This window comes from Saccostrea cucullata, unplaced genomic scaffold, assembly GCF_032062105.1.
Source record: "Saccostrea cucullata isolate Sc308-1 unplaced genomic scaffold, CSIRO_AGI_Scuc_v1 ctg245, whole genome shotgun sequence".
NCBI classification, from domain to species: domain Eukaryota; kingdom Metazoa; phylum Mollusca; class Bivalvia; order Ostreida; family Ostreidae; genus Saccostrea; species Saccostrea cuccullata.
The window spans coordinates 145,571-217,659 of record NW_026924728.1 but is presented as its reverse complement, the minus strand read 5'-3'; the positions used below and the strand labels follow the sequence as shown (position 1 = coordinate 217,659).

Genomic DNA, 72,089 nt, shown 5'->3' with positions numbered 1-72,089 from the left:
AAGATCTGAAAAACGAAACATGAATTAATCTCACAAATTTTTTAACATGTCGTCGACCAAATCAATAACAAAGAAAAACAAATATATCTTGAACATCTTTAGAAATCATCCCCTTTTTCAAAATTTTAGAAAATCGTTATCCTCCCTTGTTTATCTCTGGCCAGAGTATACAAAACTAACAATTGTTTTAAACTCTTTGGCAAGTTTATTTACTAAAAGACCTTTAATTTCCAAACCCTCTTCCCTCTAAACAGTAAGAGATTCCTGGTCTAAAGTAGATGTTTTTTTATTCCTGCTTGACCTGTAGGTTTACATAACCACCATCACCCACATTCTATCCATCAGCCCCCACAATTAAAATGCTACAAGGCATATAGAGCTTACATTGTAATTGTAATCACCGTTTTCCGTTTCACTGTTTGTAATCAACATTTGTAATCAACATCTTTTGCTTCGCACTTTTGTTATCAACATTCATTTTGCGTTTTTGATCAAAAGAGATTAGATAAAATACATCTGAGCATTTCAATTTTCTTCACAAAGCCTTCTTCGAAATTTGAAAATCTAGCAACAATCTAGCAACAAATGTGAAATCAAAGTGAAAGCTATCATTCAGAGAAGTGGAAGGAAACAGTAAATTTAATTAATCTTCAAATTAAATTTAATGTTTTGGAGTTGCTCTACACATATTGAAATAGAAAATAATGAAATGCAAAATTTTCGTTTTAATTTCTCAATTTAATTTCATTCAAAACAAGATGTTTACTTCTTAACACGATTTTTTTGTTTACAGTTAAGTCATATTTACAAATGAAAAAGATATTTAAAATATCGATAGATTAAAATTTATAAAAATTCACGGTATTTCTATTTTCTCTTCCGTGTATTATTTCAGAGTAAATTATCAAGTCATTTTTTTTTTGTAATGTATAAAGTCCAAATGTTGCAGGTTTAATATCAAGCAAACCACAAGCCGAGGTGCGGTCTCTGTAATATGACATAACAAATGATAATTAATCTAGGTGGAGGGATATTTACTTGCAGAATTGAGGATTACTTTTGCATAGTTAATGCTTAGATTCACCATAAATTTGCAGTTGTAGCAACACCTGTACAAACAGTTGGCGTCTAATTAGCAAAGTTATTGATCTTATTAAAAGAGAAATCCCAGACTTTAACACACATCTGTTTTGCCTGTTTGACAGATGGATTATAAAATTACCATAAAACAGTGATTTGATAAATTTTCGAGGACACCCTCCCGGAGTTTGACATCAGATCAGTAAAGCATATTGTAATTTTTTTTAAAATAAAAACCCTCTATGTTTTTCTTAATTTCTGGAGATCAGATATAAATCTAGTTCCGCTATCAAGACTCGATCTGACTTGAGTCTCTAAAATTCGAACAACATTTGTTCTTTTGTAGGGAACCGGAGTACTTTTAAAAAAAAAGTACTGAAATTCAAAACGGGCACCTGCTGGGCGCAACGTCATCTTTCTGTTACGTGTACAAGAGATACCTTTCCTCAGAACCAATCCCCCCGGAGCTTTTACCTTGACCTACATGGAAGCCTCTCAGATATGTTTAACGACTGAAACATATTGTATACAGGTTCCGGTCGTTTACGTGTATGAGTAGATAACAAATAAAATAATTACGCCAATATGTTACAGAAATTAAAAACGTTTAAATCATATTAGTATGACCATGAACTATCTACCAGAAAGTTCACCCTGCAAAGAGCATGAAGAGTGCATATAGTTAATTATACAGAAAGCTGAACATGCAGATTTTTAAAGTATGTATGGGATTAATTAGGGACATAAATTAAGCTGACCGTGTCAGGTTTCATTCAAAGTCCTACCTTCAAACGATTCATCTTAAATCCTACAAGACCATTTTACACACGGTTCATCAGATTCCACAGAGATCTGACATAAATCATAAATACTTCGCACTTTGTCTATTTTCTACCAACAAACACAGAAGCCATCAATGCCTTGGTGAAGAGCCGGCTAGCTGTCGGCTTTTTGTAATTAAACGTGCAACAAATCGGCTTCAGAGGCTGACGATTCAAAATCGCACGCCATCTGTACGAACACCATCCACCTCACATGACCTCCATGGAGACTAGTGAACAAAATTTGTTGCAGGTAAGTTGGATCATCTTCCTCTATTGGTGAAGGTGTGGATCTCACTTTTATCCTCTGCTATATTCTAGCCATAAACCATTTATTTCGCCCCAAGTACTGATAACGGCTCCAAAATGTGACCAGCACTTAATCTCGGTGATAATATCAGAGCCGAGGACTGTCTCCCGTCCGCTATGGATGCACAACACTACTTCAGTTTTAAATGTCATCTAGAAATCGAAACACAAGCCGCAATCTATAAATAAGCCTAGTAAACAAATCGATGAGGAAGCAAATCTCAGTCAATCGTTTAGCTGTTGAAGATGCAGTGAGGACCGGGAAATGTTTAAACTTAAACAAGAGATAAACATCGAGAATTGGATAAAAGTTGATTACATAATTCATTAAGAAACATTTTTCTCTCATTGGAAAAATGCTATTTTTCTGTGTAGGTAAAGACCAAAGCAATTTTTTTTTTTATCAACTTCTAAACATTAATATTTCAAAGAAAGAAAATGATCAACATTTTATTTGTACTTGATTCAAATGTTTTATTTTTAATCATTGACTTGAATTTTATTTGAAAATAAGATTAATATCAAGCTCCGTGCTCTGTATTTTGCTGTTTTATTACAATCATAACAACATTTTTGACAAGAAGAAGAAAACACTATTTTGCAGTAGAAAGTCCCATGCATTACTGAATGAGGTAAAAACAGTACGGGTCCGTGAGTACTAAGTACATCGCAGTCGTACGTTAGAATGTCCACAAGTTCAAAGGTCCTGGTGTTAAAACGAAAATCTGCGGCACGGGTATGACCATGAGAGAAGGCTTTGCAGTAACTAGGTACAAGTTAGATCGTGTACGAGTTTGCTGAATAAAGACCTAGGTTTCGTGTTTTGTGTTCAAATAAAAAATAACAAAGCAGTCTGATTGACTAAAAACAAGAAAGGATGTTTGAAGAATGTTTTTTTTTCAAAATAGAAGAAAGTAATCTGATTTAGGAATACGGAGAAAGGTTAAAAATATGTTTCCCTCTTTAAATCCATAGCTGATTCAGAAAATCATTTATCTTTACAAATTTTAAGTGCCAAACTTTGATAACGTTATTGTTGGGCAAAGAATAACTTGGTTATCTAAGCGTAGTTCACACTGATGAGTTACCGAGAAAGTGAATTCAATTAAGCCATATGGAGGGGATTTATAATTTCTAACATAATAGACAAAAAATGTCGGACTGATCATCTTGACTATCGCGTCGGTGAGGATGACTACAGAATCTGAATTACTTCTAAAGAATTACGAATATTTGTAACAATTCTGACCAATAACATCTCAGACCTTTCTTGTTGTTTTTCCGCGATTGTAGAAAAATGCCCGAGATGTTGCAATTACCACTATGGCAAGATAAATGTCCACAAGCGAGCATTTTTGAGAACATTTTATGATCTATGGAATCTAATACCAGAGAAAACATTAACACTTTGTTAATGTCTTCTTTTCCTTCCTGAACATGCAGACAGTTTTGCAACGTGGACGATACGGGCTTTATGCGTTTTTATTACATTGCCAGATTTTATTTATTTGGTTCCTTTGTTTTCTCTCTTTCTGCTTGAAAGTTAAAAAGCCATTTTAAGTTTGATTCTACTGTTATATGTAACATTAGGATCCAGACCTGCATATCCGTGAAATATGCGGGAAAACGTGACTTATGTCCAACACCAGAGACAATTATAACTATAGCTCCTTAATAGGGGAAAACCTACAGGAGCTGCACAAAACAGAATACATATGCATGGTTTGATTGAAATTAGTTCACGTCCGTACAAAATGAAACCTAATAATATTGAACTGGGAAAGGGATCTGCGGTCTTTTTCTGTTGTAATTAGTTACAAAATATGGCTTCATGGTATTCATTCACGCTTTCTGATGTGTTTAGCCATCATCTTTATAAGAAGTCATTGACAACCCAGATAACTATATTAAGAATTTAACAATAAATCAAAATTTTAGCGTCATGTTAGTTATGTAAAGAGTTTTGAGCATTTTAGAAATTTTGATTCTTTAGATTCACTTGTTGAACATTTATATAAAATAAGTTTACTCAGTACATATATATTAATACTTGGCATGTAGCTTGTTCGAGTAGGTCACAAATAATTATTCAGATTCATAAGTCAGAGCAATCACTTTTTAATGCTTGAAAAAGTAAGAATATTTAATCAAAGTCAATCATTGACATTCATTCGCTCCAAGTCACCCGTGCAGAGTTTAGAGCGTCTACTCTAGAGTCGTGGAGTAAGGAGTTGATCCTTACGTTGCGATTTCGAATCCTACTGTGGGACGTGGATACTGATCCTTCGGATGAGACCGTATAAACCGAGGTCCCGTATCGCAGTAGGAGCGGGCACGAAAAAGACCCCTCACTGCTCAATTGCCCTGAGTGCCGATTATATAAAGGACCAAATTTGCAGCTTTCCACAGGCAAATGGTGGCGTTTCCATTTGAGTGAAATATTCTCGAGAGGGACGTTAAACAACAAAACAATCACTTCCTTCAATCATGTGGTGATCAGAATGACACAACCTGACAGTCACACTAATAATAACGGACATAGGACTTGGGCACATTTCCATTTTTCCACTAATGCAAAGTTCTCCTGAGGAATATTGCAATCCCACCCCGGTAACGCCCGGGTCTTGGGTTTCAATGTACGTGGCTGTCTCTGTCTCACACTCTTGTTCAGTTCATCCCAAAGATGCTCTAGTGGGATTGAGATCCTGAGATTTGTGTGGCGCTAATAGCTTTTCCATGTTACCATTTTAAAGAAGTTAGTTTTGCAATGTATTGTCCGACGTTAACATGGTTGAATTTGCATTGTTTTGCTACATCATAGGAAGCACAAAAGGTTGTGCAACTTCATCAAATATTGGTTAGACGTAGGTGTGCCTTGATATTGCACCAGATCTATCCTGCCATTGTAAGAGTCGCCCTAATGGCACAGTGGCTAGAGCGTTTGAATCCCACTGCGGGAGTGGAGACCGGTCAATTGAATGAGACCATATAAATCGAGTCCCGTGTGGCAGTACATGCTGGGACGAAAAAGTTTCCTCGCCGCTCACTGCTTAATTGCCCTGTATGCGGAGTGCAGGTCCAAAAATTTGCTGTCGTCAATCCAAGGTTAAGTGAGAAGAGGGACGTTAAACAAACAAAAAGAGCATGTGCAAGATATTGCTGCCCCCATAATTGCATGTACACTACCCCTTTATGCAGGTGGCAGCAAAACCTTAGCTCTGTTTGGCCTCGTCATCCCCTTGCTTCCTCATCAGCACATTGCAGCAAAAATCTCGATTCGTCACTCATCCATTACTCTTCTCCATCGATGTTGTGGCTTAACTCTGTGTTTTTAAGCCTACCGGAGTCTTTTCTCTAACCATAACCTTTAAAGTCTTGCTCTGAGTCAAACATCCTGCAAACGGTTACAAGCAGTTTGATCAGAGAAACCGCGCCTATTTAGGATCAAAAACTGTAGATGATGAAGATACAAATCCTTCTCTCAAGTAGTGTAAGTGCTGCTGCTGACGTCATCCATGGTACGTCGGCCACTGCGTGGATGATCATGTGAAGACCCTTACATGCGATTCTTTCCAGATAGGTGCTTTTTGAAACATAGGAGCATTTACAACCTCTGTTTGGATTACATCGGTTCTCAGACGTTCCAATATGGTATTGTTGCAGTCAGCTTCACGTACATGTACACGTGGTAAACTAAGTTCTTTTGCAAGAAGATTGGCATCCCTATGATGTCTTCAGTTTCTCCAGAGACTTCAGTTGTAAGGAATTACGTATCTTTCGCAATTCTGACATAATATATGTCCACTCGCGAGTATCTTCTTGGACATTTTGTGATCTACATGGAAACTAATAGCTTCGAATAAATTAACACTTTGTCAATGTCCTGATTTCCCTTGTGAGCATATAGGCAATTTACAATGTGAAAAATATTTGCTTTATGCGTTTTTTTATTAAAAGATTTTATCTCTTTTTTCGTTCTTCTTGCTTGAAAGTTAAAAACAGTTGTAAGATTAAATGCACCGTTGACAATATGTAATAAATTCACTTCAAAGCTTAAGGTCCATATGTTAGTAACCAGTGTGTCCCCTGCTAGCGCAGTAACAGACCGGCTGAACCTTCTAACCAATGCTTGATTGATTGTGTGTTGTTTTACGTCCCATTCGGGAATTTTTCACTCAAAAAGAGACAACCATGTACTGATGAAATGTTAGAATTTCTTTATTTCGAATCGTAATTTCACACTCAAGGCTATTGAGCAATTAGGTATCTTTATCGTGCCAATGCCTTTTGTGACACGGGGCCCCTCAGTTTTTAAGGTTTTCTTAAAAGAACCACAACTTTCACATCAAAGTGACGAGGTGAAGGAACAGTACTTATTTTTATCGAAATGGTCAGTCGCGGCCGAGGTTCGAACCCACGATCTTTCAAACATGTGCAACTGATGCTAAGTTCCAATGCTCTGCTGAGGAATATTGTTCCACGTCCCTCTGTAACGCCCCGGCCAGTTTTTGCAAGGTCTGTGGCTGTCTCTTCTCGCATGCTCAGTTCAACCCAAAGATGCTCTATAGACATGCAATGTTTCCGTTCTACAGGTAGCAAACCTTATAATGTGCAGTCGAACTTTCTCTTGACAAAAAATTGCATCGTTTGCTGCATCACAAGAAGCAAAATAGGTTGCAAATTTCTAACAATATCTGCTGACTGTAATAGGACCCTGAAAATGTATCAGATCTATTCTGCCAGTGTAAGAGTCACCCGCGTGGAACAGTTGTTAGAATTTGTTGTAGAGTCGCGTAGTAAGAAGTTGATAAATGTCGTGAGTTTGATTCCCACCGAGAGACGTGAAAACCGGTCCGTCGGATGAGACCGGGTTAACCGTTGTCCCATGTTGCATCAGATGCTGGATCCGAAAAGATTACTCACTGTTCAGTGGTCCAGAATGCCGAGTAAAGGTTTTATATTTGCGGCCGTCGATCTACCGGCAAGTGGCTGTGTCTCAATAACAGTGGAAAAATTTTCGAAAGGGGCGTTAAACAAACAGAAAAGCCGGAGAAACATATTGCTGCCCTCAAATCTACACTACCCCCAACCAAATTCATCAACCTCCTTACTGCAGTTGGAAGCGAAACCCCCCATTCGGCCTTTGTAAACCCTGGCCTGCCAATCAACATTATGCAGTTATAATCTCAATTCGTCACTCTTCCATTACACTTTCAGTCGATGTTGTGTTTAACTCTGCGCATTTTTGGTCTACTTGAGTCTTCTTTATAACTACTGCTCTCAAGTCTTACTTCACGTTTCACCTCCGGCGATCTGGGATGAAAGGACTCTGTGGATATTGACGATGCAAATCTGTTTCTCAACTTTTAACCTTGTGTAAGTAGTGGTACTCTGCAGCTGATGACACACATGGTCGGCCGGTCTGTATATCCATGCCTATGATACCAATCCTACCATTGGCGTTTTATCACACTTAATGTTAGTCCGTTGTTTACACTCTGAACTGTCCACGTTTTTCCCGATCATGACTAGGAGCACGGTGTGACCGCTCAGCGGGGGATGCTTACTACTCCATGGCACCTGTTCACCTGATCCTACTTCTGATCTTTTCAGTGGAAGTCCGTGTTTTCTCTGCTCTTGATTTTTATTGTTTGAATTGACTTTTGAGCTGAATAGTGGTTGTTATCTCCTCATATTTCATTTGTGTTACAAACAGTCGTCCTTTATCAATGATACGTTAATTTTACACTGTTCTCGTATTTCTGGAAGCAAAATTCCAAGGCAACCCATTTGTAAGTAAAATACAGAGATACTAATTACGAGTGTTAACCGCAAATTTCCTCGAGGACAAGAATGTATCACTTGAAATGTAAAGAAGCTACAATTATAGAGAGCTTTGGGCTTATCATGCTTATTGCAGGATATGATGTCGATGCCTTTTACGAATTACGGATTCTTTTACAGTTATTACTGCACTGTCATGGGCAACCAAATGACCACATTTCTCGCTATTCCACGGACTGTATTATGAAACAATAAAAATGTCTTTATTATTTTGTTGAACCTTGTGAGCTTAGAGTGTGTTAAATAAATGATATGATAAAGAGAAAACTTGACAAGTACCACTTAAAAAGGAAATATCTCAGACGTACTTCTAATTTATTAATCAAGAGTTTCTCAACAATCTCTCTCATTCTCTCATGTTTTAAGTGGTCAAGCATTCACCTTCATCCACAAGCTTTATTTAGCAGTTCTTCATATATGTAGCAAAAGTCTGTTTATTTCTCTAAGGATCGTTCGACTGATTGTACGTCCCTTTCGGGATTTTTTCACTAGAGACGTCTCGGTGACCGTATACAAGTGAAGGAATATAAATTACGACCTTTATTCGGCTTTCAGGACCATTGTGCAGTTAAGGTTCTTTATCGTGCCAGTTTACCGTGACATGGGGCTTGGCTTTTGTGGTCTCATTCGAAAGAGCTGCAACATTCACATTGAAGTGCCGAACACTCCGCGGCAGTAAATTTGCTTTCTTTTTCTAATTTTATGCCCCATTAATCGAATAAATTCATAGTTTTTGCCATGTCTGTCTGTCAATTTGTTTGTCTGCAAGAATATTTAACTTTGTCAATAACATTTGCGTATGTTGAGCTATGGCTTTTTTTTATTTTACAGGCGTGTTCCTTGTGACAAGACCTTTCTACGAGTACCACCAAATTTGATCTCTTGACCTTGGAGTTTGGCTCACGCAGCACAGTTAAGGTTACAGTAAGAAGGCGGGGCCTAATTTGTAGGAAATGTTTACTATGACGTCACATATAATATAAGGTCTTCAAAATACCACAAAATGAAATTATTTACTATTTCAAACAGCTGGATGGCTGTATACTACATACAAACTTACTATTACATGCAGTTTTGTCGTTTGTTAAATCCCACACAACAGTATATATAAACGATGCATCGATCGCAATGCACTTGTCAATGTGACGTCATCTCGCAAAATGACGCAGTTTGTACACAGTGAGAGGCTGATCAAGTCACATTTTGAACAATAAAAAATGTCTTTTGTTATCAAATAAAATATTATTTGCAGTAAAATAAAAAGCCGTTAACATGAATGCGATGTCTATTTTAGTATTTTATTTATAAACTGTACGTGCATTCTCCAGACAAGCGATACTGTCTTGTGTTTGTATGTAGATTTATTGAAAAAGTAATGGAAGGGCCCTAATAAATCGATTTATTGCAAGGGCATACCCTCAATGTATCTTGTCAAAATTTTACACATAAACTCAAGGAGCATTAAGATATTTGAAAAGTGCTGCGAACCTCTTGAAATCTTGCAAATAAATTAATTATAGCTATATTTAATGTAGTTGACCAGCAAAATATTCAACCTGCCGTCCAACAAATTAATTTTTACTAATTAAAAAATGGAATCTATATAGATTCGCAGCACTTTTCACAAACTACATAAAGTGTTGGAAAGGATTATAAAATAAACTAAGATTTTTAACTTGGTTATTCCCTTGCAATATTGACATTTATAGATGACCTCTAAACTGTAAGTATAATTGCCAATGTCATATGACGTCGACATCACATGACAAGTCTAAATAAAAAATTTATATGTACCCAACATGTAGATTTAAACCACATTACATTTTTAATATCAGTGAATTACTAAAAAGAATCGCCTATCCTAATAAAGTATGTATTTTTTATCTTAAAAAATCACCGATATTTCCATTTGTTACCTTAACTGTGCTACGCACTTTTATAAAAAAGAAAACCTCCAACTTTAATCTTGACCATAACTTTTAAATAATTGATGCTAGGTCTTTCAAATTTCACATTCATTGTGACAATACCTTTCAGTGGGAATAAATATTTTTGACCTTGACCAAGCTGCCATACAGGGGCGTCATTGTTACACTAACACATCTTGTTTGACATAGATCAGGCACAACCGATGTTCAAACCCACAACCTTAGGATCATGGTGCGAGCGCACTACCGACTTAGCTACGCGACGGTCAGTTTTGTTAGGAGAAAAGGTGTCCTACTTTATGTTGAATATTAATGTATAGGATTCATAAAGCGTAGTTTCAGATTCGTCCTAAGATGGGAATTGTCAAAAAAATAAAAATGCACTGTATGTTTTCCAAAATAATTAAGAGGCCTACTTCTAAGATAGGTCCAAATTTCTGCTGTGAGTCCTGGCGTGTATACTTTAACTATATGAGAAAGAACTTTTTATCTGAATTACAGTACAAAATAGGGTTTTTTTTCCTTTTCTTTCTCAAATCAGAGAATCAATAATTATTTTCTCTGAATAGTTAGAGTAGGTTATCATCTTTTGTAGTAATTAGATTTTAATGACGGTTATTATGCCCGTTAATGCTTGGACTAGTATTTTAGAGTACCTAGTTAGAAGAATGTGGACGGAAATTAGTAATTATGTACCCTTGTCTTGGTAAAATTAAGATTTCACTATGCATAAATATGCCCAATAGACATGAAGGTGCCCATCAAAGTATTTTATATATATTTAATGCATTATATTCATTATAATAAAGTTCGATGGTCACACCAAAGTTCGATGGTTCGTTTCCTATGAGACCCGTTGCGCTAAAGTGCGATGGTCTGATACGCCAAAGTCCGATGGTGCGGAGAAACAATTAACGTTTATAACGTCACAATAATTCGACGTCAATCAGTGACGCCGTTGTCAGCATTCAAAAGCCATCATTTCTGAATTCATCTTCGCATTCAATTCTATTTCTTTTGCTTATTCCTTGCACCTTCCAGAGATATTAGGATTAGTTCTGGCACACCACTCGACTGAATAGGTATAGTCTTGCTTCGCACCAACCCATGAGATTTAGGTTTAGTCCTTGCTTCGCACTAATCCGAGATATTTAAGATTAGTCCTTGCACTCTTGTCGAGTGATTAGAGTTAGTCTTGCATCCACCCAAGATATCTAGGTTATAGTTGTTGCACACTTTTCGGACGATTAGGTTAGTTTTGCGCCTATCTGAGAGATTAGGGATAGTGTTCACATAATGATATTTATTTATAATTATTTTTAAGACCTTAGCCTGGCGCGGTATTGAGGTTTGGGGCAGTAGTACTACGACGTCTTAAAGGTTAATTTTTTCTGCACCATCGGTCTTTGGTGTGTCAGACTATCGGGATATGGCGCAGACCATCGGGCTTTGGAGTCCCATCGCACTCTGGAGTCCTACATATATGTATTAAACTATTCGTTATGGTGTACAAGAAATGACGGATACAAATGAAAATCAGTGAATAAAAGGTTAATAAATAGATGCATACATATGTATGTAAGGACGTAACATGTTTTATTCTTTACTCGTTAGTGTGTACAATAATGCAAAGTGAGAACGGTTAAGTCAACGCTAGATGAAAGGACAATATCAGACGAACGGTTAAGGACAGTGTCCGACGAAAGGGCAAGGTCAACTTCAGTCAAAATGATAAGGTCAATATCAGACTAAAGATCAAAATCTAGGTCAAACATAAGAACGAGGTCAATTTAAGACAAAATGAAAGTGTCAGTGTCAGACAAAAGAGCAAGGTCAATTTCAGACGAAAGGGCAAGGTCAATTTATAAACGCAAGGTCAATATCAATTTCAGACGAAAGGAAAGGATCAGTGTTAGACGAACGGCAAGGTCAATTTCAGACGAAAAGACTAGGTCAATGTCAGAAAAATGACAAGATCCATGTCAGAAGGAAGGCAAGGTCAATAACATGCAGGTAAAAGTTCAGGGCAATGGTGGCAAGAAGGACAAGGTTCGTGGCGACAAGGTCGGTATTTAAGACACCATGTAGGCTAGTGTTCGTAAGGGTACAGAAGTCATAGATGCACCGTTGAAATGCTTTGTGTATGAAAAGAAAGATCAAAGAAAAGTCCAAGTCACAGTTTTTGGAGTGATTTTAATTATGTATCATAAGTATGACAACTGGGTGCAGGCTATTAATCCTTCATGTATTTACTAGTCAAATAAATTATATAAACAGAGAAAAAAGAGGCGAGGGTTATTGCCAAAACCACAACTTTTTGGATAATAGGTGAAAGCAACATTTTGGAATCATTTATGGTACTCCAATTAAATGATACAAATGCAAAATAATGAAGTTAAAGGTCAAGGTTAAGTGGGCAAAATGATCAAATATTCTAAAAATGTTCTCAACAACACGTACTTTTCGTGTAATCATTAGATAAACAAGGTCACGAATCATCGCTCCCCATATTTGTAAATTTTCAAGTACATATCAGGTCTCACCATATTGTACACAAGTACATATCAGGTCTCGCCATATTGTACACAAGTACATATCAGGTCTCGCCATATTGTACACAAGTACATATCAGGTCTCTTCATACTTATGTTGTACAAGAACATATCAGGTCTCGCCATATTGTACAAGAACATATCAGGTCTCGCCATATTGTACAAGTTAGGTGTTAGGTCTCAGCATTTTATACAAATACAGTCATATCAGTTCTACCCATATTGTAACAGTACATATCAGTTCTTTTCATATTGTAAAGGTAATATCAGTTTTCGCCATATTGTACAAGTTCAAATCAGGTCTCGCCATACCGGGTATTGTATATACAAGTACATGTTTGTTGATGAAATGACGATTTTACCCTTCTTTGGTAAATAAACTAATAAAGTTAAACAAACCCAAATTGAAGCGCAATCAGTAACATACACATCAATATATTTCTTTGTTCATCAGCTCTTACTTCGTCCTTACAAATGTGTATAGATTTTACGACCCTTGCTCCATGAGTCTGTATTTACGATTTTATGGTACTTAAATAAGTGTTCTGTTTCCAAACTGCGTGGGTGTAATTAATGAACAACGTGGAGATGACATCGATCTGCTCAAATTGGTATTGTAATTCGAACGGTGGGATAATGCGACATGAAATTATTCTTCATTTTGCTTGCTTGGTGGTTAAATCCGCGCTTATACAAAGTATCAGATTGACAAAAGCGGCGGATATCGGAGAGCGATCTAATAATTATAAACCCTTATCCACGTTCTCTGATGTAAGAGCTGGAGTTTCCACAAAACCAAATTCTAATTCGTTTAACCAATAGTCTTCCCTGATTGTTTTCCCGTCCAGAGCAAGAATCAAAGTCGGTAAGCAAGGCTTAAAAAAAGTAGAAGACAAATTAATCCAAGCTTTATTTAATTTATAAATGATTTTATTTGCTCGATGTACAATTTACTTTAAGTGTCAAATATGAGATGCTGGTCCAATTCCACCGTTTATTTGATCTTTCTATCATCGATCCTAAGTACTTTGTACTCGGTGCGTGACCGATTTCTGTGAGGATTGGAGATTGTAAAGAATGTCCATTTTTCACGTTTTTAAATATGATCGATAACTTATTGTCGTGGTGTGTGGTGAATTGACAAAACAATGCTCAAATAAAGTCGCGCAACCCAGCGGTTTTTTAATCACTTTAAAGATCAAGAGTGCTGTGATGTACATCAAAAGTTCTCAGAGGGATGTGTTTTATCCAACAGTCTCAATACCTGACAGTTCTCTCTCTCTCTCTCTCTCTCTCTCTCTCCTGAACCCCAGCTCACCATATTTCTATTTGTTAAATTAGTTTTAGAATAGACATATCAGCCATGACCTACGCACAGTAGAGAATTATGTGGTACCGTCACACAAAAGATCCATATGATGAACAACTGAAACCTCACGGAATGAAAAAAATACAGGCAAATCACAGTTGAGTGATAGATTTTCAGGGTGATAATTTCTGCGTTGTCACCAAATCTCCATAGACCACTGATGCCACATCCATCTCGCTTTGAAATCTACCTTTATTGCATTACACGCGATGACGTGAACGACAAGAGATGGATCGGCGAGTGAACAAAATTCTCTTAGCTCTGACAAATCACGTGATTAATCATGATTTTCGCGCAACTGGTGTATGGTCCCGAGAGAGTACCATCTTTTTTTATAAAGAAAAGCTGAAAATGTTCGTCTGCGTGACATCGAGGGAAACAAAGCTGGATTGAAATCATTAGGTTGAGAAATGAACCATCGATAATGATAAAAATGATAAACACATGACATAAATGAATTTAGATCAACATATCGGGGGGGGGGGGGGGGATTAAGCAAAAACCCATCAATTCACGAAGTCTGTTGAACAATATCAAATGGAAATCAAGTTGCACTTTGTCGAAACTGTAGCTCTACTTCTTTGACTTTATTTTATACAAGTTTGAGTGAAAAAGGCTTCATTTTTAATTTCGTTTTATATACCAAAAATCTTAAATCGGTTTTACTTAAATTGTTAACTATAAGATTAACTGATTTTTCAGGACGTTTTTCAAAGTCAAGGTCATCCTTTTTATGGCAGTCAATTTCTTAGATTTGTAGTAATGAAGCATTTTTCAGATTTCATATCAATACAATATTTGACATTTAAATGACTGCATATCACTTAAACATTTTTAATATTATTGGACTCTAAATATTGAATAATTTTTCATTTGCTAGAAACGAATGAAAAAAAAAGACTTTAAGCAAGATAAGAGACGATACATGTAGCAACATTCTTGCCCCCTTTGCTTTTATGAGCTCTGGATTATTAGCAAATGCTGCACTTTTTATCACTTTTATGACTCTTTATTGACTTATTGATTATTAAAGTAGTGCAATTTGGTTATATGCGACTATAAAGGACTCTTAACTCACTTTTATGGATAGATGATACAAACTTTTATCAAACATTCTGAAAATAACAACATAAAGTTATATTTATATGCGTAAAATGAATGTTTAATCGCACAGAATTAAATTTTCATAGTTTACAATAATGGGATTTTAAAAAAATTGTAAAGATTATTTTGGAATATTTCAGAAAGGTAGAATTTTGTACATCATAGAAAATTTACTAATTCTTAATATTTTAGAAATTTATTAATCATATCATTAACAAGCAAAATAGGTCCTAAAATATATACCAATCCGGGCAACCATATTTTTATTTGCATCACCCGTCCTTAACACAAGCTCCTTCACACAAATATTGAAGACATTAACGTAGAATTGTTCTTGAACCCCGTAAACTTAATGGATTTTTAGTTATCAGTTGTCATGAAAATATAAAATATAATTATATATACCGAAGTATTTAAGTTCCCAAACAGAATATCTGGCAAATCTTATCAGGATAAGACTTTGATCTCCCCTTGCGCTACCGCCCTAGTCCTGGGTTCACCTTTCAATATACCATTCTTCAAGGAGATCACATTTTAAGATGACTGAGTGTGGACATGCTTTTCTTTAGAAGATATTACTTTTCAATTAAGAATTGGCCAAAGGGAGTCACAATTTGCACAAAGTTGATGCCAAACTTGATAAAAGATCCTTGCATATCAATTTGATGTTTTAATGCTGTGCTCGTTTTAGATGGAAAGATGTTTCCAATAAACACAACTACGAAGAGTTCATTGTCAGGTATGCCCTACATCCTTGGACCCAGGGACATCATTTTAACAAACTTGATTGTACACTACCCGAAGATGGCACATTAGTAAACAGTTTCTCTTGTGAACAATTGTTATGATATTATTTTCCTTTTATCAAACTTTCATCCAATCTGTATGAAGGGGCATGATTTGCATGAACCTGAATTTGCGTTATGTAATTCATTGGTATTTCTAGTCAAGTGGTTCTTAAAAAAGATTTTTAAAATGATCCCACCGAATTTTTGTCATTTATTTATTACCTCGCCCTGAAAGGTGATGTGGCACTTTACTTGATTTTTTTTTCTATCCTTTACAAGGGATGCTTAATGGCAAGTTTGATTCAAATTGGTGTTGTGGTTCTTGAGAAGATGAAAAGGTGAAAAATATACAGAAGACAAACGCCTGGAACTATTCAAACAGAAAGTTGTGCAGGTGAGCTAATAATATAGGACTCTAGAATTCATACATATAAAAACATGTAAAGTTCCACCGAATCTTGCAAAAAATATCACAAAAACACATAATATAGCGCTCGTGACTTTAGTTTTATCATGCCTTGCATGTTTGTTTACTCTTTAATGGCCTGCGTTTGTTAAACGTATAACTCTTGTCCGCAAGGTTCGTGTTTCCCTTTAGCTTATCTTAATAAACTGGTGTGTCAAAAGTTTAACACATGCTCAAAGAAGATTCCAATGACAATCTCATATAAGACGTAGTCATAGAAACCGCAGAGAAATCACGACTCTGCCACGCCGTGGTGTGAGAAGAATGTGAGATTCGGTTTGATTGCAGGCGAGAAATTAATTTGGCACCTTATTCAATGACGTCATTGCTGGTTTTGTTTCAGGATCTTGGACACCCTGATTAGAAGGTTTCTGATACTGACATGCTGTCAGTTTTGAGATATCTACACCTTTTAATTACAAATATAGAACAACCAATTTAGAATACTTCATTTCAAAATAAATGAAACAGGAATTAAATCTATTTTGACTTAAAATAAATGGTTTACTTCGAAACAGCAGTGTATTTTCGGGCTTATTTTAAATCCTATATCCATCTCTTACAGTTAAAAAGAAAATGGTTGATGAAATAGAAAATTAAAATATGTTAAATTGGATTTGAATTACGTTCCCATTTCAAATTGTACACTCCAATATTCTTTTTTAAAAAAAATCACTAACTCCTGTCGCTTCGTTACTGCACTATATGTGTACTAAGAAGACAAATTTGATTAACTTTATTTCATTCCATCCAATATGTTAACCGATCATAATCAGAATAATTTGATATATCCAAGAAATAGATCTATTTTTGCAACAAACAAAGTGAAATGTGTTATTATAAAGAACAAAACAACCCTGACAAAAAATCCCTTGTTCCAACTGTTCAAACTTTCTGAAACATATCAAATTCCTACGTTTGCTTACTGATTGTAGGAATCAAAGTTTAAGATGAGAAAATATGACAAATCACATACGTAATATTATTAGATTTAATTAAAAAACACATTTCATTAAATTTTTTCTCCAGCTTTAAACAACTTTTATACAAGACATACGAGAAGAAAGATATGGAGATAACGAACAATATTCAATCTCAAAGTCCATAAAACAATACAAAATAGGAGCAGAGCAAACATGGACCTCCGAAACATCAGAGGTGGGATCAGGTGCCATGGAGGAGTGAGCATCCCCTGCTGACCGGTCACACCCGCCATGTGCTCCTTGTCATGATCGGGAAATAACGAGAAGACACGAAGAAGACGAAGAAAATTAATTAATATTCCTTTCATAAAACTCGGTATAATTTAATACAAAACCCGTTCAGACCAAGAACGAGGTTACTATGATTAATATAAAACGGTATAGCATTTCTCTTTTGTAAAATACAACTTTAATTGCATTATTCATTTATCATATTCATTATATAGGATTTTAACTGTGTTTATCATCAGTACAGTTATGTTGATATTCCTTGGTCTGAGAGAGAACAGTTTACTAGTATATTTAATGTTAATCTATTGAACATATTTAATAAGATACATGTACTTTTAAAAAAATAAATTATGATATAACATTTCCTTGATTTGTAAGTCATTATATCACAGTATTATATTGTGTTTAGTTAAGGAGTAAGTTCAGAAGAATTTAAGAGAATAAGAAAAAAAAAAACGAATTTAGATAAAATGATTTAAGCGAATGTTTACCCAAGAAGTGGGTGACCTCATCTAAGAAAAAAACTTTACCGAAATAAAAATGTTATATCTGTTTTTATTTTCTTTTACCACTGGTATAAGGATACTCCATTCCCCAGTAAAAGGAAGGCCTTCCTCTGTACTATTTATCAATATTCAATGTCACCAATTCCCTGTATATTGCCCGAGTGAGGTTTGAATTGAGATTGGAATCCTGCGCTCCTCAAGGCTAACAGAGATAGCAGTCGCATGATCGCGAGCACTATTTGATCAATTATTGAACAAGATTTAATAATTGCGATTTAACATCCAGGTTTAACAAAATAAGAAGCGCAATAATTATATTAACTTTTCTTGATGATATGAGATATTCTCCTGGATTATATTACGTACATAATTTAGCCATGCTTTAGTAACAAGAATCACAAAATGAAGAGAGATTCATCTTTCTCTTAAACCAACACAACGACTGATTGAATTATTTCAAACGTTTTACCTACCTGGAAATTAAGGTATATCCATCAATTTCGTGTTCTTCTTATTTGTTTAAAATACAATCCTGTTGATGAAAATTGTGATTAACAAGACCAAGCGCTCGAAGAGGCGATGTAGCAAGAAACATGTCGTTATATTTCCCTGTCGTCTGCCAGCAGTAATTTCTCCGCGATCTCTCTATCGCTATTGACCCATCACTGCCAGCTTCAGGTAAAACTCATGCGCACTAACTCGCTTCTGTACTCTAGGTACAATGTCCCCAAAGAATTTCATAAATCACTGCGAGGGACTAATTTTTTTTTTCAAGGATTCAAGTCATCCGTGACGAGTGAGTACGATTACCGGTCACAGATCAGGAATGTGATTTTTTTTTAATTTGCCTTCTTTACAGTAGTTGTCTTACTTACATTACACATGTAACCTTATCTCACCACAGAAAGATTTAAGCTGATAACAAGCTAATAATTGCAAAGACTTTGTTAAGTATCCAAAGTGGTAACAGTTAATCGTTGCTCCTGATAAACACACAAAAACGATTTCAAATAAAGTTTTTTCTAGGTTCGAATTCTGCAATGAGCTAGTCAAATATTGAATGGAAGACGAATTTTTAAAATTGTATAAGTATAGGTGACATTTATAAATGAACGGATTTTAACGGAAAATGGCATCAAACAGTTGACGAAGTAAAAATCGGTTCGTTATTCTAATAACATATCATATTTTCTCTGATTTTTGCAGAATTAACTCTTAGTTATACAGAATACAGGAGGAAGGACAAATGGCGTTTGAAATAAGAGTAAACGAACTCGAGAACGGACTCCTATATAATATACTTTTCATTTAAATATGCAAATGCTGAATCGTAAAATATATATATGCTTCGTTAAAACCTTGCCTAATAGGTATATGGAAGAATAGAAGTTTGAAGAAGTAGACATTTTCGTCAATGTATATGTAAAATTAAGGAGACTGGGGATCGCCAAATTAATCACCAGTCAACTATCATTTGGCAAAGAGGAATTTCATACTATTTAATTTTTTTAAATTTGACCATTTTTGTATATCTTTTTATGGAGCTCTTCTTCTAAAGGAGGTCAAAATAGTCTAAAAATGGCCACAACCCCCCAGCCTCATTAAATTATTTTTTTTAACATTCATTTTTGTCTCAATTGTCAATGTCGCTATTTACACGGATAACCGACTAACATTACGTTCAGGATATCATTATTTCTTACATTAAAAATTTAGTTCTTAATTGTACAGACACTGACTGGGGATTAATCTATTTCCACGAATTTCATTGTTACCGATATTGTGAACAACTGGGAATTCCCGTTGAATTATCACCTCCTCAAAATCAACAAAATACAGTGTACATTGTCATTAACTGATGAACATTTATCATTACTACTCAGTTGTTACTGTGTGGAAATTTTGATTTTTTTTCTCTCCACTCAGTAAATGATTATTTACGATATGATACTGTATTTGACGAAGGCCTTGAATAGGGTTTAAGTTCAAATGAGATTGTGAAATTAATGCATTTTATTTTTAGTAACAATTTTCAATACATTTCAAGAAGTCACACTGTGTTATGCTTTTTTTCTCTCTCTCACCTAATGAAAACAAGATGTGTTTGTGAAACACTGATGCCCCTGTATGGCAAAATAGCAAATATTAAGCACTTCTTAAATGCAAATTTAATATATTGGTACCAAAAGCAGGGCATTCTCACTGGAAATACAATTGTGAAATATGAAAGTAGGCCAAGGTTAAGATTTTTTAAAAAGTACGAAAATCTTCAAGGTCAAGGTCATTGGTATCCAATAAAAGGTCTTGCCACAAAAAATACATATATAAAGTATGGAAGCCCTAGCCCTAACCGTTTAGAAGTTATGACCACGGTTAAAAAATTTTAAAAGTAAGTCAAACTCCAAGGTCAAGGGTCTTGCTATCAAATGAAAGGTCTTGTCACAAGGATTAAATATGTAAAGTACGAAAGCACTAGCCCTAACCCCTTAAAAGTTATGCTCAAGGTTTGATTTTTAAAAGTAGGTCAAACTCCAAGGTCAAGATCAAAGATTCAAAGTTCTTGGTATCCAATGAAGGGTCTTTTCTTAAGGATTACATTGTATGACCAAGGTTAAAAAATTTTAAAAGAAGGTCAGACTCCAAGGTCAAGGGTCTTGCCATCAAATGAAAGGTCTTGTCACAAGGATTAAATAAGTAAAGTATGAAAGCACTAGCCCTAACCCTTTAAAAGTTATGCTCAAGGTTTGATTTTTAAAAGTATGTCAAACTCCAAGGTCAAGATCAAAGGGTCAAAGTTCTTGGTATCCAATGAAGGGTCTTTTCTTAAGGATTACATGTACATAAGTAAAGTATGAGATCACTAACCCTGAGCGTTCAAAAGTTATGGCCAAGGTTACAGTTTTTTTCATAAGTACAAAAATCTCCGAGATCCAGGTCAAAACGTCAAGGTTATTGGTATCCAATGAAAGGTCTTGCCATATAAAATACATATGTAAAGTATGGATGCTCTAGCCCTAACTGTTCAGAAGTTATGGCCAAGGTTAAAAATCTTTAAAAGTAGGTCAAACTCCAAGGTCAAAGGGTCAAAGGTCTTGCTATCAAATGAAAGGTCTTGTCACAAGGATTAAATATATTCAGTGTGAAAGACTAGCCCTAACCCTTTAAAAGTTTGATTTTTAAAAGTAGGTCAAACTCCAGGGTCAAAGGGTCAAAGTTCCTGGTATCCTATGAAGGGTCTTTTCACAAGGATTACATATTTGAAGTATGCAAACCCTATCCCTTACCGTTCGAAAGTTATGGGCAAGGTTAAAGTTTTTAAACAAGTACGGAAATCTCCAAGGTCAAGGTCAAAAGGTCAAAGTTGTTGGTATCCAATCAAAGCTCTTTCTACAAAGAATAATATGAAGTATAAATGTCCTGGTATCTACTGTTCAAAAGATATGGCCAAAGTAAAAGTTTGGAATTTTTGTGTAAAAGTGGGTCAAACTCCAAGGTCAAGGACAAAAGGTTAAATTTGGTGGTACCCAAAGAAAGGTCTTGTCACAAGGAATACACATGTGAAATATGAAAGTCATAGCTCCACTAAATCAAAAGTAATGGGCAAGGTTAAAGTTTTTGCGGACAAACAGACATTTAGACAGACGGGCGGACACGACAAAAACTATATACCCCCGAAACTTCGTTTACGGGGGCGTAAAAATGACTTAACTAAATTCATTTACCATATCATTCTTACAAACATAGATAGCATGCTACTATCTATTCTACAAAACTAGCCTTCATAAATACTCAGTAAGCTCTCCAAAATTATGTATAATAAAAATGGTTGATCCATGGGAACAATCTTCCAACAGTCTGTCGGATTTCTCATGGGTACTAATTGAGCCCTGTTATCAGTGAAGACCTATTTTTGTATTTATATCAATCAGAATTCATTCAAAATCCAACACTAAGATATATAGACGATGTGATAGAAATGAACAAACTCATTTTCAGTTCCTATATTGATTTGATCTCCATATATTTCATACGCCCCTTTAAACAGGTTATGATTTTCACTTTATTTTCTGCGCATAATTTTTTAACCTTTGCATGATATGTTTTACAGGTCAACAACAGAAGGACAACAAAAAACGGGAAATATTATAATAACATAATGGCTACATTATGCAAGACATTTCAACACAATTCTGTATAGTCCATGGATTTGTTTTCTCTGCATACAGTCATTGTAAACAAAATTTGCAAAAAGAGACATATTTAGAAAGTTACCTAAAAGCTAAATATAATAATTTTAAAAACTGGAACAAATAACTAAAACATGGCGTAATCCACCTACACACCTGCCAGGACAAATGGCCGCCATTTTGTCAACAAATGCCGCAGGAAAAATTGATCACCAAGAACTCTTGTCAACAAAAACTATAATACTTACTAATCAAAGTTTTAACAATTAAAGCATTTATTTCAGCAAATCAATATAAATAGCGAATTCTGTAGATCATGCAAACATTCGGTGTTTTCCCTAGTGTTAAATATCTAATCGTTCTGAGCCTTTTTATTTAGAGCAAAATGAATGGAGACCGATTACTTTATGAAATATTAAATGACTATATTTTGAATATGTCAGAATCTGGCACCTTCTTTTGTAAGTGTCCATTTAAGTTTATTGAATTCCGGAAATGCAATATCTGTCATAATATTTTCCTTTTTTTAAATTATAAAATGTGACATGCATTTTTACCGCCTAGATATGCAATTATATAATTGTAAATATGACAGAATATGCTAGTAATTTGTTTGTCTTGGACATGTTTACTTTGACTTACAGTATCCAAATATCGTAGAAATAATCAAGATTTGAAAAATCTTTTTCTACCATACACAAATTCAAATCTCCTACGGCGTTTGAAACTTACTTAGTCCTCTTCCTGTTGGTCAGCACATTAGGCCGTCACCAGAGACTTCCATGTTAACCTGTCGTGGACCTGCCCCAATGTCCAGTTGTTCTCTTTTTTTTGTTATTTCTTCACCGATCTTCTCCAGGTCTCTTTTGATCTTCCTCTCTTTCTCTCGACAGTTGGTGTCCATCTCAATGCAACCCTTTGGGTGGAGATTGAGTGTATTCTACATACATGTCCTATCCACAGCCATTTCTTTTTCTTTATAACTTTGGATAGAGGATGGTGCTATGTTTTTGTACAGCTCTTCATTCGAGATGGGCGCAGTGGTTGGAGCGTCTGCTCTAGAGTCGCGAAGTAAGGATTCAATCCTTACGTCGCGGGTTCGAATCCCACTGTGGGACGTGGAGACCAGTCCTTCGGATGAGACCGTATAAACCGAGGCCCCATGTCGCAGTAGGTGCTGGCACAAAAAAGATCCCTCACTGCTCAAAGGCCCTAAGTGCCGAGCATAGGACAAAATTTGTAGCCCTCCACCGGCAAGTGGTGGCGTCTCTCTATATGAGTGAAAAATTCTCTAGAGGGAATTTAAACAACATACAATTAATCAATCAATCATTTCAGATGGTATTAGGGGCGCCAGAAGATGCGTAATATTCTGTGAAGGCAACGTGTCTGGAAGGCATTTAGCTTGTTTGAAATGGCTTTATTAACTTTCCATGCTTCAGCACTATATAGGAGGACCCCAAGCACGTTGCTCTTACAATCCTTATTTTGGTATTGATGCTGATCTTTGCTGACCTCCAGATGTTTCGTAGTGCAACATGCGCTCCTGTGGCTTTAGAATTCCTATCTGTGGTGATCTTGCTTCCCAACGTGTGAAAACCAGTTATTTTTTTCCTCAAAATACGAAAAATTGGCGTGATGAAATTGATTGATTTTAGTAAATTTGATAGTGTTTGTTGTACTGTAAAATTATTTTACAGTATAATAGCAAAATCCCAAGTAAATTATCTTTTTTTCCCTTTAGGAAAACCTAGATGATATCGGTTGCCTATCCATTTATTCCCATGAGCATAGCCCTCTATTATGTATGATATGAAATAATCCTCTTTTAAAATATAAGACAAAAGATTTTTTTTGAAGATTTGCTTCAAATCAATATTGCTTACGTCTTCCTGGAGATGAACGTTTTAAGCCCACTATGGTCTAAGTATGGCGTACTCAAGGGAGTTTGTTAACAGGGATATAAATTATATGGAGCCTCAAATCGGTGACGAAGAAAATATTTTTGGACCCCAAAAGATGTCAAAGCTTCGCGATTCTGGTTAATAATTTGATGAAACACTCACAAGATGATTACAAGCAACAAAAGTCATCGTGAAGCTTTCAGGAATAAAACAAATCATTATCCGAATTCCTTCAAAAGTTTCTTTCAAGGGAATTTTAATGACAAAATAAGAGGAGCCGCGTTTGTTGTAACCCGGAAGCAAGAAAGTCTCATTAAAATTCAAAACCATTTTTAAAACTCTTTAAAACAATATTTTAAGTGACACGCTGGATTCCATTTATCAATATAAATTGTCAGTTTTGTATAGATACTGTTCTTACTAATAAATCTAAAGCAGTTGAGCTGTAATCCGATTTGTAGACTTAATCCTTAAACCTTAAAATCAAAATTTCTCAATTTCACAAGCCATACAAAACTATAAAAAACTATACTCACCATGCTCACGTAACTATACAAAACTATACTGACGTAACTATACAAAACAATACTGACATAACGACGATAACACATGGCTTTGTTGAGATATGAATCACAATTCAACCAAAGGAGAAGAATTCAGAAAAAATGACGAGATTGTAGAGCATGATTTCAATATTGTGGTTGCAACTTGGCTTTAAAAATTGCAAGACATCCAAAACCTGGATGATATGTCCGTAGGATGGGACGATTGATTAAATGGCGCCCGTGTCAAGGATTACAACCCCCTTGGCACGCAAAAGATCGTTTCTCTGGCTTTCAAAAAAAAAGTCTAGGTTCAATTGGGGGGGAGGGGGCGCCAGAGAAACCTAAAACATCTTTCAACCCCAAACATAAGTTTCGATCCCCCCTCCCCCGAATTAGGGATGAAATATTGCCAATAAACAATCAATCAAAACCTCTATGAAAAAAAAAATGTTTCAGTAGTGGACGTTATTTCGATAGTGGATACAACCAGTGTTTTCTTTGAAATGCACTCTCCATCGCTTTTGAAAAAAAAATATTTCAACATCGGTTTTCATTTCAGCAGTGGTTGAAACATAGCTCTACTGATTTGCACTTATAAAAAGGGAAAATATCACTTATTCGAGTTAGTGATATTATATAAATAGCCCTTTGATGAGATGGGTCCATAGATATATCGACTTCACAGATCTAGAAATGCATATCGTGCGAGGTCGATATGCTTTGCTGTGAAGTCGATATATCTATGGATCGACCTCATCAAAGGCAGAGATTGACAAAATCACTCATAACTTTTCTCTCCTTTTTTTAACGCTGAGAGACTAGAGGATAAAAAAATAATCTGTAATGTACGTGTGTTATTCTTTGTACCGATGAAGTAATGTAGGAGATTTACTTTTTTAAAAGCCTAATTTGTCTAATTAAGTTTTGTATTGATTTTTGAAAAACATATCTATTACGTTTTAATGTAAAGTAGATTCTTCTTCAAGGCATCGTTATATCTCACTAATTATTACAGAACATCACAATTCAGTATAAAAAATAGGAGCTGGAGTATAATTTTTTTAGAAGTATCAAGTCATACTTTTTCTTGGCTGTTATGAACTCAGAACAAATGTTGTTTTACAGAAAATTAACCATTTTTAAAAGCATTAAGTTGAAATGCATTTAAAAATCTATAAATAGTAACTTAAGTCAATATGCTGTAATATAATTGATCATGTGATCAAGTTTGAGCCAATCAGAGAGCTTGGAATATATGAGAAAATAATATCATTCATTTAAGAAATGTCAGTAATTCAGATCCACTAACCGGAACCACTACCGTACTTCCCTTTGTGCTATCTCGGGGCTGTTTACCGGAAATGAAACTACTAGAGACTTTTGATTAAATTTACGATAATTATTCGAGTGAAATCTGAATATAATTTACGTACATCATCTTATACAATCTTATACATAGGGTTTTTCTAGAGGAGTAAGTAAGAATTCTGGTGCAACCCATTGTCGCAAACCACGACCAAAAAAAGTAGGATCCTTTTTTTTGAGAGAGATATATATATGCGGACTTCAGATCGTGGCTTGAGACGATGGGTACAACCGTTTCTAACCGTTATGTGCAAAATTTATTAAAATATATGCGTAGATACATAGTTGCTCTCAGTCTACTGGATATATCCCAGTGAACTTGAAATAAAAAAAAATCCACAGCATCTGATATATATTAACTCTACTTCTGCATCAAATAATATGGAATTAATTATATTGCAATAAAGAATATCAATTTGGCAACAGCTAGTTTCTTAATAGGATTTCAAACATTTTCTCAGAAAAGTACAGCAACATTTATAAATTACATTAATTTTCAATAGCATCATATACATATAAACTGAAAATAATTTAAGAATTTTTTCTGCCTTTCAGCGTTATAACATAATTATATTGGGAAAAAAGCTTTGCACAGATTATGAGCATAGATAATTAACCTTTCGACACCGTTATACTGCTGATAACATACTTCCTGTATCTTCAGTCCAAAGCCTTTGTCTGGAATTGTGTCAACTCATATAAATTTGACCTGAAAAAAAGGTATGCTTTGTCATTTAGTCCCTAGAAGTGTCTATACTCTGTAGAATAAAGGCAGAGATTCCGCACGCGATCTTGGATTTACGATAATGTATAATATTGTCATTTTATGGTAGAGATAATTAAAGGCGAATATTCGATTCAAGTTCCTGACGCTTCATCAATATTTTGACAAACTAGTTTTCATCTCATAACTAGTATTGATTTTATTTCCCATCAAAATGGATAAATATTTAAATACAGAATCCGGGTTTTAAATATTTACACAGAGAGTAAGCTATACTGAGATGAGCTAAATTACATTTTACTTTTCCAAATTAAAGCCATGTATGGCGTATGTACAATGAAAATTATTAGACTAAAATTATAAGAATTCATTTTTTGTATCATTACTTTATATAAAGATAGAACTTTTCCGTAAATTACAAAATCTAAGTCAATTGCGTTATAAAGATATCACAATTTAATTTGGAGCTTTAAATAACACATTACAGAGAAGATAAAATCGGTGTTCTCCGTGTTCAGAATTGTCAGAAAAGCTTTAATTTAAATGTATTAACTATATTTCTTTACTTAATTTTGTATTTTTCAGAAATATATTTTTTTGATCAGTTACGCCATATATGGCTTTCAGATTAAAAATGAGATAAATTCTTCCAATTAAACCAAACAAAAGGCAAGTGACCACTCAGCAAGCGCCACTTGCATCAGTTACTGATAATAATAACTGATATTAACATACACATTTTACTTTGATTTTAGTCTAAAATGGTAACAAATTTCCTTGATACATACCCGGTATAAGTGAATTAGCTTTTCCAAATAACCTATTGTCATCATTTCCATTTTCAGTTTTTATTTATTTATTTATTTTATTTTATATTATTAATATTTTTTTTTAATTCGATAGAACATTGGTTTTTCAACATCAGCATGAGGCTTTTGGGCCTAGGCTTGTTCTTATGAAAAATGCACAACGGTGTCACTTTGACCTACTTTTGGGCCAACACAGAGGTTTAACACATATCAATTATGGATCATAGCCTTTTTAAAAGTACCCAATTTTAAAATTCATGACAATGAACATGATAAATAATGCTGAAAGTAAAAAAAAAAGGGGTTAACATGACAAATAAATCAATTTAAAATAGATACTTTTAGTATATGAAAAAATTAAAAAGTAAAACAAACTTCGTTTTAAATTTTAAAAACCAGAAGTCTCTGTCGAGACTGAAGCTCTGCTGGTTTGTACTTATAGCAAAGGAAGAGAAAAGTATTTAAGCAGTTGGGAATTGGAACTTTACAACAGCAATAAATAGAATAATGATCCTTGATTAAGCCTCTTTATGTTCTTAGTGTAGTCTACTTGCATATGCAACGTTATATTATATTCAGACAAAAACTGTATTTGGAGTAGCATTTTGAGAGAATTTCACAGAGATTTCTATTTTTAGTAACCAATGCAATAATGTTCATCGAAGTCAAAAACCGATATACAGAATTGTGTACCTTAGTGTAGTCTACTTGTGTGCCAAGTTATTTTGAAATCAGACCAAAACTGTCGGAAGAGTAGCATTTCGAAAGAATTTCACAGAAATTTCTATTTTTAGTAACCGCGGCAACACCGTTCATCGAAATAAAAAAAAAACTGATACACAGAATTTTGTATCTTAGTGTAGTCTACTTGTGTGCCAAGTTATATTGAAATCAGACCAAAACTTTGGGAGGAGTAGCATTTTGAAAGAATTTCACAGAAATTTCTATTTTTAGTAACCACTGCAACACCGTTTATCCAAATCAAAAACCGATACACAGAATTATGTATCTTAGTGAAGTCGACTTGTGTGCCAAGTTATATTGAAATCAAACCAAAACTGTAGGAGGAGTAGAATTTTAAAAGTATTTCACAGAAATTTCTAGTAACCACGGCAACATCGAAATTAAAAACCGTTATACAGAATTATGTATCTTAGTGTAGTCTACTTGTGTGCCAAGTTTTATTGAAATCAAACTTAAACTGTAGGAGGAGTAGCATTTTAAAAGTATTTCACAGAAATTCCTATTTTTAGTAACCACGGCAACACCGTTCATCGAAATCAAAAACCGATACCATAATTATGAATCTTAGTGAAGTCTACTTGTGTGCCAAGTTATATTGAAATCAGACCAAACATATGAAAATTTGAATTATGAATTTAATGAGCCCCTAGTAGCAACCATTTAGACTTTGTGTATTCTTTTTGATTTCTTATTGTTAAATCCACATGATATCAGGCAGTATTAATTTAATTTTTATACCCCTGCTTGAAAAGTGGGAGGGTACTAGTATATAGTGGTCAGGATGTCTGTCCGTCTGTTACGCTTTGGGGTACCTATCTTCTCTTATACCACTGAATGAAATTTAATGAGACTTTCACTGAATCTTTGTTACATAGTGCCTTTGTGCACCTCCTATTTCACTTTTTGATTTGACACATATTTTGGGTTTCCCATAGCAAAACATGGACACTGCCTTCTTTTTATAATATTGAACGGTACCCATCTCTTATCCACTACCCCCCCCCCCCCCCATACCCTTGAATAAAATTTTATACTTTCACAGATTCTTTATTATACAAATGTATAAAGCCATTGAGCACATCATATGTAACTTTTTAATCTGACACTTAATTTGGGTCTCCCAGAGCAAAACACTGACTTTGCCATTATATCATACTCGAGGCAGAGACAGTGCTTAGAGGACCTCTAATTATCTTTTGAGGTCCAGTCATTTTTTAGAAGATTTTTAAGCTCTTTTTCAATAAAACTTACTCGAATATCATTTAGTGAGCTCAGTTCTCACAGTTCCTCTGGTATTTTTTATGCCCCCGTAAACGAAGTTTCGGGGGTATATAGTTTTTGTCGTGTCCGTCTGTCTGTCTGTTTGTCTGTTTGTCCGCAAAAACTTTAACCTTGGGCCGGAATTAAAAATATCTTTGTTTCCCCTAACCCGACCCTAAATTCTTAAGTTGGGTCGGTAGGTAGGTAAACAATTTTATTTTCTGACAACAGCTTTGAAAATATATTGTAAAATTTAATGGAAAATTACATTTATAAATAAGAAAAGTACAATGAAAAAGTACAACTGAATTATATTTATCAGGATGAATATGCAGACATATTTATAACAACTCCTATGATTCCATAATGGCATATAGTAAACATAGGAACATATAGATGAACTGTTTATTAGATCAAAACTCAAATTAAATAAAATGCAGTGAAATTTGAATGATGTGTTCACTAGGTGGGCCCGTCATCTGCTCATGAGGCTGGCCTTTCCATGTATTACGTACCTGAAATTTGTTTATTCGTTGTTTACCGTCCCTTTCGAAAATTTATTCACTCATATGGAGACACCAAGACACCTCCGAAACACTCTTAATTAGTAATGGTATATTTTATTATCAAATTTTTGAAGAGTGAAGATTTCTGGTTAGCTAAAGGCATAAGATTGAGACATCGCCGTTGTTTTATGAAGAGCTACTTCTCTGTAATCAAATCTGGCCGTTCTGATAAAAACTGATTTTGATGAAATTGTATTTTATAAAACTTGGTTGACAATAAAAAAAAATGTTGAATCATCCTATTTAAAAAACCTTTTCAGTCGGCGTGATTTAATTGGGTCGGTCGCGTTAGGGGAAACAAAGGTATTTTTTATTTTGGCCTTGTCCATAACTTTTGATTAGGTGGCACCATGACTTTCATATTTCACATGTGTATTTCTTGTGACAAGACCTTTCTTTGGGTACCACCAAATTTGACCTTTTGACCTTGACCTTGGAGTTTGACCCACTTTATATATATGAAAATTTTAAAGTTTTACTTTGGCCATATCTTTGGAACAGTAGATACCAGGACATTTATAATTATTTGTTAAAAGACCTTTCATTGGATATCAACAACCTTGACCTTTTGACCTTGACCTTGTAGATTTCCGCACTTGTGAAAAAACTTTAACCTTGGCCATAACTTTTGAATGGAAAGGGATAGGGCTTTCATACTTCAAATATTTAATCCTTGTGAGAGGACCCTCTATTGGATACCAAGAACTTTGACCTTGACCTATGAGTTTGACCTACTTTAAAAAAACAAAAATTGACCATAACATTTAAAGGATTAGGGCTAGTGCTTTCATACTTTACATATTTTTTTCTTGTGACAAGACCTTTCATTTGATAACAAGAACTTTGACCCTTTGACCTTGACCTTGGAGTTTGAACTACTTTAAAAAAAATTAGCCTTGGCCATAACTTCTGAACGGATAGGGTTAGGGCTTCCATACTCTACATAAGTATTCTATGTGGCAAGACCTTTCATTGTATACCAATTACCTTCACCTTTTGACCTTGACCTTGGTGATTTTTGTACTTATTTAAAAAACTCTAACATTGGCCTACTTTCAAATTTCACAATTGTTTTCCAGTGAGAATACCCTACTTTTGGTACCAATTAATTAAATTTGCATTAAGAAAAGTTTAATCTTCGCTATGTTGCCATACGGGGGCATCAGTGTTTAACAAACACATCTTGTTTTTTTTTTTTTTTTTTTGGAAAGTTCTTGTCACAGGTAGAGCACATGTGAAATATGAAAGCTCTATCTTGTTTCATTCAAAAGTTATGACCATTGAAGGTTTAAAGAGCCATAGCGCATTTGATAGTCACTTTCGCCTACTCTAGTAGTGATTTTTTTAAATACATTGCTTAACCAAAAATTTGTCATACAATGTTAGTTTATATTTGCGTTAAAGCAAATCACACAAAAATAATCATGTTCTTTCAGCCGACAAGACCAGAAAAATTTAGTCGCCCGACCATCGGCTTAAATGTGACCTAGGCATTACAGGGGCATAAAAAATCGGCCGACTCAAGTATTTAAAAGGAAATCACCTGTTTCTCTTTTTGTGACAGACTGATACTCATGTGAGATTTAATGTCCTCTCACTTTGGTGATTTTTTATGCCCCTGTAATGCCTAGGTCACATTTAAGCCGATGGTCGGGCGACTAAATTTTTCTGGTCTTGTCGGCTGAAAGAACATGATCGGCCGATACAGTACCGGGCAACACTGAGCAGTCACATTAATTCCTAGGGACATCAATGACTTGGATAAATAACACAAAAAATCTTTTTTCTTTAGAATTCAGCAATATTTTTTCATAGATCTATATTCAAATAGGTGACGTCAGTAATGTTTGCAAGGCAAAGTGGCAGAATCTTATAAAATTGTGACTCGATGAATGTTGAAAATGTGTGCAAAATTTTGTATGGAATTGCATAACAACGACAAATGGTGCATATCTAATCAGCAAAGAATACTTTAAAGATTTCTTTATATCTTACGGATTAATTATTCATGTTATTTCCGTTCAAAAAATTTATATCAATCCATGCATCAAAATTTTGTTTGTGTTATGTATCCTTACTAGGTTAAATATTCACAAGTCGGCCAATCGTCGTCCGATCATCGAGCACTGAGCTACAATTTGATTTTAACCGTCGGCCGAAATTTTGAATACCCTTACTGTCGAATGACGGACGACCGACTTTATAAACTGACTTCCGATGGTCGGACGATGATCGAAGGTTGGTCGACGGATAACTTCAATTGAAGGAATCGGCCACCGACGCATAAAAAATTATAACTTGGACCGATAGACACAAAATTGGTCGGCCGACAAAAAAAGAGGTCAAAATCGGGCAAGACAACGGCCGATGAACTGACGAATGTCACCCGAAGAATCCCATTTTTGCTTCAAAACCCGTCTGCCGTTGGTCGTTTTTGGAAATGTGACTGGGGTTTAAAGATAAGGGGTCTATAATTTTTGCTCCGTCTGTTCCTCTGCCTTAATGTCCACAAAATCTTTATCCTGGCTATAACTTTTGAGTGTGTATGGCTTTGGCTTTCATATAAATTTCACAGGTGTATTCCTTGTGACAAGACCATCAATAATTTTGACCTCTTGACTTTAAAGTTTGACCCACTTTTGCCAAAATTTTATTCAACTTTTAACTTTGGCCATAATTTTGAACAGTTGGTGCCAATGCTTTCATATCTCAGAGAAGTATTTTTTGTGACAAGACCTTTCAATGGGTGTAAATATTTTTGACCTTAATTTTTACTTGACCATCGATTTTAACCCACTTAAAAAAAAAAAAAAACCCTTGGCCATTACTTTTCGATGTATTAAATACTTGACTTTCACACTTCACATGTGTATTCCTTGTTTGACAAGAATTTCCTTTGAATATCGATAAGTTAAACCATTTGACCCAGGAGTTTGAATTTCTTTTGGTACTTGCTCTTAACTTTTGACAGGGTAGGGATGTGGATTTCATATTTCATGGTTTTATTCCTTGTGAAAAGACCGTTCCTTGCATTCCACCAATTTGATCTCTTGACCTTGATGTTTGACCCTCATTTACAAAACATAAAAAAAAAAAAAAAAAGAAAAAGAAAAAAAAAAGAAAGAAAGAGAAAAAAACAACAACAAACAAACTTGAATCTTGTTTATAACCTTTGATCTGAACAATTGTACATGTATCCACAGGTGTATTTCTTGTGAAAAGGCCTTCCTCTCGATACCAACAATTTGACCTTGGAGTTTGACTTGGATTTGAGAAACTTCAATCTTCGCCATAAACTGCCATCAGTGTTCCACAAACACATCTTATTTTATAATAAGGTAATCCACCAGTTCCATTAATTCTTACCCTTTGGCATTGACATTTGACCCACTTCTTAAAAACTTTAAAAAATCATGGCTGTAACTTGGCATTTAACATTTCAAATACATTGTACATATTCATTGACACAAGTCTTTTTTTTTTTTTTAGTAAGAACACTTGATTTCTTGACCTTGGAGTTTGACTTGCAATTTGAGAAACTTCAATCCTCCCCATAATCTGCAATACAGGAGCATCAGTGTTTCACAAATACAATTTTTAGCTCACCTGAGCCAAAGGCTTAAGTGAGCTTTTCTGATCACATCTTGTCCGTCGTCCGTCCGTCTGTCTGTAAACTTTTCACATTTTCGACTTCTTCTCATGAACCACTGGGCCAATTTTGACCAAACTTGGTACAAAGCATCCTTGGGTAAAGGGGAATTTAAATTGTTAAAATGAAGGGCCAAGTCCCCTCACAAGGGGAGATAATCAAGAAAAGACAAAAATAGGGTGGGGTCATCAAAAAATCTTCTTCTCAAGAACCACTGGGCCAATAAAGCTGAAACTTACATGGAATCACCCTGGAAGGTGTAGATTCTAAATTGTTCAAATCATGACCCCCGGGGCTTGGGCGGGGCCACAATGGGAATCAATGTTTTACATGGAAATATATAAGAAAAAAGTACGTAAGGGTTGCCCGCAACCCTGTGTCTCGCCTGCTGTCGCTGTGGTTAGTAAGAAATGATTGTCTGATAAACTGAAGCATTATACAAAAATATCTGTAAAAGAATGGAAACAATCCTGAAATACAATAATAAAGAAATGGAACAGCTGACTTAATATCTAATCCCTTGGCGATTATATTGGCATTTATATATATATACATATACCCTGTAAATTCACAAATTATTGTGATGTTTTTATTATTGCGAATATTGCAACGTGTTATGAGTCGCAATAATTTGAACTTGCATTTTGAAATCAAATCCACTGTATATGTATCAAATTCAAGAAAATGTAGGTGAAGATTACCTAATTATGGTACTGATATTGTTGGTTACCCATGATGTGTAGACTGACAAATTATCATGCCACTATAAGTTATAGTTGCTGAGATATGGACCTCCACCATAAATTTATGCAAAGTCACTCACTGTAGGTCCAATAATGTATCCACTGACAAATTATCATGCCACTATAAGTTATAGTTGCTGAATATGGACCTCCACCATAAATTTATGCAAAGTCACTCATGGTAGTGTCAAGATGACCTAATTCTGGTACAGGCGTTTGTGGTTACCCATGATGTATCCACTGACTATTGTTATAGTTGCTGAAATATGAACCTCCATTATCAATTTAACCAAAGTCATTCATGCAGAAAAATGTAGGTCAAAATGACCTAATTCTGGTACTGATGTTGTTGGTTACTTATAACCTGTACAATGACAAATCATCATGCCATTATAAGTTATAGAATGAATGTTTTAACCAAAGTCACTCATGGAAATATATAAATTCTGAAAATGATGTATCCACTGACTAATTATCATATCCCTATAACTTATAGTTGCTGGAATATAGGTCTTCACCATAAATTATCATGAAAAAACTAAGTCCAACTTATGTAAAAAATACGGAAAAATTTGAATTTTTTTTTTCAAAATCATACTTGGGATATAAATTTTTATCCATACTGAATATTGTGTCCAAATTTCAAGAAGACTGAATAAAATTTGAGAAAGTTATTGCAGTTTATAAAACTTTGACATTTGGGTTAACCAAAAGTTGTCTATGGTCGTATGTCTCGCTTCGCGTTCAAAAAATCTTTGAAAATCTTCTTCTCAAGAACCACTGGACCAGAAAAGCTGAAACTTATGTGAAAGCACCCTGGGGTAGGGCAGGGTCACAATGAGGAATCAAAAGTTTTACATAGAAATATATAGAAAAAAATCTTTAAAAATCTTCTTCTCAAAAACCACTTGGCCAGAAAAGCTGAAACTTACATGGAGGCATCCTGGGATAGTGTAGATTTCAAATTGTTTAAATTATGATCATTGGGGTAGGGTGGGGTCACAATATGTATTACAAGGGGGAAATCTGGTAAAAAACAGAATGGTCAAAGATTCTCAGGTGAGCAATGTGGCCCATGGGCCTCTTGTTTATTGTTTGTTGCAAGAGTCCATGTATGTAAATAAACCATGAACTGCAGAGATTCTATGCTTATCAAAATTAATCATTAGATGTCAAGTCCACTTCCTCACCTGTATATGTTTAAAGAGGAATAAAACAAAACACAGGATTACTGAAAATAATGGTAGTATTTGAAGATATTCTGACAACAAGTTTGTAAAAAGAGAACAAATGGCAATATAGTACAGCATTCAATAGGGTGATAATGCTTCTGAATATATTGAGCAATGTGACATCAAACAGTGCTACTGGCAGATCATTTTACAATTATAATGTACATCTATCATGTTAGAAAAAGGGGGAGGGGGTCAAAGAGATGAGGCTATATACAGGAGAAATGAGGTCAAAAATGTTCAAGCTTGGATTGCCCCCGTCAGATAATACACGTACACACACAAGGAGTCAGGAGATGGGCATGGACAGTGGATATATGAAAATATTGACTTATGTATCGTGTTGTCACAACAATCAGATTCAAGAATCCAAATTGTTACAAAAATGTGAAATTATTTGGCAATAATTGTGTATAGTGCCTATTTGTAAACTCTGTACAATTGGTTTTATGGACAATCTAACCTATTTTGTTATCTGCACATATATTAACAGTACAAAAGCACATATACATTCAGAATGGACAAAATAATATAGAAATATCTTTGGAAAACTTTCAATAAAAAAAATCTCACAACTGAAGTGACTGTTACTTTTCCATCTACATACAAGTGAAATATTTACATTTTCTATATTAAATATTTCCAAGATTAGGCTGTTAAGCTTGTTATATCCAAATCAATACATTTATTAATAAAACGAAGCAGGACTAAAGACATAGAATTATGTAAAGAAATAGCCGAGTCTCTTTACAATGACATTCCTACAAATTAACTATAAAAAGGGAGATAACAGCACTACTGCATTGTAAACAAAAATATCAAGTCACAAATGGAATTTGGTGCACCAAATAACCACATTTAAGAAATTGACACATTATTAACAAAACAAAAATACATGTAATTGTTCACTTCAACATAAAATATCACCTCTCCACTTTTTTTTTCCAAGTCAAGAGATGCAATCTTTAAAGCATGTTAACATAGAATAAGAAAAATTCTCTTGTTCACACTCATACACATATTTAATAGCACTTCTTTTCATACTTTGTTTCACATTTCAGGGAATGGTTCCCTAGAAGCAAACTAAAATATGACCATGAATCGATATTTTTCATAGTTTTAATATCCATTTTTTTTATTCAAAAATCCCTATTTTCGTAAAGAGAGCACCTTAAATCAATTTTTAGGACACATTTAAATGCTAAGATGATATTCCCTGATTTCAAATTTTGATCCCCAAAAATTATGCATGATTTAGTAATACAATCAGTTCCAGAGTTCATAGCAAATACTATGGTAAATACTGCACCATAACAATGAAAGAAAAGCTGATTGGAAAACAATACTGTTTAAATAAATCACCATATCTGTTATAACCACAGTTAAATAAATGTTTGTTTTGAATCCATGTTAATAATCTCCCTTTGTTTGCTCCCTGATTTTCTCAAGAAATGTATTTCAAATGTCTTTATAATATGAGGATGTGATCTATCGCTTTTCATCCAGACAATATGTTTGTAATGAAGCATGGGTGAACCACATGACCTCTAAAAGTACATCCCAATTACCTTTTTGTTTTTTTGATAAAACATTCAATAATTGACAAAAAATTACAGATTAGCTTACCAATTTTAGTTTTAGTTTTATTACACATCATAAGTTGAAAATCATGAGCATATTACTTAAGAATTTCTTTCAGAGGAATCCAAGCAATAAATCACACCTTATTATAGCAATGTTTGAGGTTTTTTTTGTAGTAAATGTTCCAAGTTATTGCAGAATAATACATGGGTCAACATTTTAATAGCATGTATTTAAATCTAATTTGGTAATGCCCTGTATTAAAATATTCTGAGAATATCAGCCAATTAAATCCTTATATTAAATGAAATAATAATCAAACAGTCATGTGGGAAGAAATGAAAATTCAGTCCAAGGGAAATAATTCTAATGAAATATGAAGATCTGCATAATGAAATCAATTCATAAAGCAGTATGGTTATGTGAATGTGTTGCAAAATAGTAATATATCTCTCAAAATAATTCATCAACTACAAATACATGTAACAAGCAATAATATATAATATATAATTGAAAGCACATAAGAAATAAAATATAAAACAAAGGAATGAGATTAGCACTTGTCAATTACTCATACAATGATGATCAACATAAGCATGTGCGCTATATACCACTTAAGTATGTTACTTCAAATATATGTTAGTAGAACAGAGTAGCCCCAATTTTCACACATACAAAAATTACCCAAATCATACCAAGTACTGTTAATCCAAGTTATATTTTAATGTTAGGTCAAACTAGTACTTATAGATATACCCTTAATAGTTTTATTAAACAAAAACAAAAAATCTCACAATAAATGCATATTAATTTTAAAAAAAAGAAATCCTATTCAGTATTTTTTTTTTTTAACACAAAAATGAAAATTGAAATTGAGAAAAGGAGCTTCTATACTCACTGAAAATAGCCTTTTATATAGGGCAGGCTATAAAAAATAGATTTAGCCTAAGAGAACCTGCTGCAAGTCTCATCACTTTAACCGGCTGATCAGTGAGGCATATAATTTACTTATCATTGTTTTGCAAAATACTAGTACATTACGTCCATCTTTTCCACAAACTTTACAGAATATCAAACGCCCTACATGTATAATGTTGTAGTGGAATTCTACACACAAACACCTTATATTGGAGGTAGATCAATTTTCTTTGTCAAGATAATTCAACATATCCGTCAACTTTTAAAAAACTTTAAGTCAAAATACAAGATTTATCATTCAAGTTGTATCTGTGTGATTCTCTTTTAATACACCTTTAGAGTTTTATCGGGTATGTACAACTGCTGTAAATATATTTTACAGGATTACATCCTCTTATTTCCCAAAAATTTGAAAATAAATATTAACATTTTGTAGCACTTTGTTAGCTATAGCAATCATATATTAAATATATAATGATTGAATACAACAAGAACTTGTCAAAAATATGACCAAAAAAACACAAGAAAAAACTTTGATAATAAAAAGCTATAGTTTTCTTTCCTTGGAATTGGCTCTCTAGCATGATAGAGAACTACAACCTTCTTCTCTCGTTCACTGATCCATGACAAATAGCTCCCTCTGATATGTCACACATGACCGACGCTGTCACACATGATTTGATACATGAGGATGTATATAATACTAAGATCAGACTGCTGTAGAACTCTTTGGTCGGTTTTTGCCTCTGCGCTGAGCCAGGACGGAGGCTCCTACAGGTTCCAGGGTTGGTTTGGGGGAATTGTTCAGGGCCTTAAATGTGGCTGTCATTGCTCCCTGTTAGAGAAAACAATACATACACCGTGAACTTGTAAAACAAGAAACCAACCTGTACAGAAATAAAACACTTATAGTGAGAACTCTTGATAGAGCTGTACAGAAAAGAAAATCTCAAGATTTTGCTCCTACTTTAATAGAAGAAAGAGCTTAAAACAGTATTTTTTGTTAACCATTGTATGTCTAGATAGGAAGTATGAATACTATCCTAAATATTTACTGTGGAACATTCACACAACCAAGTAAAATCAGTGTGTCTCTAGACAGAACATACCCAATTTTCGCGAGCATACAGACTCACACAATTACGCGATAATGAAGTTCTCGCGATTAAAAAGTGATTTACAGCAAAATATTTGTTTAAAAAACAAACTTTAAACAAATATTTTACTGTAAATTGCTTTTTATTTGCGAGAATTTATTTTCGCGTAACTGAGTGACTCTGTCTGCTCGCGAAAATGTTATTCTTGCATATATTTGTATTATTGTTATTTATATACAACAGAAACCAAAGCTCACAAAAATTTTGTCTCACTAATAAATACCAAATAGCTAAGTTGATAAAATAAGGTGTTGCGAAAATATAGTGATCTACAGTATTCAATGGCTTTTAGTTACCTTTACAAGCTGCGCGTCTTGGAGAGTAAGTCTGAATTGTGGAAGAGCCTCTCTTTGAGCCACCCAGGGATGATTAAGAACCTGTGTCGCTGATAATCGACTCCCGGGGTCAACGTGTAACATCTTCTGTACAAGATCCTAGTCAAGAAAAAAAAGCAGAGATGACTAAAAAAAAGTGCAACTCAAACAATAAAGCATCAACAAGAGGCCCAGGGGCCACAGCGCTCACCTGAGCACATCAGGCTTGAAGTTACCCCCCCCCCCCCCCCCGCCCAGGCGTTCATCATTTGAACAAACTAGAATCTACATTACCTGAGGATGATTCCATATAAATATCACTAATCATAGCTTTGAAGTACTTGAAAAGAAGATTTTAAAAGGTTTCTCTATATATCCCTATGTAAAACTTGGGTCGGCCATTTTGACCCCACCCTTGCCCCGGGGGTCATGATTTGAACAAACTTGAATCTACACTACCTGAGGATGATTCCACGTGAGTTTCATCTTTCCTGGCTCAGTGGTTCTGGAGAAGGATTTTTAAAGATATTTCCTATATATTCCTATGTAAAACTTGGGTAACCCTTGCCCCAGGGGTCATGATTTGAACAAACTTGAATCTACACTACCTGGGGATGATTCCACATGAGTTTCATCTTTCCTGGCCTAGTGGTTCTTGAGAAGAAGATTTTTAAAGATTTTTCCTATATATTCCTATGTAAAACTTGGGTCGGCCATTTTGGCCCCACCCTTGCCCCGGGGGTCATGATTTGAACAAACTTGAATCTACACTATCTGAGAATGATTCCACATGAGTTTCATCTTTCCTGGCTCAGTGGTTCTGGAGAAAAAGATATTTTAAAGATTTTCCCTATATATTCCTATGTAAAACTAGGGTCGGCCATTTTGGCGCCACCCTTGCCCCGGGGGTCATGATTTGAACAAACTTGAATCTACACTACCTGAGGATGATTCCACATGAGTTTCATTTTTCCTGGCCCATTGGTTCTTGAGAAGAAGATTTTTAAAGATTTTTGCTATATATTCCTATGTAAAACTTGGGTCGGCCATTTTGGCCCCACCCTTGCCCCGGGGGTCATGATTTGAACAAATTTGAATCTACACTACCTGAGGATGCTTCCACATGAGTTTGATCTTTCCTGGCCCAGCGGTTCTGGAGAAGAAGATTTTTTAAAAATGCCATTAATTTTTAATAAATTCATAATTATCTCCCCTTGGAAAAGGGTGTGGCCCTTCATTTGAACAAACTTGAATCCCCTTTACCCAAGGATACTTTGTGCCAGGTTTGGTTGAAATTGGCCCAGTGGTTCTTGAGAAGATGAAAATGTGAAAAGTTTACGACGACGACGACAACAACGACAACAACGCCAACAACGACAACGACAGACGACGGACAAATTTTGATCAGAAAAGCTCACTTGAGCCTTCGGCTCAGGTGAGCTAATAAAACATTTAATTCAAAAAAAGTTAGACGTGATAATTCTTCTTGAAACCAATTCTTCAAATAAAATATACGGAGGATGTATTTCACACTTGGTAAAAATATAATGGATAGACAATAACTGAAGCTTAATAACCTTCCAATAGCAGAGGCCTCAGACATGAAGTCTGGTTTTAAGAAATATCAAAAGACAAAAAGAGACAGTAATTAGGTCGTCAAGGGATTCCAGTGACCTAATTAACATCAAGTATTTTTTTTGTACTTGTGACATATTCAAAACATTATGACAATACGTTAATATGGTTAAAGTACAGGATATCTTATTTCTCAGTATTAAATAGAGAATACTTAACATTGCTCGTAACTGACCTTTGCTGCTGCCGAGACTGAGTCCCAGTTTCCCCCTGCCAAGGTGAATTTACCCTCTCCAATACGAGATAGGATATCATTAGGTGTATCATTTGGTCCATTGGCAAATGGTGTGTGCCTACAATTATACAATTAGAAGCATGTCATGTTACCACCATTAAACATGTTAATGACAGAATATTGTGATGGTCAACTAATTTAAACTTAGAAATCAATTTGACAGTTTATATATCTTCAAGAAGAATGTACAAGAACCTGCCAAGATGAAAATCTTTGTTTCTCAACTGATTTCAGAAAAGTTTGCAGAGAAAAAATTCCATACACATTCAAAACTGAATTTCAAGGAGTTTGCAACAAAAATATTCAGAAGACAGTCAAAACTGATGTAATGATAATGTGTCGACTCAATAGTCTGCAAAGTGTAATCTAGAGTCCTACCCTGCTAGCATTGTGTAGAGTAGAACACCAAGGCTCCAAATATCACAGGCAGCATCATAGCCTTGTCTCTTCAGAACCTGAAACCAAACATAAACCATGGTCAGTTGGATTTTTTTAATACAAGAAATGTACTCTACTTACATGTATACCTTAAGCTATTTTTTGTTTTGGGTATCTATTATTCAGAAATTTCAAAGGTGGTTGTGATTCATACAGAAAATATCTGTGAAATTTATGAGCTTCAAAATGCTCTCATACTTGCTCCCTAATACCAAAGTACATGTAAATGTAAACACATGTACCAGTTCAAGTTAACATCAAATGCGTACACTTTTTCCTAAACACTACAGGAATGTGGAAAAATACAGCATGCACACAAGAATACACATGGATAGGTCATCCCAACTCAGGTTCTAAAATCACACTGCAAGGAAATAAAGGAACCCTTCCACATTTGTTAGACAGGCACGGTACACGATCAATGTATTAGTATACAGCTATCCTCGCCTGGTTGGAAAAACCATTCAATTCAGGCAGTGTTCCAGCTAGTATTTGCAAGGGCAATGGTGAGTCAATTCAACATCCAAAGGGATTTTTGGAAGAGCACATGTTGAAAAGGTTTAGGTAAACATCAAATTTTTGATGATCAAATTATTATAAAATAATTGTAGAAATCAATACAAGTGAAGAAGGGCCAAAAGTTAGAGAGCAGGTGCTGGGCTATTTAAAACTTCCTTAACTGGAACACTGTTAGATCTCACATATTTACTATAAAAAATTAATTATGATACTATTTTGCCTCCTTTATTGGTTTACCAGACAAAACATAATTATTAAAATAAGTCTGACAAAAGCAGACAATGTAATGCCTTCATTTACCATTCAAACATTTTCAAGGAATCCTTTCAATGTTTACACTAGAAATGTATATATTTCTAAAAGACTTTTCACTAATTTAACTGAGAGAAGTAGAAGAACACTCTATCCTGCCACCCAAACCTCTTACCTTAAACGATAAATTGGCAACAGAATTTGGAGTGCTCTGAGTGCTCTAAAACAATATCATCTTTTTGTTGAGGTATAGAGTTATTAATTCACAGGCTGCCCAACATGAATTTCACCTGGCCTCACCAGTCTTAGAACTTGTAATCTCAACTCAGTACCTTATGGTGTCAATTTTTTAAACATACAACTTACATTTAAAAAGATAATTATTGTGTTTTGATGCAACCTGCTAAGTAGCTTTCAATAAAAATTCTATTGCCGCATTGGACAAATTTCAAAATCCACAGCAAGCAACCTAACAAGATTTCCACCACCTTTCTAGAACCAACTCACCTCAGGTGCCACGAAGTTTGCCGTGTAGCACGGGGTCATGAGAAGGCCATTGTCTGCTCTCAGCTGCTTAGCAAATCCAAAATCACAAATCCGCAGGCTGTCTGGTGATCCAGAATTGTCCGCGTACAGAATGTTGGATGGCTTCAGATCTCTATGTACAACCTGACAGTGAATTCAAACAATCTTAATCCTCATCCAGTTCTTTTGACACATGTAAATTTACCTTAAATTATTTCACTTTACATGGAAGTTTTAAACAAGAAGTCTATTCAAAACTTTGAAAAATACTCTTGAGTAAAAGAATATATATTTGCTTTACACTTGACAATTTTAAATCAGACCTCAAACTATCCCCCCTCCCTCTTTTATGTGGCTTTTTACATCATGGATCCTTAGGTAGTTTAGTTTCAAACTACTAAAACTATGCATGGACAAACATATTTTAATGACACTTACTCCATTTGCATGCAGATATTCTACTGTCTTTGCAACGATTTGTAGAACTGCACTAGCTTCCCTTTCTGAGAAGAATCGCTGCCGTAAAATTTTGTCCAACAACTCTCCCCCTTGCATTAATTCTGTCACCATGTATACTTTATTGCCATTATCAAACACCTGTAACAAAAGAAAAACATCAAATTTTCATTGGAAAATGCACAATACAAGTATACAATAACAATTTATTCTATATCTGTTATAATAGCTATCTCTAATAGCATTATAAAATCTCTAAAATTACCTTTCGATAAAAATATATACCATTTTTTCTGTATAAATTGCATCTGGCTAAAATTTCCACTGATATAGTATCTTGAGACTACATGTACTACACTTACATCTCTCAGGGAAATGATGTTTGGATGGTGTCCAAACCTCAACAAGATTTCTACTTCCTCTGATGGGTCCCTCTTCTCTTTGTCCATTATCTACAATTATAACATTTTAGAATATATAATATATATATAATAACATTGGTCTCCCACAAACAATAATGATTCCTGAGTATTTGTTTGTAAACCTGTGGCTTCACCTTACAATTGGGGTTCATAGTTTAAAAAAATTTGAATCTACAGTAGCTGACAATGCTTTTACATATTTACAATGACTAATCATGGCTTTAGTCTCCTTGAGAATAACATTTAAAAGATGTTTTTATATATATTCTTAGGTAAAGTTTCAATTTCCTAATTTGGCCCCACCCTACCCCTGACAGTCATGATTTGAACTTGGTATGAAACTTCCCCCCAAGTTTTCACACGGTTTTTCTGGCTCATTGGTTCTGAAGAAAGCTATTTTAGAAAGTCACCATCTTCACTTATTCTTAATTATCTCTTCTTGAGAAAGGACAAGATCCTTTATTTAAAGAAACCCGTATTTACTTCACCCAAGAATGCTTTGTGGCAAGTTTGGATGAAAGAGACCCAATGGTTATGGAGAAGAAATTGTAAAAAGTTTACTACAACAAGAAGGGTCAAATCTTTGGCTCAAATGAATTAAAAGGGCTGAGAGATTTGAATTACACATCTTGCATTCTTAATCTTACCTTGACAGCAAATTGCTGTCCAGAGCCTTTGTGTATACACCGCTTACACACAGAATATGATCCTATTCCAATATCCTGAAAGGAATACAAGTTCATAGTCATTACTTACATTCTATGATCAATAGAAAAGAAAATTAATTTCTGGGGGAAAAATTTAACCTTAGATACTCAAGAAAAATTAGTTGAATAAAGAAATTTTTTCTCAATTATTCAAATTTTGCTTTCTGACCATCTCAAGCTATGTTGGTTATCAATTAAACATACATGTAACTATATATACACTGTCTATAACAAATGCAATATAAAAAATTACCTCTTTTGTTTCATATTCGTCTGAGAAAGCTGTACACTTTACACCGGGTAACTATAAAAGCAAGATAGGGTTTATCAAGTTATACATGTATTTCAATGTTATGTTTAGTTTTAACAACAAACAGAACCCCCAAGAGATTATGAAATTTTATACGGTTTTGTTTAGATGAAAAGTATTTTTATTGATCGCATAATTACATGTATATGAATTTGTTGATATTTAGGCATTTTGATTATCTTATACAGAGCTTACTGATTTTAAGGCAATTTGATTATCTAATATAGAGTTGGAAACATGGTTTTCTTCTCCTAGTAAAGCTGGTGCCACAAAACTGAATCCTCGGAATAACTCATGGGCTGTGGCACTAGGGGGAATTCCCGGGGAGTCTGTAAATAAAGTACAAGAATTTGAACATAAATATATCTTTTTAATCTAAGTAAATAAAAAGATATACACTAGAGAATTTGCTAAAATATCACCTAATATTCTCATGGACCCTTGTAAAATCAATATGTCATTTAACAGTGTTTGAAACTCGCTGTAAAATTAGCTAGACATGCAGGGCTGATTGCTAGTAGAAGTTGTCAGCCCTACCAACAAGAGGCCCAGGGGCCACATCGCTCACCTGAGCTAGGAAAAAGCACAATTCAGATCTGAATTGAAAAGATTACTGAGGGCGAGGGAGGGGGGGGGGGGGGGGGGGGGGGGCTTGAATTCTAATACTACTTGAGAATACCTCCATATCAATACTGCATATAACTTCTTAAGAAAGTTCTTGAGAACAAGATTTTTAAAGATTTCTTGTAACATTTTGTTTGTATATATTACTTTGTAATAATTTGAATTTGACTTCCCATTGTTTCCCTCCCTACCCCCATTTTGACCCCATCCTATCCCTGGAGGTCATGATTTGAATAAACTAGTATCTACATTACCTGACGATGCTTCCATATGAATATCACTAATCATGGCTTTGCAGTACTTGAGAAGAAAATTTTTAAAGATTTTGTGGTCCCACCCTACCCCTGGGGGTCACAATTTGAACAAACTTGAATGTACACTACCTGAGGATGATTCAACATGAGTTTCATCTTTCCTGGCCCTATGGATCTTGAGAAGAAATTTTTAAAGATTTTTCCTATATATTCCTATGTTAAGGAGGCTCATTACACCACTTTTTGATGACGTACTACACCAAAAAATAAACCTCCATTGTGTCGACCGGTTTCCTCTGGGGACGAATTGTACAGGTACCTCTATTATATGACCCTGACCTTTAAAACGCTTTAACAAGAGGCCCATGGGCCTTATAGGTCACCTGAGCATTATGCAACAACTTTCCAGTGATTAAATTTAATTCATCATAACAATACACTTAGCAATTGCTTAGTTTGTTTACTTAATACCCATACACAAGGTAGGGGAACAAAAAATGCATTTCAACTAATCAGTTATATTCAGCAATAATCAGTAGTGCCCCTACCACACATGAACCCCTTGACCCTTAGGCCTTGATATTTGATTAATACCAAGGAGCAGATTTCAAACCATTCATTCATTTTCAGTATATAAGTACACCCCCCCCCCAATGGTAACCCTGACCCTGGGGCCTTGAAATTCACAATTCTGGAAGATTAGGGCCCTTGTAGATCATAACTATATAGGTAGTTCATCTGCTTAATACCCTAGAGCAGAGAAGAAAATTTTAAAGATTAAATGAATTTTCACTATATAATCTATAGAGCCCCGCCCTAACACCAAAACATCTGACCCTGGGGCCATAAAATTCATAATTTTGGTAGAGGCACTCTTGCTCATCATAACTATGCACTTAGTTAGTTTATTTAATACCCAGGAGCAATGAAGAAGATTTTCAAAGAATTCCTGTATTTTTTCTATATAATCAATAGAGCCCCCCCCTCCTAACACCAGAACCCCTGACCCTGGGGCCATAAAATTCACAATTTTGGTTGAGGCACTCTTGTTCATCATAACTATGCACTTAGTTAGTTTATTTAATACCCAGGAGCAGAGAAGAAGATTTTCAAAGAATTCATGTATCTTCACTATATAATCAATAGAGCCCCCCCCCCCCCCTCTAATACCAGAACCCCTAATCCTGGGACCATAAAATTCACAATTTTCGTAGAGGCACTCTTGCTCACCATAACTAGGCACTTAGTTAGTTTATTTAATACCTAGGAGCAGAGAAGAAGATTTTCAAAGAATTCATGAATGTATTTTCACTATATAATCAATAGAGCCCCCCCCCTCTAATACCAGAACCCTAATCCTGGGGCCATAAAATTCACAATTTTCGTAGAGGCACTCTTGCTCACCATAACTAGGCACTTAGTTAGTTTATTTAATACCTAGGAGCAGAGAAGAAGATTTTCAAAGAATTCATGAATGTATTTTCACTATATAATCAATAGAGCCCCCCCTCTAATACCAGAACCCTAATCCTGGGGCCATAAAATTCACAATTTTGGTAGAGGCACTCTTGCTCACCATAACTAGGCACTTAGTTAGTTTATTTAATACCCAGGAGCAGAGAAGAAGATTTTCAAAGAATTCAGGTATTTTCACTATATAATCAATAGAGCCCCGCCCTAACACCAAAACCCCTGACCCTGGGGCCATAAAATTCACAATTTTGGTAGAGGCACTCTTGCTCATCATAACTATGTACTTAGTTACTTTATTTAATACCTAGGAGCAGAGAAGAAGATTTTCAAAGAAATAATGCATTTTCACTACCTACTTATTTAGCCCCGCCCTAGCACTAGAACCCCTGACACCAGGGCCATGAATTTCACAATTTTGGTAGAGGACTCATTGCTGATTACAATTATGCAAACAGTTTGACTGCTTGATGCCCAGGTGTAAAAAAGAAGATTTTTAAAGATTGCATTAATTTTAGTGGTTTTGGCCCCACCCCTCAGGCCCCTGGGGGGCAGGGATCATGAAATTCACAATTTTTGTTCCCCTTTACCCATAGATGCTTTGTGCCAAATTTGGTTGAAATTGGTTCAGTGGTTGCAGAGAAGAAGCAGAAAATGTTCAAATGTTAACGCACGACGCACAACGCACAACGCACGACGCACGACGACGGACGAAAACAGATAGCAATAGGTCACCTGAGTTTACTCAGGTGACCTAAAAATAGATGAAACATGCGGTGTTATAAACAGTGAAAACAAAGTAACGGATTCATTATGCATTAAGCAAGGAGAATTGCTTTTAAGCAGAAACAAAAGAAAACAACAGTCAAATCTTCGGAAAACAAGTAATGTCAATTTCATAGCGATGCATGCAGTGAGCTCTATCATCAATGACATGTTTGTATGGAGGAAATTCGAGTTAAAATCTACAACCTTGTTGAAATATTAAAAAGTTATTTACTTGCACTATTTACTGTGTTGGTGTTAATTTTTATATTTGCTTTATTGATTTAAGTGTATACCCTGGCAATTTAAAGCTTTGTTCTGAATTTTAGATGTAATGTCAAACGTTCCTTAGTGTTTGAGTCTTGGGCAATTAGGAAAGATAACTCTTGAAAGTGGACTTTTTATACCAAATATTTTTTAAATTGGATTTTTCATTTCATTTAAACATTCTTTATTCAATTTGACAGATGTAATTCATTGAAATACATTCCTTGTCTCTTCAGAACTCATTTTCTTAATGTTTTAAGCATAGATTAAAAAGATAATGATATGAATTGTTTTTTAGGAGAAAATTATTTTTTCTAATAAAATTATTATTAGGTATTACGAGGTATTTTCACAGTGTGTACTTGTCTTAAGAAGATGCCCATCATTTGACACTGAAAGTTCTGAAATTCTGTTAATAATAAACTTGAAATGAAACATTTCACTAAAATTAGACAAAAACTAAAAAATTCTATAAACAAGAGGCCCATGGGCCACATCGCTCACCTGAGAAGTTTTGACCATTCTGTTCTTTACCAGATTTCCCCCTTGTTATACATAATGCATCCCCACCCTACCCTACTGATCATAATTTAGACATTTTGAAATCTACACTACCCCATGATCCTTCCATGGGCACATATGTTTCAGCTTTTTTGGCCCAGTGGTTCCCGAGAAGATTTTTCCTATATATTTCTATGTAAAACTTTGATTCCCTATAATGGCCCCGCCCTTCCCCCGGGGGTCATGATTCCTAAAATTTAGAATTTACACTACCCCAGAATGCTTCCACATAAGCTTCACTTTTTCTGGCCCAGTGGTTCTTGAGAAGAAGATTTTCAAAGATTTTTCCTATATATTTCTATGTAAAACTTTGATACCCCATTGTGGCCCCGCCCTTCCCCCGGGGGTCATGATTTGAACAATTTAGAATCTACACTACACCAGGATGCTTCCACATCAGTTTCAGCTTTTCTGGCCCAGTGGTTCTTGAGAAGAAGATTTTCAAAGAATTTTCCTATATATTTCTATATAAAACTTTGATTCCCCATTGTGGCCCCGCCCTTCCCCCGGGGGTCATGATTTGAACAATTTAGAATCTACATTATACCAGGATGCTTCCACATAAGTTTCAGCTTTTCTGGCCCAGTGGTTCTTGAGAAGAAGATTTTCAAAGATTTTTCCTATATATTTCTATATAAAACTTTGATTCCCCATTGTGGCCCCGCCCTTCCCCCGGGGGTCATGATTTGAACAATTTAGAATCTACACTACCCCAGGATGCTTCCACATAAGTTTCAGCTTTACTGACCCAGTGGTTCTTGAGAAGAAGATTTTTTTATGACCCAACCATATTTTTGTCTTTTCATGATTATCTCCCTTTGCGAGGGGATATGTCCCTTCATTTTCATAATTTAAATTTCCCTTCACCCAAGGATGCTTTGTACCAAGTTTGGTCAAAATTGGCCCAGTGGTTCTTGAGAAGAAGTCGAAAATGTGAAAAGTTTACAGACGGACAGACAGACGGACAGACGGACGGACAGACAGACAGACGGACGGACGACGGACAAAATGTGATCAGAAAAGCTCACTTGAGCCTTCGGCTCAGGTGAGCTAAAAATATTTATGATATCAATACCCCCATCTGGATATTTGGCATCTACATTATAAGTGGTGCTGTATTGAAATCTAAAATAAACTGTGGATGTAATGAGCCACCTTAAACTTTGATCGGCCATCGTAGCCCCACCCTATACCCCCGGGGGTCATGATTTGAACAAACTTGAATGTACACTACCTGACGATGATTCAACATGAGTTTCATCTTAATTTCCTGTCCCAATGGTTCTTGAGGAAAAGATTTTTAAGGATTTTTCCTATATATTCCTATGTAAAACTTGGATCGGCCATTATGGCCCCACCCTACCCCGGGGGTCATGATTTGAACAAACTTGAATGTACACTACCTGAGGATGATTCAACATGAGTTTCATCTTTCCTGGCCCAATGGTTCTTGAGAAGAAGATTTTTTAAAAATGCCATTAATTTTTCACAAATTCATAATTATCTCCCCTTGGAAGAGGGTGTGGCCCTTCATTTGAACAAACTTGAATCCCCTTTACCCAAGGATACTTTGTGGCAAGTTTGGTTGAAATTGGTCCAGTGGTTCTTGAGAAGAAGATGAAAATGTGAAAAGTTTACGACAACGACGACGACAACAACGACTACAACGACAGACAAATTTTGATCAGAAAAGCTCACTTGAGCCTTCGGCTCAGGTGAGCTAAAAATGGACTAGTCCGAAAAAAGCAGTTGTCTTTTAAAAGTTAAATGTTACAGTAATGTAAATGGGACCAGCTCACTATATATTGGATTACTTGATATCGCGATTACTTAACTAAGCAGAACTCTTTCGCGATGGAGATAGGAAACGTCTGTTTGATGGGACAAATGTGCTATTGAATAAATGCAAGATCGATCATTGTAGAATTTATAAGGACAGATAAGTAAAAAATCCTGGTGGAATACCTTGATAAACAATCGCTGAACCAGTTTAATTAATTTTTGACATGAGCTAATCCTAAAATGTTACATTTTTAACGATATTATTTTCTCACTAAATATTTATTGAAAATCGTCACATTGTAAAGCTGAGTTTTTTTTCCTAAACTTTCGTTATTTGACAATTTACTATCTGGAGTTCAATTCTTGGCAATACATTGTACTTTCGGCGTAAAATTGTTCGAATCATTTGATTGTCACTCCTGTAAACAATGCCATGTGCCCCAGTAATCTCACGAGATTAAGAGCTTTCTCGACTCCCCCGCAAAGAGCGGTAGTATGTTAGATAACTGCGAAGTACTCGCGATATTACGATATTACTGCTTGTAACTCTTTGAAGCCAGTAATATTAGTTGATCTGAGAGAGGTTTGTCAAATATCTAAATTTTAATTCATAGAAAAATTTAACACGTCCAGCCGGGCGTCTATACATGGAAATCTATTCGCCCGTGACAAAATCTATGCGTCTCTGGCGGTTGGGCGCATGGTTATTTCAAACACTGCATTTAACCTTATGCTTATTGTAGATTCCTTGGTCTTGGACATTTATTAACTGTAAACAATTTCTTGAAGCTGATGTACACAGTTTATAATTGATATTAATGCCACGTATTGCCTTCACATATAGCTGGTTTGGGTTCCGGAGAAGCAGCCCAAAATGTTCAAATGTTAGGGGGAACGGCCCCATAACAGATAGCAAAAGGGTAACTGAGTGACTCAGGTGACCTAAAACTGTATTCTTACCAGTTCTGGCGCTTAAATGTCTGATTTTTAAGTACACTAACAAATTTATAAATAAATCAAATAACATCAAACAAGTTAAAAAAGTATTGGAAGATAAATATTGATTTTCCACAATAGTCCATTAGCATTTTTGTCTAGTGTACATGTTAATTCTATCATATAACCTTAAAGTCAATATTATTCATAAAATAATTTCTCATCAATTATCACTGAATGTAGAAGAAAAATCCTTAAGAAAACTACAAGCATGTCCAGAACTGCGTCATTACCTTTGGGTGTGCGTGTCGTGAATTCTGGGTCAAAATAAAATGCATCATCAGTCTGTACCACAGCTGGTTTAAACGGAGGATTTAAAGAACGTTTATATAGTTTATCAAAGTCTATATTGCTGAAAAACGGTTGTTTCTTTATATCTTCTATGCCATTTGGTCCTGAACCTGCAACAAGCAAAATTACGAATAATAGTCATTCTAACAGGCAAACTAACTAAATCAGTTTTCTGAATCTCAATCATAAGTAAACATGGTCTTTTTTGACAATATTACTCCATCTCCATATCTTAATAATGAAAAATTGACAATTTTTGTTGACCTGTTAATTATCTGTTAATAAACAAAAGGAGCATAATTGCTCTGAAAAATCTGAAATGAATGATTACTTCAACATCCTGTAAGTTATTTTGGCTACATACCTAACCTATTCAGTGGATTTCTTTTAAACAAAGCACGTAACAACTGTTGAGCATCTGAGGACAAAAACTGTGGCATTCCTAGTTTGGCTCTGAAAAATAAATTTACAATTTCTTTAGTCTATTCGACGTTTACAAGTAATATTGTCAACTCTCATCTCTACCACAAAGCAAGTCTTTCTAATAATTTCACAGTTAAATTAGGTGAAACTAAAGAATGAAAATATAGCTCACTTTAAGATCTGAGTCATGGTATCTTTTCTATTTGATCCTTGAAAGGGGAGAGCACCAGTTAACATCTCAAACTGAAAATAGAAAAGTGATTGTGTAATTACACCTTCTTACAGTAAAAGTTAACCAAACCAGATCCTAAAAAGAGAGAGAGTTTCATGTATACCAATCATATACCAGTTGTTAAATGTTTATTGCTCCAATTTGTTAAATCAATATGAAAATAATATAAATGTACAGAATTACAAACAAATGTCTAAATTCAAATCTAACATTCTTTAAGAACATAAAATTCAGTCAAATTTGATGACTGAAAAAGCTGTGAAGTTCATGCTACAGAGTATATACAGTAAATAATGGCAGCAGTGTACAGACTATGGACTACCCACCATGAGGACACCGAATGACCACCAGTCTGCGGCCGTACTGTGGCCCTTCCTGTTGACCACCTCGGGGGCCATGTACTCCACAGTCCCACAGAAAGAGTACGTCTTCTTCTCCTCAAATATTGATTCCTTGCTCAGACCGAAATCTGTCAGTTTGATGTGACCTTCATGATCCAGCAGAATACTGTAACGAAATTTGAGCTTTATAGGTTTGGTCAATGGACTCATACTTGAAAATGACTGTTTCACAGTGAAAATTTTATGTTGAAAAACATAATAATTACTGTAAAATTGATAAGGCTAAGCTTAAAAAAAATCTTTGTTTCCAGTTGCCGACCTATAATTTTTAGAGTGGGTCATTGGTAGGTATGATTTTTTTTTTTTTTTTTTTTTTAGATTTTAGAAATCAAGTTTCTGTTGGATCACAAATCAGAGATTTTCCATAGGGTTATTTTAAGTAAATAAAGCTCTACTTTTTTATGTCACTTATCGACAGCAACAAAAATTTATAAAATAGAAAATTAAACAAGTTTCAACATCCTAAAAATTTGAAATTTCAAAAAAAAAAAATTCTCAAATAATGGCTGAAAAAAGTTTGAGTCAGGTGCATTTTAGTGGGTTGGTAGGCAACTCTCACTGCAAACTAAGGGCGAAACGATTACATGTGTAAACGGCGACGTTTCGATTAAATGCTCTAAACATTTACAAATTGAGTAAACGTTTACACGAAGGTTAATATCAATGTCTATCAGAAAAAAAAACTTTCATCCAAACAAGTTGTTTTATTTCATATTTACACACTCTGTGTCTGTTACAAACATTTTTTTTTTCTGTTATAATCGATACCGGAAACTTAATATTAAACAAAACTATCAAGAAACTAATATGGTCTAACATATTTAATTCTGATTTCAGAGAAGTGAAAACTAGCGATGTTTTAAATATTTTATTTTTCCAAGTATATGTTCTAAAATAAATAACCCCAGTTGTTGCTTTTTATTGATTAGAAAATAAAAAGTATCATGCTTATAACGGTATAATGTTGAATATAGAGCTTTGAAAAATTGAACGTAAACCGGAACTTTCAATGTTATCGTATTTCATTTTTATATTACTATCTTGTTTCAGTTTTTGACACTTCCTACTCTTTCGTCATAAAAACCAACAAATAAACAGTAATGACAACTTATACTTACAGTATAGTGAAAGAATGGTATATTAAATTAGTGTTTCATGAGTAAGTAGCCATAAAAATTCAACACATAAAATTCTCCCGTTTAAACGGTACCGTTTCGTTTACTGGTGTTCACTTGAACGTTTACAAAATTCAGTAAACATTTCACCCTTACTGCAAACAAACCATTTTTATTTTAGGCCTAATGTACATTTTAATTGTCTAATAGATATACTTCTGGGATTCTACATGTCCTAATTCATATGTCAGAATAAAAGAACTGAATGACAACAATTGTTCTGTTAACATTAACTGCAACAGAACTTCAGTTTCAAAAATGTGCACCTTCACATTTTTACTGCAAAAAATTTCGCATTTCCCTGTCATATTTAGAGTATATTTACATGTAAAACCCTCACAGCTGCTCTGAATTAAGTGTTATACACAATCTCATTGTAAGCATGATTCTGTCACCTTCGTAGAGAAAGAAAGGCCATGGCCAACACTTGTGACTTACTTCTCGGGTTTGAGATCTCGGTAAACGATACCAAGGGAATGAAGGTGATCTAATGCGAGGGCCAGCTCAGCCAAGTAAAATTTGACGTCTTCCTCTGTAAACATTACCTGTCAAAATTACAACAGTCATTAACTATAGACATTATGTGTCAATATAACATGTACTAAACATTACTTCACAATATTATATGTACTAAACATTGAAGTATTAAAGTCATATAATTGATGGTATCAACTTTGGATGTTGATGATTAAATGAATCAATAGGAACCTGTCATATATTTTGTACAACATTACAGTTAATAACCTAATATTACATAAACAGAACAATGCACGAGTTTATTTATTTAAAAAAAAAGTACACTGTGCAATAACTAAAAAATATCATTCAAAATATATTGATTAATGCAAAATGATCTTTATCACGGAAGAAACCAAGGAAATTTGATCAATAAAATTATATGTGTGTGGGTTTTTATTTTCTCTTGTGACAATTCTTTACAAAGAATAAATGGCTTTGTAAAACATTTATCTAGAAGTTATTAAATTCCCCTGCTTTGTTTCTGAGGGAAATGCCCCCGTCATTATACAACCCCTCTCCACTGGTTACATAACTGCCTTCCTGTTGACTTTATGCTGTTTTGTCATGTCAGTCTTTTTCTTGATGGATTTTTTTTTTCATCTCTGGAGATAATTAGTGTTCGTATTAAGGGAATGTTAATTACTCTAATGATGAGTACATTATTTGTTCTTCTTCTTAATTAAACTGTCACTGCTACAGAGCACTTCTCTGTGGGGGTTGGTGCCTTATTGATTTTGGGTGCGAGACCACGATGCAGACAACAATGGGACCAGATGAAGGTGTGGTGATAATATATTTTTTCTACAGGAAATCAGCTTACAAAAGTTATATAAATATATAATAGCTCTGTAATATCATTCAATTCAAACAACCACATACTGGAAATCTTGTCAATGAATACCACAAATATACACACAAAACTGTTCCATAACATCCTTTAGACATTATATCAGCATGATATGCAGACAAACCCACACAAATAACTGTTCTATATATCATTTTCAGATCTTACAACTAACTTTGATAAAATGAGAAAGTACAATTAGTCGGTTTAAAATTCCAAGTCTCTGAAGAGACTTTAAAGAGAGGGTATTTTCTATATTTTAAATGGAGAAAATAATAAAGTATTATCCTATAATAAGACATTGTACCTACCTCTTTTGATAATCTGGTAAATAAATCCCCACCTCTGAGGAAGCCCAAGATCAGGTATAATTTCCCTTCCGTCTGAAATGCTAACAAAATAAAGACAAGCTATAATGGCAGTTTAAAATCTTTCTCTTTACTAGGTTTATTTTAACAAAAGTGGAGCATAAGATATTGTGAAGGACTGGTAGTAACTTGGTAAAGGACCAAATTGTGGGTCAGATCCAGCATCCCAAGCAAGTATGGTAATGTGCATTTCTAGATGCATCATTTACACAGGTTTAGTCCAGATAGGACTTACAGTTACTTGGGAATGGATTTTTCCAAATACTATACTGGTTCTTCATCTAGAAAATGTAGATCAAATCCAGCATCTGAAGCAGTCTACTACTAAACATCCCTAGAAGCAATTAACATCCATAAAAGTTTGGTCACCAAAGTTGTAGGTCACCTTGTAGTTACATGAAAATAGGCTTGCCCCCCAAAAACTTAACCTGCTCAAACATCTGGAAAATGTAGGTTACATCCAGCATCCAAAACAAGTCTTGTTCATTTTGTCCATAGATTGTATGCATCATCCATGCATGTTTGCTCAAGATGGAGCTTACAGTTACTTGGCAATGGTGCAACCTTTTTTTCAGTGCCTAATAGAGTGTCAAAGAACAGGTTGGACCTATGTCCCCACTTTTCATGAAATGTAAATGGGTCATTTTGAAATTTTAAGGGCTGAGAGAAAATACATTCTGATACTCTGAAAAGAAACTGAACATCTCTTAAATTTCTGATACAGGTATTTGATACTATAATTACTGTGACCTACAATAAGTAGTTAACTTAACAAAAGAATTGAATCTACTGGTTATTAAATATTTATAGTACACATAATACTTGCCATAATGAAGTTTGACTATAAATGGATGGTTGACATCTGCTAGAATATCTCTCTCCATTTTTGTGCGTTCCCTATCTCTTACTGTTGAGAACCAAAAAAATATATTATTATAAGCACAATGAATCTCCCCCTTATTTAATTGTTTACTTCTATAAGATCTCATGGCAAGAGAAGTAACTCTAAATTATGTTTAATTAATCTCCCCCCAAAAAGGACTTCATCTTGTAAAGTTCAGTTTCGTGTATATGATGCACACGTCTAACAATTTTCATGAATTTGCTCAAAATTACTATCAATCAAAAATTCAAAGTCAATATAGTACTCGATGATACAAATAATGAGAATAAAACTATTCGTGAGGAAAGGGTCTTACAAACATGATGTATGCATATGGTACCTTTAAGTGTGGCTTTCTTTAAGACTTTCATTGCATACAATGTTCCTGCATCTTTTCCTGTGATCTTTCTGACCAGGAATACCTACAAAAAATTCAAAACATTGTCATCAATGCTCTGCGAAAATTCTATTTTCGTTAATCTGGTCTTCATGTATTTTTATCTTGTAGAAGCTCTGTAAATCATAAAATGAAACACCGTCATGAAATGGGATGAGAACTGTATCTTCAAATTATTTTTAGTGTTTAAGGTGGCAAAGTTGCAAGTCATTCGAGTACAATGTATCAATCTACCCTTCAAAACTCATTCAAAATTATTTGTTTTGAGGGAAAAGTAAAGTCTGTCTTAATTAATTTTTGGTCTAGGATCGTCCATACCATCCGACATAAAAAATATTTTTTTATGACATAGACATATCATCATTTCATAACTGATTTCAAAATGAGCTGTGAAATGACAATGCACCTACCGCAAATATCTGAAATCGGAAATTTTGTTATAGGGATATGATTGTCTTCGAGAGAACTACCAATACATGCATGCTTAGCTGGACAACACTTTGAATTACAATATTATAAAATGTTTTTGAAATGAAGATTTATGAACAGTAACTCTATATTAATATTTTTGTAACAGACTTGTTTGATTCAAGACAGGTTCTCTGACAAGACTGATAGATGTACTATATATTCAATATACATGATATAACCAAGGTCTAATAGATCCGCAGCATTATTTTACACAGTTTCCTTTAACAATGCTAGTCTTCAGCTAATCTTCCAGCAAAGTCTTTTTTTCCCTCTTTAGCTACCAGGTATTTTTTTTTTAGCCAGTCTAATGGTGAGCACTGCCTATAAAATAGCCTTTTACATCCCACTTGATATCAACAAACCATTAAGCTGATCAATGGAACCACAATATCAACCACATAATCCCCGAGAATAATGCAAGCCAGTCCTTGCAGTAAATTACTTTTTAGTCGCCTGATCAGATTAAGAAGTCCTAAGACTATCGCAGAAACCCTCAGAGAATTGCTTTGTCAAAAAGAATAGTTTAAGAATTCAATATTCAGAATGAAACACTGAAATAAGATATAAAAACAGTACACTGGTTACTTTCAAACAAATCTAAATGTTTCCAATTCACTTTTAAGTGGAGAAAATAATATAGTAATATTATATAATAAAACAAAATTGATTTAGGAATTAACACTTATGAAGGGGTGTCACCTGGGGGAAGGGGCATCCTTTATTATTTGGTACTTTTGGTGAGAAAAACATTTAAAATTTTAATAAACAGTGTAAGCAGGAAAGACTTTGGAGTATTCAGTAAATCGGGGTTATAACAAAGTCCTAGGGAAGGGCAATTTTCCTTCGTTATAAACATAATTTGTTATATCTGATAGCTTCACAACATTTTTAAACCCTGCGGTGAACGAAAATCACCTGGCTAGAAGCATGTTTTACTATATGTGCTGTGCTTTCAATATTAGACAATATCATTTAAAGTTTGTATCTTCCAGTAATTTGCAAAATCTTTTTTAAGAAAACAAGACTTCAACCATTTTCTACCAAAGCTTAATTCTAGTGGAATTATTACCCTTAGATATTCTAACAGATGGAAAATCAGATGACAGACATGGATCAACTTTAAAATAATTTCCTCTATACCCTCCTGTTAAGTCTAGACTTGCTCTTCCTTTTTTAAAAAAAAAAAAATCTTTTCCTGATGCTTATCCTTCGAAAAATATATTTATTTTTAATCATTTTTTTTTTAAATGGATATATGTGATTGCTTGAACTCTCCATCCTAATAATACAGAAATGTAAATTTCCTTGTTTCACAAAATGTATCACTGCATCAGATAAGTGTGCACTTTGGAATGAGAGAAAAATAGAATACAATGATATAATGATACTGAACATGCTGAAAAAGATCCAGGCCAAAAATAAAATTAGCTTTGTTTGGCGTTGCCAGCCAACAAACATAATTCAGTGTGGCCCATGGATATTTTTTCAATAACCCTATGAAAGTGCATCCCAAAATTTGCAGTTCCGATAATTTTCAACTAAATTTGATTGAAATGACAATATATTTACAAAGACATTTTGGTTTTATAACACAGAATAGTATATTAATAATAGTCATTTTTCTACTCAATTCATCTGTTGATTAGCAACCTTTTGAAACTTTTATACCTCAACACATGTGGTCAACGGGTCAATATTCCTATTTAAGCATGGTATACATGTAATATCAACAGCTTTTAATTTTTCTAGTTCATTCAATACCTGCTTTTAAAATTCAAATATGCAAATAAAATAAAACACACTTATAACAAAGTGCCTGGTACGAACAATTACACTTTGTTATAAGTGTTATTCATTTTATCTCTTTAGTTTACAATAAAATATTATACTTATATTACATGGCTTTGAGGGCAGCATACCAGAATATTTGCCCCTCGGTGACAGGAAAGCCCTGGAGTTTTATGTCGCCTGATGACATAAGCCATGAAATATATGGTATATAACATTTTTTAAAAATTGAACCCAAATCGGTCATCGAACATATTTATTAAACACTATGTACACTTGTACATTAAGTATAATTCTGAAATATCCCATCCTGTTTCATGGCAGAATGTTCTCAGTATGCTGACACTTGAATTGATATCCTTTGTTTTATTAAGGAGATTTCTCTCCTCAATTAAATTATCTAATTCCTCTGAATTCAAATGAACAAATCGCAGACGTTGTCCGGACATTTTAATTTTCACAGAACTGTTTACGTTTGCTTAGCAACTGCCTCTGTGAATTTCGAAACCCGACATAATTGATATGCAGAATTATTGCACGCGAGGAAATATATGAAATATAACTGTATCCAGCGTGATTCAGCAGTTTTTCAGGGCATATGGATAAAAATATATTTGTGATATAATGGGAAAACTTCCTCTAAAATGTTATGTATGGAGATAATGAAGTACTCAAGCTCAAAAGTCCATTAACCCAGAGCAGAGCAAACACAGACCTCCAAAATGTCAGAGGTGGGATCAGGTGCCATGGAGGAGTGAGCATCCCCTGCCAACTGGTCACACCTGCCATATGCTCGTCTTTATTTGGAAATAACAGAAAAATCTGTCGACAATTCTGTGTATATACAATGGCCTAACAATTAGACTAGTATGAAACATGAGTCAGCATTTGGCTTAATGATGAATTGTATTTGCTGACAAGGTCATTGTATCGACTGTAAAACTTAGGAATTGGTGGCTTTAAACAACAAAATATTTTATAATTGAGGAATGAAAATCATTTCTCCGTATTAAGGCAACATTATAAGCTTGTTTGTTATGCATGATTCATTTATGTACTTGTAACACCCTCCACTCAGAAAATTGTACACTACATCGTAATAGCACCTAAATTAATATAAATTTCCACATGATTCTTATACTATATCAAATGACAATTTGATAAAACAAGAGGCCCATGGGCCACATCGCTCACCCGAGCATTGTGGCTAGGAAAAAGTAGAAATTGGTTTACTATTGAAAAGTTTATATCCCAAAGTATGGCCCCGCCCTACCCCAGGGGGTCATGATTTGACCATACTTGAATATACACTACCTGAGGATGCATCCATATAAATATGAGCAATTATGGGTTTGTTGTTCTTGAGAAGAAGATTTTTAAAGAATTTTCCTATATATTTCTATATAAAACTTTGGTCAGCCATTGTGGCCCCGCCCTACCCCCGGGGGTCATGATTTGAACAAATTTGAATCTACACTACCTGGGGATGCTTCTATATAAATATGAGCAATTATGGCTTTGCTGTTCTTAAGAAGAAGATTTTTAAAGAATTTTCCTTTATATTTCTATATAAAACTTTGGTCGGCCATTGTGACCCCGCCCTACCCCCGGGGGTCACGATTTGAACAAACTTGAATCTACACTATCTGGGGATGCTTCCATATAAATATGAGCAATTATGGGTTTGTTGTTCTTGAGAAGAAGATTTTTAAAGAATTTTCCTTTATATTTCTATATAAAACTTTGGTCGGCCATTGTGGCCCCGCCCTACCCCCGGGGGACATGATTTGAAGAAACTTGAATCTACACTACCTGGGTATGTTTCCACATAAGTTTCATCTTTCCTGGCACAGTGGTTCTTGAGAAGAAGATTTTTAAAACATACCACCAAATTTTCACAAATTCTCAATTATCTCCCCTTGAATGAGGGCGTGGCCCTTTATTTGAACAAACTTGAATTCCCTTTACCCAAGGATGCTTTATGGCAAGTTTGGTTGAAATTGGCCCAGCGGTTCTTGAGAAGAAGTCGAAAATGTGAAAAGTTTACAGACAGACGGACGCCGGACAAAATGTGATCAGAAAAGCTCACTTGAGCCTTCGGCTCAGGTGAGCTAAAAAACTGGTAACTATACAAGTATTATGGCATCTGAAACCCATATTTCTCAAATTTGTCACAGCCTTTGGCTAAATATAAAAAAAAATCATCTAAACATTAAACAAGAGAAAAATGCCATCTCTCTTCAGTGTGAAATTCTATATTTTTAATTACGCTAATTGAGACCCAAAGCCACGCAAACAGATAACTTGTCAAATGAAGTGGGAATGTTCACAGTCCAATAAACAGAATTTTCTCCTCAGTTCACCACTGCCTGCTAATATGACTTATTGATTGCTGCTTGAACACTCTCCTCTTCTTCTATCATTTCCCAGAGGGGGAGTGAGGACTAGTTTTATATCTCTCCCTCTGCCATATATCACCATAGGAAAGAAAAACAAGGTCCCTATAGAGTAAATCACACCTGTTAATGAAGAGAGACTAGCAATTCAGCACATGCTGTCAATCTTTAAATATAATCCCTGGTGACTATTAGCGATGGTAAAAGTGTATTTTACCAATTTTAATGATTGCTTGAAAGAATCTGTTCACAGATTAAAAAACAAAGCAAAGAATTGTGGTCCCCCACATTTGGTAACTTAGTGGTTGGAATGCATATATTTATGGCATCTTGTTGCTGTCTTGTGTTTTTTTTTATATCTTGTCTGTGCAGAATACAAAGAAAGATATAAATTATTGAGTTAATAACATTTATGGCAACAAGAGATGTCTGTGATGGACTTATGCCCCCTCCCTCCAAATAATTGGAATTTTTTCTAAGTCCAAGGGCATAACTCTGTCATGGATCGATCGTACCCAAAACAGAACTTATGAAAAATCTGTATATTAACCAAATTTCATTTCAGTTGGTCTAGCCTCTGCAAAAAAAAAATGAACAAAAACTCCAAATAATTGGAATTTTTTGAAGTCCAATGGGCATAACTCTGTCAAAAATGGCTTAATCATACTTAAAACAAAAATTGACCTATATATTATTATGAAAACTCTTTATACCAAATTTCGTTTCAGTATGTGCAACCACTGAGATGAAAATGAACAGAAACTTGGTGGACCGACAGACAGCAGCAAAGCAATATTCTTCTAAGGGAGGGCATAAAAATTTAAGCTTCTTAAAACTGTATTAAACTTCAAGATCAATGTCATAAGGTCAAATATAATAAAATCCGAAAGGTCTGATCTCAAGTAATACAATGTCAAATTTAAATACCCTATCTTTGCTCTGTCAAAAGTTAGCAGCAACGATAAAATGTTTTAAAATTACATCAAACTTCAGGGTCAACTGCATATTTGGAAACTTTTTGACACAGGTAATACACTTGTTGAATGAAAATTCCTCATCTTTTCTCATTCAAAAATCAATGTTTAAAATTTTCAAAAGAAGGCCAAGCTTCAAGGTCACAGGGTTAAAAATCGGTATTTCTAGATAGATCTCCTCAAAGATAATGTACAAATAAAATATGAAATCCCTTACTATCTATTTTCAGTGAAAAGTTACAATCAAGATTAAAATCTTTATGTGCAATACAGATAAATACAAAATCGATGGACTAATAGATGAGATGAATACAATTTAATGTCCCCTCACTTTTGCAAAAGTGGAGGACAACTCTTTGGACTTATCTGCAAAAGACCCACAAGACCTTAGGTTTAGTGATACACTGAACCTCTTTATATGTGGAACCTAGTCCATCAATGGGTAATAACCCATCAATACCAGAGAATTATGTTGAAAGACAATAAAATCTGTAACATAAATAAAATCAATTGATGCAGGAATAGATACCTTGACTGAATATGGTTTTATTGCTTTATTTAAGTATTGTATCCTAATCAATGATCGACTCTCTGTATTAACCCATCTGCTAGTTTTAGTAGTTATTAACACTGACTGCATATCCTTGTAATGCATATCAAATATATCCTAGCATGGTCAACAATGACTTTCATTTAAACCTCTTACCAGTGGGATAATCTCAGTCCAACAGTTTACTGACCTTGGGGATTTACAGCTTAATAGACAGAATGCTTCGTATTACAATTTTCTTCTTTTTCATCAAACTATGGACAATGCCAGGAGATACAGTATCAATTTCAATGGAACATGATGCAAGCTCAGAACCATGAGATGCATTATTTACTCGAGAAATGTGTTATTAGTTATTTTTCAGATGTGACCAGTTTCCAATTTTTAAAGCTCTGCTTCAATCTTTTTTTTTTAAATAAAACTCAATATGACAATCAAAATTCAAAGAATTTACACCCAGCCTTTTGGTGTCAGTTTCGAGTTCTTTAGTAAAAGAGGACCATAAAGCTTGATCATAATGTTCGTTTTCATTTTCAAACCTTTCTTATAATTCAAATGAGTTATGCACCAATCATTTGATGTTTATAATATATACCCGAAATGACAATTTCTCTTTTTGGCCTTCACTGAACATGATGAATATGTTTTCGTTTGTACACCTTTTGTTAACTGATTATTCCTCTGTGTAGGTCATTAATCACCAAAGAATTCATGAATTGATGTGTGTGGCAGTTTGATCCTACACACTGCTCATCCCAGGAAATAACTTTCGCAGAAAATATAAAAAATTCATATTCTCACTAACTGCTCTGTTTTAAAATATGTTATTATGGCTAGAAATGATGACTTTTTTTAATCATCACTTGGGCTATCATCTTCAATTTTCTCTGATCAACTCAACACTTTGCACTATGTCAGTATATTTTTGGAAGACTTGCCCAAAATATTTTGCTAAAATTGTAATACTTTATACAGTGCATCATAATAAATCTAGAATCAACCAAAGTTGGACACCACATAACCTTGCCAAGTTTACTAGTCCTTCTGTTAACAATTTTTGTTATGCATTAAACAGTGATGATTCTGTATATTAACTAAAATATCTGAAAGAGGTTGGGGGTGGAGGGGGCTGCTTTAAGGCCTCCTCTTGGGGTGCAGGGGAAAGCCCTTGCTGGGGGTCTGGGCCCCAGATACTGATAAATTTAAGCATTAGTAAACCTCAAAAAGACTTAAAAAATTGACACAAAATTGAAGATATTTCAGGTTCAATGGTCTTCTGAATATTTTCTGATATTTTTTCGTCTTCAATAATGCGATAGCAAATGCCATTTCCAAGCGTTTTTTCATACTCTTGTCAACAACTTTCACATCATGGCCCAGGGATTTATCTAGCCATTTTGTTTTACTACCGTTTTATATGTAAAGGGGAAATATGAGAGCCGCAGGCTCGATCTGAGCGCCGAAGGCGCGAGTATTCTAGGGGGGTCCAGGGGCATGCCCCCCCCGGAAAAATTTTTAAAAAATGGAGCAAAATCCTGCATTCTTAGAGCTTCTGAGGGTCATTTGTAGACCTTTACAAAGGCCACAAAAACTTCACTTTTTAGGCAAAATACTAAATAACACACACACAAAAAATTTAACCAGGTCAAGACTTTATTTAATTTTTTCTCTAAATATCTATCACAAATCATTTTTTTTTATCATGTTTCACTACTAACATTGTTTTTGTTGTTACTCCATTCTTCCGATTCATAGTGATATAAGCTCCATCTTACTCATCTACACTTTTCTTTTTAACTCTGCAATCGCACTCGTATCTTTCGACATCATGGACTTGAGTGGACTTGGCACATGTTTACCGATCAATATCAAATAAAAGCTTGAATGTTCTATTCTTTCTTTCAAAAGCGTTTGAATGACTAGGATGGTAAATTAGCTGTTAAACTTCAATCGGACAAAAACGGAAAATTTCAGAACGATACGATGTTTTAAATATTCTCCGTTTAATCGGAGAATTTTCTATCTGAAAAAGGGGAATTTTTGCACCTTTTTCAAGAGGGGAAAGGTACCGTTTACCGGTAGTAAAAACAGCCTTGATAAATCCCTGTGGCCTGGCTGGATGAACCGCGCCATGACCATGAATGTAAGGAAATCACAATCATCCCGACGTTTGCGTTTACTTTACTTGGATATAGAAGCAAACCTCTGGCTGAAGCAGACTAGATCACGGACTAAACACATTAAATTTTTTAAATAGATAAAAATGGACAAAAACTGGCTCCGACATTATCGCAGAAAAATAGAAAAGACCTGAAATATCGGAAAATACTTGTAAATGTCGGATTCTTGGATTCAAATTAACGGAATTCAGCTAAATATGGGAAAAGAATCATCACTGATTTATTCATTTAAAAACTGAAACAAAGGGCACGTGCCTTCTACAATGCACTTGCCCAGATTAAAAATTTACTGGCCAAGACCAGTGGGCAACCAATGACTTTGAGTACTATTAAGGGAATGTCAGCAACATACCTTTCCAAATGAGCCTTGTCCCAACACTTTCAGGAGCTCAAAATCTTTAGGTTCCACCTTTTCTCCATCTTTCATGAGATTTGCCACATTTATCACCCTGTCCGTGTCGTTATCATTCTAATAAACAAAAAGAAAAAAATCTTCATAGAGCATCATCATAATTCACTCCTTAAATTCTCATCCCTCTCTTGGAAGAAAATCAAACTAAAAAGAATTTGCTGGCAAGTGGTCATATTTAAACCTAAGTTATAGATGGAATATAAAGAACATTTTCAACCAAAATAAATACTGTCTACAGACATAGTTATTTTCTCCCCATGTTAATTTCGCTCTTTCAAACTTGAAAACAATTCTGCCCAGTTTTAAATTCCCCAAATCAAAGTAATGTTTAAGAAATTTTGCTGAAGTATTTTTACTTGCCCTGTTTTCAATTCGCCCAAATGAAGGTAGGGCGAAAGGGGTAAAATTATACGGAGGCGAAAACTTCCCTGTATACAGTACTCATATTAAAGATTTCTTCAGCTTTTCACACAGAAAACTTATAACTGTGACTGAATTTTGGTACAGACAGACACAGGGATGAACAGGAAGTTGACACCAGATTCAAACAATAATAAATTCCACCATTAGAATGCCAAAACAAATAGTGTTCTATGATTTCAAGCATCTGTGATGAGTATTTGGTGAGAAAATTGGTGAAATTTGTTACGGACAGAGACAGACACACACACAAAGGTAACACAGTATACCTCCCTCTTCAGCAGAGCAGGGGTATTATTAGACGGTATAGCCCACTCTCCTTCAGAATGGAGCGATGATTAACCAAAGTGCACTGCATGACAATCTAATATCAACATTAAATCTACCAAGATTTCAAACATGTTAGTAACTCACAGATAAAGCCAGAGTCTGTGTTGTACAAATATTCTTGTGTCACTTCATGAAGAATACTATGCATACAAAATGCATACATTCTATTATACCAACAGATTAACCTGAGGTCTCTCAAATACATTTATAAGGAACAAGTCTAAACTAGAGAAGATAACTCTTACCTGTTCATCTACCAGCATGTCTTCAGTGGAGGGGGCCTAAAATGGGAGAAAATTCAAATATTAATCTAGTTTGATAGAAACTTTATGCCTACACAAGTTTATGATGTTTATGCATTTGTGTTTGAAATTCTTGTGATTAATGACTTAGTAGTCAGGGCTCTTGATTCTCTGTAATTGGGGCCGTTTATGGGCCCCATTCCCAATGCAAAAAAGGTACCTTTTTTCCCAATTGAATGTGTTAATTTTCCCAAAAGTCATTTCTCCCCAAAATTAAAGAAAAAATAGCTGGGTATGTAATAATAAAATTTGTTTTTTACATTCCTCTGTATTGCAAAACAAAAATTTAGTTGATAACAAAGATCAGAAACCCAGTATATCATGTTTATAGAGAATAATCATTATTTCCCAAAAATGTTACTATTTTTCCCAATTTCGATTGTCTATCAGGGGAGATTGTCCTATGAAATGATTCCAAGTCTTGAATGTGAGAAAATCTGATTCAGAATCATTTCTAATGGAATGTCTACAGCTGGTCTAAAGGGGTTTTTGATAATGTAGTATGAAAATTTTGGTCTTTAGAAACAATTAAGCTTGGCTAAACTAGCTGTCTTTTTTAATTAAATATTGAATCCAAGACTTGATTGACAGAGGCGTTAAGAGAATCTAAAACAGTTAAAATTAAAATCCCATAAATCATTGTTTCTTTAGTCAATTGAAATTTGTGGTAAACTAAGGCATAAAAAAGTCAAAAATTGTTAATTGTTTACACTAAGTCTATAAAATTACTATATATCATATCATATTAAATTCCGGACACCAAAAATACAAGGAGCAAAGAAAATTTGACAGACCTGTTCCTGTTATGACATCCTTTTTCAAAATTCCAACAATTATATTAACACCTTGACTTTGTATAAATTTATGTAAGAGTATACAAACTCAAGTTATCCTTAAAATAAACTGCTAAGAATTTATCATGCACATGTGATATTTTTAGTGATTTTCCTCTTTTCCTGTAGCATCATGAAAAGTTTATTCAACAGAACTAGTACAATATATTAGAAGGCCAAATAACTGATTTAAATACTCCGAAAAATTCTCTTAAGCCAATGGACCATGAAAATCGGGAAGCAGTCTTCGACATACAAGTGTTGCTAAATAAACATTTAGGCTATAACACGAGAATTCCGAAATTGTTTCACCGCCAATGTAACAAATGTTAACCTCAGTATCCTGGGCCACCTCCATCCTTTTCCAAGGATCTGCTAAGTGTGCCAGCGGCATTTTTGGACTATAAAGAGGAATTTTGGAAAGTTTAAGCGGCTTCCACCTTCCTCTACTTCAAACTTTTCAACTCTTCCACTTTAAGATGGCGGCTTCCCGTCTTGAAAACGAGGTCATTGTAAAAATCATACTTCCTGTGACGCAACCACCCTTGACATTTTGGCGGGAATCATGCATTCGGTTATTTATCCAACATCATCACATTAAAAAATATAAGTATTATCCTAATCATTCCTCTATTTTTAAAGGTCATTAATGAACATAATTAATTATCAACTGACTGAGATCTAAATATCCAAATTTCTCTTAAGTCATTTGTTTTGTACCATAAATATACTTTCACGCAGACACACAAATAAACTGGTTCATTCTACCTATTCCCACTTTTTGAAAATCATGTAGAAAAAAAGTAAGATTTTATGTGGGAATAGGTGGAATTTTGTGTAAACACATAATTAACTATGTTCTTGAATTTAAGTTTTAAGTTGCTTTTTCTTGTAAGATCTTTTTATTATTTCAAAAATCCGAAATAAATCATATTTTCTCATAGATGTATTCATTATTTTCTGTCTTAAAATGTACAAAATACAGGTAAATCTAAACATCTATTGTTATTTGCAAGTGGGAATAGGTGGAATTGAGATTTTTAAAAAGTGGGAATAGCTAGAAGACTTAAATTACGAGGAGCGCTGACTTTTACAGTTGATGGCTTACTTTTACACTAAGACAATGTATGGAAGCTCTTTTACGATATAAATATTTAGCTCAACATTTAATTAAACCAGGCGCGTAGCTGCCTATACGCAAGTACGCAAGTGCGTACACATCATTTTCCAAAAAAAGAAAGAGAGATAAAAAAAGAAGGAAAAAAAGAAAGAGAGAAATTTATTCGGGGAAAAAGAGACACCACCTGTGTTTCAAATTATTTTGCGTCTTATTGTTTGACTTTCGATTCAAATTTTGTTCAGCATGTCTGCACATTCAAATTTAGTCCTTTATGAAATCAATTCCAAAAACATCTTTCAACATTCTTGAGGAGAAAAATATTGTTGAACCAAAATGTTCAACTGTTAATCCGCGTAATCCTGATTATCCGGACAAATATTTGATGAAGGAAAGCGATCTAAGGGACCATGATCGAAAGAAAAAGTTACAAAGGTCTTGGACGACTATACAAGATTTTTCATTTCCGTAGAGGTAATGAATAAATGTCGTTAAACAATTTAAAGTATGGTGAACAAAGTAAATAATAATATAGCTAAAAATTCTTTTACTGATGTTACCAATTTAAAGAATTATATTATAACTGAAGCATTCTCGAATCGTTTCAGCTATCAAATATGAAGGTAATCAAAAGACAACAACTCCCCCGTTTATATTTTGTAATATAAATTTAAACTCCAGTGATAACGATATTGCGATTGCTACTTTTTTTTTCTTGATACACTTGGAAACTTTTTTCCAATAACAATATATGCGTAAATTAATTTGATAAATTATCGTTCTCTTCCCTAAGTATCGATGGAAGCAGTATAACTTAGCTAAGTATTTGCTCAAGAAAAGTGATTATCGTCATTTCTTTTGCAAGAAAATGACTGAAAAATTTCGTAAAATCCAGGAGCTTCCGGGGGTCTTCGTCCCCTGGGCCCCCACCAGGGCTTCGCCCTGGACCCACTGGGGGCCTCAAGGCGGCCCCCAGACCCCTGACCATTTTCTGCGTACACTTCATTTCCATGCTGGCTACGCGCCTGTAAACGAAAGTAACGGGTTATTTCAAAGCACAAATAATTTGTCCTGGAAGAAAACGACAACCGCCCTACCCTCAACTCCCGGCCTTCATGTTATTGCCCCTAACACCATATTTATGAACACTAAAAAGGTTTTCTGATCTATATTGACTTCTGTACCTCAATACAATGACAATGACAATGACAATGAATTTATTCTCATGAACTGACATAAGTACAGTGTTGAGAAAGATTACAAGTATAGTTAAACATATGTGCATGCGTGAAAAAGAAAAAAGTACAAAGTAACAAAACTAACAATGAGCTAACCAGGAGAGCCAACTCTCTCAAAAATAATTTTTATAAATTTACACAGTTTTGTCAATTTAACTGTATTTTTTGTATTAAAAAGTTGATCAAACTTATACACATTTGGATGTGAATAGTAATATTTTGATAATAATAATAACCTTGAATTCAAAATAAGTGAATCATTACAATTAAATAAGTAATGAAATTCATCACCTATTTCATTTTTGGAACACAATTTACAAATTCGGTTTTCTCTTGGTACATTATGCCATCTTCCAACTTCTATTGGTAATTTATTATTACAAGTTCTAAACTTACAAAATATTTTCCAGTACTTAAAAGGCAGAGATACTAAATACTTTTCTAGACAAAAAGAAGTTTTGTATATTCTATAATTAAGACCTTTAGACGAGTTAAACATTTCACTATACCACTTCTGTTTAAACTGATCATACAGAGTGTTAAACACTATTTTCTTCAGCCATGATACATTTACAGGTTGACAAGTATGCCAAATATAAGAAAGTCCACATTCATTCAATATAGATTTGACAAAGTTACACCATGGATTATTGTAGTTCTTTAAAACACTTAACAAATTCGATGATAATTTATCCCTTTGTAAAAAAGATAGTTTACACCAAAAACTTATCATTCTAACCTTTATATTAATTGAAATAGGGTATCTACCTAATTCACCATATACCATAAAATTTGGTGTTGATGACTTTACATACAAAATATGCTTACAAAATTTTAAGTGCAATTTTTCAATCAATGGTGACTGATTAAAACCCCACACTTCGCATCCATATAAAATCATAGGATTTACAATTTTGTCAAACATATCCAATGTGCATTCTATATTAAGGTTGTGTTTTCTACATTTTCCAATAACACTATACATAGCTTTTGTTGCCTTCTGAGATAATTCTTTAACATTTGTGTTAAATGAACCATTTTTACAAAAACTTACTCCTAAATATTTAAAATTATCTACGATTTCTAATGTTATTCCATTTAATGTAACTGGTTTTTCAATTCTTGGATTGCCCTTTCCAAAGATTACAATTTTAGTTTTATTGGTGTTAACTTTGAGATGCCATTGTTTGCAATATTTGTTAAATACATCCAATTGGTATTGTAAGTCTTCTGGTGTTTCTGACAAAAGGATCGTGTCATCTGCGTATAGCAAAACAAACAATCGAAGATACAAATTAAACTCCGATTCTAATTTAGACGTTATAAATGATAAACCTTTTACATTATTTAAATTCATGAAATCTTCAAGGTCATTTAGATAGATGGCAAACAAAAATGGGGATAGGTTTTCCCCTTGTCTAACACCTACAGTACAAGGAAAGGGATCAGAGTACAGACCATTTGAGACTACTCTTGATTTAATATTTTTATACAGCTGTGTTATAAAATTAAAACATTTACCATCTATGTTATTTAATAAAACTTTATTCCAAAGACCTACACGCCAGACAGAATCGAACGCTTTCTCAAAATCAATAAAGGCACAGTACAACCTTTTCCTATGATACTTAGATATTTCAATCAATGT

General features: G+C 34.5%; 2 protein-coding genes across 4 annotated transcripts in view; both read right to left on the bottom strand.

Annotated features, from left to right (window-relative positions):
- The window catches only part of LOC134267144 (potassium voltage-gated channel subfamily KQT member 1-like), a 45,857-nt gene extending 27,225 nt beyond the window's left edge, over positions 1 to 18,632 (bottom strand). The window contains exon 1 of one of the 3 annotated variants that reach the window (XM_062749366.1): positions 18,455 to 18,632. The gene's annotated coding sequence lies outside the window, so the exon portion shown is untranslated. Of the gene's footprint in view, positions 1 to 1,865; positions 2,436 to 18,454 lie in introns of those variants that run through there. The other 2 variants (XM_062749365.1, XM_062749364.1) reach the window with 2 other exon arrangements.
- A 17,073-nt stretch (positions 18,633 to 35,705) lies between these two features.
- On the bottom strand, positions 35,706 to 68,586 carry LOC134267143 (ribosomal protein S6 kinase 2 alpha-like). The gene is made up of 21 exons (XM_062749363.1): positions 68,421 to 68,586; positions 67,197 to 67,232; positions 66,142 to 66,258; positions 57,374 to 57,455; positions 56,977 to 57,057; positions 56,094 to 56,173; positions 54,858 to 54,964; positions 53,170 to 53,350; positions 52,784 to 52,854; positions 52,553 to 52,641; positions 52,131 to 52,298; positions 45,374 to 45,507; positions 45,122 to 45,172; positions 44,809 to 44,883; positions 44,102 to 44,191; positions 43,722 to 43,880; positions 43,266 to 43,427; positions 41,928 to 42,004; positions 41,490 to 41,607; positions 39,662 to 39,799; positions 35,706 to 39,043 (listed from the first exon to the last, which is right to left on the bottom strand). Exons 1-21 carry the CDS (start codon positions 68,478 to 68,480, stop codon positions 38,918 to 38,920), a joined length of 2,202 nt encoding a protein of 733 aa, XP_062605347.1. The 5' UTR covers positions 68,481 to 68,586; the 3' UTR covers positions 35,706 to 38,917.
- Between the last annotated feature and the right edge of the window lie 3,503 nt (positions 68,587 to 72,089).

Coding starts and splice junctions, on each gene's coding strand:
- LOC134267143 (XM_062749363.1), bottom strand. CDS start 68,480: ATGCCGCTGGCACACTTAGCAGATCCTTGGAAAAGGATGGAGGTGGCC. Junction 57,058..57,373: donor AAAGAAAGCCACACTTAAAG/GTACCATATGCA, acceptor GGTTCTCAACAG/TAAGAGATAGGGAACGCACA. Junction 43,428..43,721: donor AATATCTGCATGCAAATGGA/GTAAGTGTCATT, acceptor ATTCACTGTCAG/GTTGTACATAGAGATCTGAA.